General features: G+C 36.2%; 6 protein-coding genes and 2 pseudogenes across 6 annotated transcripts in view; 3 read left to right on the forward strand and 5 right to left on the reverse strand.

The window, feature by feature from the left end:
- Nucleotides 1–10,462: 10,462 nt before the first annotated feature.
- Nucleotides 10,463–11,714, reverse strand: LOC144661041 (adenosine receptor A3-like). Its single transcript, XM_078521752.1, has 2 exons — nucleotides 11,529–11,714; nucleotides 10,463–11,494 (listed from the first exon to the last, which is right to left on the reverse strand). The coding sequence occupies exons 1-2, from the start codon at nucleotides 11,712–11,714 to the stop codon at nucleotides 10,820–10,822; spliced, it is 861 nt and encodes a 286-aa protein (XP_078377878.1). The 3' UTR covers nucleotides 10,463–10,819.
- Nucleotides 11,715–18,463: 6,749 nt separating this feature from the next.
- On the forward strand, nucleotides 18,464–19,800 carry LOC144661486 (adenosine receptor A3-like). The gene has a single exon (XM_078522264.1). The coding sequence runs from the start codon at nucleotides 18,479–18,481 to the stop codon at nucleotides 19,406–19,408; it is 930 nt and encodes a 309-aa protein (XP_078378390.1). The 5' UTR covers nucleotides 18,464–18,478; the 3' UTR covers nucleotides 19,409–19,800.
- A 2,054-nt stretch (nucleotides 19,801–21,854) lies between these two features.
- LOC144660864 (somatostatin receptor type 2-like) lies at nucleotides 21,855–24,514 on the reverse strand. Its single transcript, XM_078521593.1, has one exon. It carries the CDS (start codon nucleotides 24,331–24,333, stop codon nucleotides 23,401–23,403), a length of 933 nt encoding a protein of 310 aa, XP_078377719.1. The 5' UTR covers nucleotides 24,334–24,514; the 3' UTR covers nucleotides 21,855–23,400.
- A 606-nt stretch (nucleotides 24,515–25,120) lies between these two features.
- On the reverse strand, nucleotides 25,121–27,075 carry LOC144660419 (somatostatin receptor type 5-like; annotated as a pseudogene).
- An 8,110-nt stretch (nucleotides 27,076–35,185) lies between these two features.
- Nucleotides 35,186–36,828, reverse strand: LOC144660802 (adenosine receptor A2a-like). The gene has a single exon (XM_078521528.1). It carries the CDS (start codon nucleotides 36,797–36,799, stop codon nucleotides 35,834–35,836), a length of 966 nt encoding a protein of 321 aa, XP_078377654.1. The 5' UTR covers nucleotides 36,800–36,828; the 3' UTR covers nucleotides 35,186–35,833.
- A 7,088-nt stretch (nucleotides 36,829–43,916) lies between these two features.
- On the forward strand, nucleotides 43,917–44,804 carry LOC144661042 (adenosine receptor A2a-like). Its single transcript, XM_078521753.1, has one exon. The coding sequence runs from the start codon at nucleotides 43,917–43,919 to the stop codon at nucleotides 44,802–44,804; it is 888 nt and encodes a 295-aa protein (XP_078377879.1).
- Nucleotides 44,805–52,896: 8,092 nt separating this feature from the next.
- On the forward strand, nucleotides 52,897–53,982 carry LOC144661043 (somatostatin receptor type 2-like; annotated as a pseudogene).
- Nucleotides 53,983–66,283: 12,301 nt separating this feature from the next.
- Nucleotides 66,284–72,089, reverse strand: part of LOC144660670 (endothelin-converting enzyme 2-like) — a 15,036-nt gene continuing 9,230 nt past the window's right edge. Inside the window, exons 11-19 of the mRNA XM_078521355.1 lie at nucleotides 71,256–71,356; nucleotides 70,721–70,779; nucleotides 69,786–69,837; nucleotides 69,240–69,307; nucleotides 68,785–68,909; nucleotides 68,314–68,379; nucleotides 67,846–67,941; nucleotides 67,417–67,493; nucleotides 66,284–66,778 (exon numbers count right to left, since the gene is read on the reverse strand). Of these exons, the coding sequence (XP_078377481.1) occupies nucleotides 66,679–66,778; nucleotides 67,417–67,493; nucleotides 67,846–67,941; nucleotides 68,314–68,379; nucleotides 68,785–68,909; nucleotides 69,240–69,307; nucleotides 69,786–69,837; nucleotides 70,721–70,779; nucleotides 71,256–71,356 (744 nt within the window). The 3' untranslated portion in view covers nucleotides 66,284–66,678. The remainder of the gene's footprint in view (nucleotides 66,779–67,416; nucleotides 67,494–67,845; nucleotides 67,942–68,313; nucleotides 68,380–68,784; nucleotides 68,910–69,239; nucleotides 69,308–69,785; nucleotides 69,838–70,720; nucleotides 70,780–71,255; nucleotides 71,357–72,089) is intronic.

Here is a 72,089-nt window from a genome sequence, read left to right on the forward strand (position 1 = left end):
CAGCGCTATTCTTGTTACCGTCTTATAAACAGGTTGTGGATTCTCGACCTTCCACAATAGCAATCAGTACAACTTTGTTGCTGAGTCTTTCTGTTGTCTGTGCAAGTTACATAATTATGCGTAATCGACTGAAGCGTACTCTTCCCATATTTGACAGTCAAAATAGACGAAATATGGCAAGGAACATAAAACTGTCAAAAACGTTGTTCATAGTTATAGCCTTGTCGCTTATTTGTTGGCTTCCAGCTGTACTGTTGTACACTGTTCTTGATGTGTGTCCTAGATGTATTTTGGAAGTCGTAGCGGTTGTGTTTATAGTAACGGTTTTACATTTGGCCAACTCCGTTGTCAACCCAATCGTGTATAGCTACAGAATGCCCATGTTTAAAGAAGCGTTGAGAACATTGTTGAGAGCTCGAGGACAAAGAGACAATGTACAAGTAGAGTTAGCTCAGTTCTAGGCAAGTCTTATTGTACACTTATACAACATGTAATACGTGTATATCATAGTATGTAATTCCTAGTTTAAAGTTAAAGCTGAAAGTAACGTTCTTCTGTTTTAGGCGGTATCGAAATTCTCGTAAATAACCTAACTTTTCTGTGTTTTCCTGGGGAACCTTTATTAGCGTACGTTACGTTACGTTACGTAAGTACGTTGTTTTATTTTGTTTCTGTTGAAAGATCTTTCATGGTTTTTATAGCCGTGTATGTCGTGTGATAATCAAGATAATAAAATTGCAGACAAATTCAAATTTTCACTTGAATTCTTCGAAATAAAATATCACAACCAAATTTCGAGATACTTATCTGTTTTCACTCCAGGTCTACTGACAAGACCCCAATTACTAAAAATATCGAAGATCCGATACCAGGATTCATTATAAAATTATAAACAGACGCACTCTGGTAAAATTTTTTTAAAATTTATCAGCTTTCGACAGCCAGTCTGTTGTCTTCGACATGTTAACAGGGACTTTAAGATACCTGGACGGCTGACCTCGAGGACGGCTGACCGGAAGTAATTTTTTGCGTGTAGCCTATATTGCGCATGCCCGCTCCACGCACATTGCCGTCCAGCTCCGTCCAGCTGTTGTCGAGGACGTGAGAAGTAGAGTTTTGCCGTCCACCAGTGAACGGGAGTGCTTTTTGTATGATTTCGTTTAAAAATCGCATTATTTTTAATTCTGTTACTTTGTTAGGTGGTCCTTTATGGTATTCTTGGTTTGGTACTGACAAAAAGTTAAGAAGTCAAGTTTTATTTGCGGTTGCGAATATATTTGCTGTGCTTTGCATAAACGCTGATGGCGAAGCCACGTGCGTGAAATTATGAACTTTCTTGCTTGTGTTTCTACAAAAAATTCACTGGAAATTTGTACCCTGTGAATGAAAATAGTGCTTTCTGGTCCCAGACTTTGGGCTTGAAGCGCCAAATGTTTTTCTTCGCATGTTTTAGGCTAAGGAATTATTGATTCACTAACGAAGCCGTCCTCCGTTCACACACGCCGTCTCTTAACGTTGGAAGTTCCCGCCAAGAACGTCGACATCGGCCCAGTCCTCCTCGCGAAATTCTACCGTCCTCGAGGTCAGCCGTCCAGGTATCTTAAAGTCCCTAGCCGTCGAAAGCTAATAATTTAAACAATTTTTTACCAGAGCACGTCTTTTTACAGTTTTATCCCAATTACTGATGGAACCATTTCGACACACCTCGCCATAAGTTATTTACCATGATTTAGATGGAGCATGTAAAGTAGAAAGGTAAACTAGCAGCCTTATTTATAAAGCCGTTAAACCTCCCCGGGATGTCGAACCAAGCCTTCAAAACACAAACACTTTACTCTACTGGAGGTCTAAATAAAGCAAAGTTAAAAAAACGTCAATATAAAAACTATTTTGTCGTCCGTGAAAGGGAGAGGTGGGTGGGTCTCTTCTTGTTGAGATGGTTATTGTTCACTATAAATATAGAAATCCCTGCGACTTCATGACAACTCATCCCTGTTTTACAGATTCAAACTGGTTTCACTTGAGAAGACACATAAGATTGTAACTGTTTGGTATATCTTTACATCAAGGAGCCATGCCAAAGTGCAATCGCTTTTAAGGGGGGTCCTTTTTAACTACCAATTTGTTGCTAAGAAAGATTTCTGACGGTCATTTTTTGGAAACCAAACCTCCTAAAGATAAGATTTTTGCACAACTTTGTTCTATTGACGAGTCCTTGAAGAGATTCAAATCGCGGCCATATTTGACAAGTCACGTGACCGAAATAGGAAAAAAACCCTAAAACTGAAAGGGCTTGTAGATCTGAAAATTAAAATCAATGCCAACAGATAAAGAATGTTCATGTGCTTAATGCTTCGTGCGGTGTTTAGTAAATTCGCATTATTATTAAAGTTATGGCGTAATAAAGACTTGTATTTTCAGACTTTCTTCAGTAGCGCCCCATTCTTACATGTAAATGGTAATTCCATACGAAGGATTATGAAGAAAGATATGTTATCTCTAATTCTTTGAAAAAAATCGGAACTTTACAATATATAAGCCTGTCTTACCTTCACATTTTTACCCCTTTTTGTTTTTCAATTTATTTTAGAAAAGCTTTTGAAATATTTAAGTGTTGACATGGTTTTTGTTTATTCAGTGGAAACCAGTTTTCAGAAAAAATAAATTTTTTTTATTTTATGAGCTGCGTCGTGTTTACGTAATTTTCTCCTGTTATCAACAACAATCCACGAATCTTTTGTTTGAGTCAAAGTTATATGTATAATCTACTTCAGTATATTTTAATTAAAACCTGTAATTGTCTTGTAAATTTAGTGAAAAACGCAAAATCGAAAAAAGAAAGATTACAGCAGAAAAAGAAAAAACTTCGTGGGGTGCCATGAAAAGTTCAAGTAATTTACAACTATGGGTGACGCCGTTAAAGAAATTATGGTGGTTATAGAGGCTTATTATTTATGCTCGAGTAAACTACATAAACACAAGGCAGCTCATACAACAAAAACCCTCTTACTTTGTCCAAAAATTGCTTTCTAATACGTAAATAAAAACGCATGTTAGAATTTAAATTCGTTTTCAATTAGTGACATCTACATTTATTGACTTTACAAAATCTTTATGATAATCATAAATACTCCTAACCTCATCTTACGGCAAACGTCTCATCGAAGAAAACATGTCTCGTACAGTCTTCATCGTCTTTTGTGTCTTGCTTTCAACTGAAACTTTTTTCATTTGCATCGGAAACGCATTTACTATATTCGTGTTTTGGCAAAAGCGATTCAGTTTACAGCGGGCTTATTATCTTCTGCTCAACCTCACAGTCACAGATCTACTGGTAGGAGTGGTGGAGGTTATATCACTTGCAACCCGTTCGGTTCCATTTCTGTTCGAATTCCCTGAACCAAGTAACGGTAGAGATACTTATCATTACAGCTACCTTCTGTCATCTTTAACGATTTTGTTTTCAATTACTTCTGTGTTTTCCCTCGCCGTTATTTCCTTGGAACGCGTTTACGCCGTAGTTTGGCCACTGCGTCACAGAACATTGAACACTCGTGTTTATTTTGGCGGTATCGCATTCGTTTGGGCAGCTGGGATCTTCGTAGCAGGAACGTTCATGTTACCCTTTCTTCAGCAGGTTGTGGATTCTCGTCCTTCTACAATAGCAGTCAACATAACTTTTTTGCTGAGTCTTTCTGTTGTCTGTGCAAGTTACATGATTATACGCAATCGACTAGACCGAACTCTTCCCATATTTGAAAGTCAAAATAGACGAAATATGGCAAGGAACATAAAACTGTCAAAAACGTTGTTCATAGTTATAGCCTTGTCGCTTATTTGTTGGCTTCCAGCTGTAGTGTTGTTTACTGTTATCGATGTGTGTCCTAACTGTATTTTTAAAGTCGAAACAGTTATGTTGACAGCAACGGCTTTACATCTAGCCAACTCTGTTGTCAACCCAATCGTGTATAGCTACAGAATGTCCATGTTCAAGGAAGCGTTAAGAACATTTTTTAGAGCTCGAGGACATGGAGAAAATGTACAAGTAGAGTTAGCCCAGTTCTAGACAAGTCATACCACACTACATGTAATACAAGTTAAAGCTAAGAGAAATAAAGACAATATGGTAATTAATGTACTGGGGTTACGCAGCCATGAGGGTGTCGGTTTGATGTTTTACAATCTTATTAAAACGTGTTTGGCGACAAATAACAGTAAATAATATCCTTGAGTGTTATCTATAAATCACCTATTATAACAATGTTGGAAAGCAAAAATGTTCTTCGTAGAATCATCAATTAAAGCAGTTCAATAAATCCCTGTAAAAATTATGTATACGATATCCCGAATGTAATATAATTTATGTAAATAAAAAAGAACACGAGAGATTTATTTTCTCGCGTCAGCCAGTTTCATATGGTTTGATTTGAGGGGACATGTCAAATTGTGATTGGTCGCTCGTGTCTTGTTGGTGGGACGACAACAGGAAACAGTCTCGTTTTTAAAACGCAGCAGAATATTTTTCATCATCCGTTTACTTGAAATGTTATTTGTATGAATGCAGAGACCATCCTTTCAATAGAAAATCAAAGATCTCTTCGAGATATCGACTTTTTTGCATGAAGTTAGTATGAGTAGAAGGTTTATCCTGGGCATTGTTGTTCGAACATATCATGGAAGAATTCAAACGTCTTTCAGTTCAAGCATTTTTTTTTTATTTTCGCGGAGGAAATGCTGTATTTGTCAGTCGCGACGGCTGGGTGCTTTGCGACCCATATACTTTGGCTTGGTTAAAAATGGTAAACTTTGACGTTTGCCTTTAATCGAAATAGTTGTTTCCTTTCGAGTTAGAAAGATTTCTACTCGGCTTAATGCAGGGTTCCCGATAAAGGTTACGCACGACAGAGTTACCTTTTGTCTCGTCACGCAATCTTAACCCCACATTGAGAAGTAAATTTTCGTTTGGATATTACCAAAAGCCGCTTCTCCTCGCGTTATTCTTTACCTTACGGCAACACATGCCATTTCTAACGACTACATCTCCAGTAAAACAGTTGCTGTTTATTTTTCTAATGGCGATGCATTAACTTCTGAACAGAAGCAAAACCGTTTAGCGTTTACTGCTTCCACCGGAAGTAATTTCACAACAGGCTACAAAAACACTTGTAAATATCACTAAACACATTTAATGATGTTGCAATTCTAAATTGTGCAACTCAGCAGAAATAATCAATTGTCACGAAATGAGTTCCCTTTGGTTAACTATTATCAACGTTTTAGTGTGTGAAAGACTTGTACCAGTACAAATTTGCGTTGTTAATCGTTTTAGGTTAAATTAATATTAGCGCCTAAAGACTTGTACCAGTACAAATTGCGTTCTTAATCGTTTTAAACTTCGCTGCTTTCGAGCCCTGAACCCCTTACATTCTTAATTGGTTATGTGACGTAAGATTTGGGCTACTCACGTTTTTGATTGTTATATAACGTTTGTAAATTTGACAAGTCACGTTTTTTCTACAAGAACGGAAGTGCTGAACCACAACTATAGAGTAACACTTTACAAGTCACGCACTTTGATCACCCACAGCGGAATGTATTCCCTTGAGAAATTAAAACAGTCCCTTGAGAGTTAACAAGAATGTGGTTCCTTCCGGTTCCAGATTACCCCACATAACTGCTATTCTCCTTATTTTTGCTTGTAAACGAGCAAAAAAGTCGAAAAAATGAGAATGAATCCACTTAGATTGAAAAGGGAACATTGATGTAGCACCAGATTTTGCATGGAGAACCTAGCAACATAAATAAGTTTCAAATGCTTGTCTTTTTTTCAGAGTTAGGAATATTTTCCCCGTGCTATACTCTTTATTCTTTGTACTATTTCAGAAAAGCAATATTTCCCAGAAACATGTTTAGAAGAGCTAAGTTTAATTGTTTTTAGGAAAATTAAAAACTTTCGAATTCTATTGTGTTAGCTGCCTTTTGCTTACCTACTCTGTGGCCTATCTGTCATGTACATGCAAATTGACTTAGAAAGCACAGGCACCTTTTACACTTTTGTGTTTTGGAAAAGGAGATAGATTACAGCGAAGGGACGAGAACTTCGATGTGCGGTCGGAGGAAGAGTTTGTTATTTTCACATATTTCACATACAAGTGACTTCGTTATAGAAGGTGAATTTGCACATGCGCGTTTCACACTGTTTCTGCTCTGAGTTCAGACAGAGGGTGATTATCTCACTCAGCTAAACAAGTCAACTTCAAAGAAACCTAAACCCTTAAAAATGGAAATTACAACAGTAGTCATATTTTGCGTGGTTTACTTCATTGAAGCAATTTTAACTATTTCGGGTAACATTTTTACAATCTTCGTTTTCTGGAAGCACCGAGTCGAATTAAAACGTGCGTCGTATCTTCTTGTGAGCTTAGCGTTCGCTGATCTCTTGGTGGCAATCAGCATGTCGTGGACTTTAAGCAGCATCGTGAAAATTGCGATTAAAGAGATAGATGAAAGGCTACTCGGATGGAGTTCACCAGGGGTTGTCATTCTTATCAGCTGGGACTTGTTTTGCGAAGCATCATCACTTCTTAATTTGCTGGTTATATCACTGGAGCGTCTTTATGCAGTTCGTTCGCCTTTCCGTCATCGTACATTAACCACAAGAAGCTATATCTACGCTCTGGCATTTGTGTGGGTGTTTGCCGGACTTGTGTTTCTATTACACTTAGCGTTCCTCATCGATTCTCGTGGCGACATTTCTATTCTTGTCACAAGTCCATTTCTCTTGGTTGTTTTAGTTATCATCTGTGTAGCATATATTCTCATTTGTCTACAAACTCGTCAGACTTGTCCTGAAGCAGGCAGAAACGAGAGACGAGCACAGCAAAACAAGAAATTAACGAAGACATTGTTAATCGTTACAGTTCTTTCTCTCATCTGTTGGCTGCCTGCTATTATCTTGTCGCTTTGGATCAGTTCATCTGTGATTGTCGACTTTCTTTACACTAACAATATTATTCGTATTATAAAGATTTTGCAATACGCAAACTCTATTGTTAATCCTATAGTTTACGCCTTTCGGATGCCACTGTTTAAGTCAGAAATCAAGAAATTATTTTCTAAACGTAATCACGATGGGAATAGTAACCAAAAGAGAGTGACTGTCTGCAAGCAAAGCAGAGTGGATAATAATTTACAATATTTTAATACCAAACTATAAGATCTTCATACAGTTAAAGCCTGGTTTTCACTAGCGACGCAAGCACAAGCGCGATCACGCAAAAAGAACAAATTTTAATCCCTGGTATGCAATGCGCTTGTGCTTTTGTTTAAGTCGAAGCCGTTTTCACGGAGAAATAAGAGCTGTTATCCTTGCGCTTGTGCTTGCGCTTGTGCTTGCGCTTGTGCTTGCCGGCGTCGCTAGTGAAAACCAGGATTAATAGTGTCTTACACAAAGACAGTCTCTCAGTTCAACAGTCTTTACAATCTCACCATGGAAGTGAAAGACTATCAGTAGAATTTAGCACTAGTACAATGTTCTTGATTCTGATTTAAGACCATTTAATTTAACTTTTTATGGATCGAAACTTTATGGAAAGTAAAAAGTTTTTTTCCAAAATCCAAATGTCAAATATCTCACTATTATTTTAGTTTAACGTATTTTCATTTTTTTTATATATATTTGTAATGATCTACTTGACTACGTATTGAAATTGACGGATCAGATTTTTTCGTTTTTTACTCGTGAATGTAATGAAACGAGTATGGTTATGGAAAGTGATATGCAAATTTTCACTCGGTCGGTCGGTCGATGGGCTGTTAACTTTAATTTATGAATAATAATTTATGCATTAAATTATGGGCTGTTAACTTTAATTTATGAATAATAATTTATGCATTAAATTATAAATTAATTTTCCTTGTTTTTTTTTTTTGAAACTTTTTGTTTCACACTTCTGAGGTTTGAACCGGCGACTCCTAACATCAACTATGGTTTTGAAGACCAAACCCCTAACCGCTCGACCACTTGGGCGAACTAATCATTTGGGTTGAAAATTAGCATATAGCATATACCGTAGGTTCAAAGTTTAATGGCTTGTATGTATAAAAGCTTCTTCGAATGGCTCGACTTATAGCTCTTAAGAATTTCACATGACAAATAGAAGAAATAATCTTAGAGAAAATATGAAAATCTTCGAAGCACTGAACTGATATTCCGTGTTTTGATGGAATTTATTAGATTTTCCAGGCACGAACTGTGGACTGCGACTGTGTTGGGTATTAAAAGGTTGATTTCAGGACAATTGTATGAATAAAGTCCAATTTTAGCAGTCTTTGAATGTTTTATAGTTCCAAGCGTATTGTATGATAATCGATAGTCATGATACGTAAATAATTTATCGTAAAAAAGCTCGCCAAACTGACGAATTTTGTTGCCTTTTAATAATATACTGTATAGTACTTGATTTGCATCTCTAATAGATTCATAAAAAAGGGAGAAAGAAAAAAAAGACGTCGTATAAAATTGTAAAATAGATTGTCGTAAAAAAAAAATAAATAATCGTCCCCGCTGAGAATCGAACCCGGGTCGCTGGACTGGAGGGCCAACGCATTACCACTACACAACGCATAAGCAAGCTTACACTTTATGGTAGAAATTAGTGTTATATAACGAAGGCTTTTGAATGGATTACCCGCGTCCGCTGTAAACACAAGGAACCAACGTGATCATATCTCCCTTCAAACAACTTCTATACTAACATGCCGCTCACAAAAGGACAGAATCATTTCATAGCTCTACACCAATACATTTAGTATTCTCATTCACGAGTGAGCTAACAAAGCGCCTTTGATCTTGGGAACTGTAAAGTACATTAATGAAGGTGACAGAGAGAGAGAGTTAATTAAAAACTCTATATCTAGAGATAAAAAACTCGTGTACGGTCAAGACAACCAGCGTCTTCAAAGAATACTTGATTGAGCCATCCTGATTGGTCAAAAAACTATTTTGATAGCTCTCATGGGAAATACAAAGGAATCCTCCAACCCCCCCCCCCCCACCCCCACCCAAAAAAAAAAAAAAAAAAAAAAAAAAACACGCGAGGCATTTCAGCATTTTAAATTAAAAATCCTACTCTAAATTACTTTTCTTTATGTTCTCCAAATGTGGTTTTCACTGACTCATCACCATGTAATAATGAATCAGCACAACATATAAAGCATATTACTTATTTGCATCATAATAGCTCTAGCGCTTTGCCGCAGAAATTGCTTTTATTATATAATTAGTTTCTTCATTTACAAAACCGTGTATACATTGTCAAATAAATGTTTTCAAATAATAAATAAAAGCTTTTCGGTGGCGCAGAGTTAAATTTAGTCAATAACGTCAAAGTAAAATCGTCAGTCTAGCTGTCAAAGAATTGCCGTTTAATTAACTTCTCAAGAAATGTTTATTTGTAGAGTAATTTCAGTCGGGGGAACAAGTGTCAGTTGATGGCGACATCACTTCACCGAGGAGTGACTGAGACCGCGGTTTTCGTCATAGAGGTCACTAAGCAACATGACGTATTTGTACGCGCAATTGTTTTCGGAACACTCGTGAGCGCTTGCGCTAGTTTTTGATTGGATGAAATAATTCGGAAACTCTTCGATTGCTTCAACGAAGATTTGCCAAAACTGGCACTTAGGCACTGTTTACACGGACACGGTTTCATTTGTAACCGCATCGAAAGCGATGCGGTTACGCCTTTCGTTTACACGGCACCGATCGAGACCACTACTGTAACCGGGTCGTTTTGAAAACGCTGTCAAAAGTGGAGCGTTTTCAAAACGATACGGTTTCGTTGTCGTGTAAACGGTCAAAAACGGCGAAACCGCATCGATTTGAAAACGGCCATGTATTTTGGCACGAACTGGCTGGCTTGCGATGGGTAAAACATGGTGAAACAAGCATAGAGAGCAGCGCTTGCTTATACAATCACATTCGAAAACAGTCTTTTAGAATCGTAAAATAGGCTCCGTGTAAACACTTCGAAACCGTGTCGTTTTCGATGCGGTTTCGAGGTCATGAAACCGTGTCGATTGATAACCGTGTCCGTGTAAACGTAGCCTTATTCCCCCGACTGATTTAATAATAAACTTAACATCGGAATGCTTTTTGGAGTTTTTTAACCGATTTCAGACACACAGGCATTCAGAAGTAAGGAATAAACGTTTCAGGTCTTAATTCTCACCCAGACACATATAGAAAGGAATTACTTAGGAAAGCACATCGGGGATTGAATATAACAACAAATGAACTCCTCAGTTCCCAGTCAGCAGAAACGGAGGCCGGATACGAAAAAGAATTGAAAAGTGTCACTGGTATATAATTTAAAAGTTGAAAGCAAACTTTATTTACTAAAACTTTATTAAGGTTTTGTTTCTGTCCAATAAGTGACAGCGCAATTATTTGTCTCGTAAACAAGGTTTATACCGGTAGTATTATAACTGGAGATAGAACACAATTTCTTTGTATATTCCTCATCTAACATTAGAAATGTAAGGTAAAGTGGAGTTCAAAATTAAATACTAATTAAGTACGTATTTTCAACGTTCTAAAAAATTCTAACGAACTAACCGGAGCTTGAAAGTACCTGAAATACTAAGAATGCGGCCGAACATTAATTTCAACGCCATGAAATCTTTCATTTTGAGATCCGACACTCAATGTCAATACCCTCCTAGTTACCTTTATATCCGATGGTGTTCGTTCTTTTTCAATCCATTTTAGTAAGTTCTTGCGATAATACAGATTTAACTGTTAGGAATTGTCTTTTCATTAAGCACAACTATTGGCAAAGCTGGATTTTTTCTTACAGTAGGCTTTAGGCCCTAGGTTACCCCTATTATTTCTTGAAATCCTTTTTGGTATTAATTTTCCGAGGGGTTCTTTAAAAATGGGCATCCTAAAGCTATAAATAACTGGATTGACAATAGAACTGGTGATATTGCAAAGTGCACCACTGTAAAGAACAGCCATTGGGATGAAGTATCCACCAACAAAAGCTATAAAGTGCAGCACGCTTCCTGGAAGCCAACAGACAAATGACGCAACAATGACAATAAACAGAGTTTTCGAAAGTCTCATGTTTCGTGCTTCATCGTGTCGTCCATTTTGATGAATGGCGGGAACTCTGCAATGGAGTTTTTTTCGAAAACTCAAATAGCTTGCACAGATTATTATAAGAGAAACAATGATCATTGAAAAGACTATAATCTGACTGGTAAAGTAACTCCACACGTTGAATATATTTAGTAGAAAGGTAACACCCACAACCATTCCAGCTGCCCAGACAACAACGAGGCTGCAAACATAGCATTTGTTGCTGGTGACTCGATGGCGAAGCGGCATTATCACGGCATAAGCACGCTCCATGGAGATGAGGGCAAGGCAGAACAACGATAAACACGAAAACATTGTTGCAAGTGTGGCTCCAATGTTGTCATGGGGCGATATCAGAAGCCAAATGCATAGGAAGCATTGCTACTGCAACTGGTTCTGTAAGTCCTACAAGGAGATCTGCGACAGCTAAGTTTATGAGAAGAAACGACGTTCGCTTCAGGCGTCTTCGGTTAGTCCAGAAAACGTAAATGGTAAAAGCATTTCCGATTAAAATGAATACACATTCAATAGAAATAATACTGCAGAAAACGATGACCGCAGCGTTTGACATTTTTATGTTGGTATTTTTTTTTTGAGCGATTGCCTTTGGCAGACCCGTCAGATGATATCTTAGTACTTCGTCGAAATTGACAGCGGCGTCAATAGCGTGTGCTGCAATATTGATTCCGCTTTCTAGAGTTAAGTGTCATGGTCAGAAAAAATCAAAGAAATTTTGGCCACAGCCAAAAACTCATACTTTGTCAGTTTGAGGGCCTAGGTATGTAACTGAAAGATGTGAAGTTAGTTTTTCGAAATATTCAAATTTACGGCAGAAAACCACGAATAACGATAATCGTACCGGAAGCTCAAATTTCACTTCTCGACAATCCGAAATTTCACGCTTTTCAGCTTCTTGCTACCCAGACGTTTCAACCGCTGTAAATCTTTCCTTACCTTAGTTGCATAGACTGACTCTTCCTTTATTGAAATATAGTTAGTATTTTTATCTCTGATTATTTCTGAGCCAGCTGAGCCTCGATTAAGTAGACACATTTTTCTCATTTAGGAAAAAGGCTTAAATAATCCAAATTCAGTGAGGAAAAAAGCTGACCGGTAGTGCTTCAAATCTTCTGATATTTTAGCCAAAGAGAGTCCAGTCGTTGAATTGTAGGTTTATGGTTTCAAAAGTGTAGGATCTAGTAGCAGTTTTTAACAAAGGTCGATCAAAGGTCGACAAAATTACAATTCCGCGGCTTTGAAAAGAACAACTGAAACACGTGACACGAAACATGCAATAGAGTAATTTGTATATTTTTTGGGCAAAGACAACACGGTAAAATTAGCTTTGAAGTTTTATACGTTTCAGACTTTAGAAAAATAGTATTTATCCTAAAGATTGCCTACAATAGAAGAAATACCAAAAATAACAGCACTTGAACTCTCCCTGATGTTCGTCACGCACGAGCGACTTGGAGCGGCGAATGACAAAAATATTTTCCATTGATTCAAAGTAAGTCATATTCTGAAATAAGAAAAATCTATTTTCTTTAAACTTTGCCCACCAATCTGTCTTAACTAAAAAACGAAACAGCTTTCATATTTGCAAATATCGCAAGAAATATTTTTTTTAAGAATTACATTCAATTGGACCACGACCGGCCTATTTTTAGCAATGGCGACAACTGAAAATAGGAAAAAACGTCGAGTCACCGCTTCGAAAATTTATGCTCCAATTTTAGGAATTGTCTTTAGTTAACTCTCCTGGAATAAATTGGACCTTTATCTGTATAAAGCACGCAATTTTGGTTCGTTAAAAAGAAACAAACAATACGGAATATTTTTGATTTAAAGTGTACTTGGCCATCTGACGCCAACGGCTCAAAAAAATTGCACATTTTCAACGGGTCATTGCGCAAAAGTCCAACTACTTCCGCATTACATTTGTTTCCATACCAACTAAAAAGAAGTCAAAGAGTATGGAAATGGAAAAATATGTTGTGGTTTAAGCGAGCTTTTAGTGCAACCAGGCGGCAACTTGGCTTATGTTGCGAACATGTTTTGTTTACATTGCAACAGCGGGCAGTTGCTAACGCGAAACCAATTTAGCATAAACAACACAATATTTCGTAAAAATTGTAACCTTACAAAACTTTATATCCGCTCACACAATAAAACATCATTTAAAACTCGAAAACCTTAGCAGCTAGCGAGTCAGCAAAAAAAATACTGTCGCCTACCTGCAATCCGGTGAGACAACAAAATTCATTGTCAGGTCCGCCATGGCCATGTTATTGGATTCCACATTTCTTTCTGGTTTTCGTCAACCATAGTATCCGCAGAAAGATTCAAACGGTAAACATAACACACATAACATAACATTGAACATACCACATGATTGTGATAACTTAAACAAATGAAAGAAAGTTGCGGGCAACACATCCCAAGAAATCAAGCGATCACAACAGATCGGCTTGAACAGTTGATTGAAAGTTGCGTCACGCAATCTAACCTGAATCCAACTGCCTTATGGGCGAACTGAATAATTATTGTCCAAGAATCGGACTGTCCAAAACATCGGCTCTAAATATTTTTAACAGATGTATATGTCCTCGTGTGCACCATTTTGGTATGTTTATTAGAAACGAAGCTTACGTATTAAGCTGAAAACGTATTTAGCTAAAAGAAAACTCAAACAGTCCTATTCGCGGACGGGTTTTTTCATTCCCCGGTTGGGCGGGTTCGTTAAGGGGAGGGGGGGGGTGTAATAGAGCTCAATTGACCTCATCATCTATTCCTTCTTACGGAGACAGAAGTAGGGTGGAAATTATCAGAAGGATAGAAAAACCCTGCACATTTTCTGGCCACACTAAAAATATAGCCAACGAAAAAGTGAACAAGACATTTTTGCCTAGAAAAATTTTCCACTCAGCCATTAAAGGAAATCTATAAGCTTATACTACTGTAATGTGAGATACGTTTACAAACCTGATCTTGTCGGCCATGTGTACATTTAGCACATCTCTGCTTCTAATGGCTTTTTTATCACCACGGTGAGTGGGATATTAGAAAGGCCCGTGCTGTTTTGAATATTTCCTATGAAAAACTAGAATGGCGATGCTTGGGACTTATATAATTTCGCCTTTCTTTGATGAAGACAATCCAAATACACCTGCTCTTGCAAAAACTAGTTCGTGCTCTAACAGAAATGCCACGAAATTAAATGGTTTGCTATAAGATCATTGCAGTCTCCAAGACGAACGAGCTCGGTTATCCCCTTCGATTGCCGCAACTTCCTCTATACTATGAAGTGTGAAACAAAAAGCGCAACTCGTCCATTTGTTTTGTAAGTTGATAATGCTTCGCGAGAACAACAACAAAGTATGAATGACAAGTGCGTGGCGGCGTGGTTTGTAAAGACTTATTTTTGTTCCACTTTTTATTTATTTCTTACTTACCTTTATCGTTTACTAGAACAATTTATTATTTTGAAAAAGCGCGTTTTTTTGTATTTGAAAAGCGAGCCTAAAATTTCAAATTTGGAAGCATCCAGATGTAGATGTACAGGAAGTGGTCGAAAACAAGAAATCAAACAAATACGTCGGTCAAAAATATTTACAGCCCATATTTTGGACAGTCCGATTCTTGGACAATAATTATTCAGTTCGCCCATAAGGCAGTTGGATTCAGGTTAGATTGCGTGACGCAACTTTCAATCAACTGTTCAAGCCGATCTGTTGTGATCGCTTGATTTCTTGGGATGTGTTGCCCGCAACTTTCTTTCATTTGTTTAAGTTATCACAATCATGTGGTATGTTCAATGTTATGTTATGTGTGTTATGTTTACCGTTTGAAACTTTCTGCGGATACTATGGTTGACGAAAACCAGAAAGAAATGTGGAATCCAATAACATGGCCATGGCGGACCTGACAATGAATTTTGTTGTCTCACCGGATTGCAGGTAGGCGACAGTATTTTTTTTTGGCTGACTCGCTAGCTGCTAAGGTATTCGAGTTTTAAATGATGTTTTATTGTGTGAGCTGATATAAAGTTTTGTAAAGTTACAATGTTTACGAAATATTGTGTTGTTTATGCTAAATTCTTTTCGCTTGAGCAACTGCCCGCTGTTGCAATGTAAACAAAACATGTTCGCAACATAAGCCAAGTTGCCGCCTGGTTGCACTAAAAGCTCGCTTAAACCACAACATATTTTTCCATTTCCATACTCTTTGACTTCTTCTTAGTTGGTATGGAAACAAATGTAATGCGGAAGTAGTTGGACTTTTGCGCAGTGATCCGTTGAAAATGTGCCATTTTTTTGAGCCGTTCGCGTCAATGGCCAAGTAGACTTCAAATCAAAAATATTTCGTATTAATAGTTTCTTTTAAACGAATCAAAATTGCGTGCTTTATACAGATAAAGGTCCAATTTATTCCAGGAGAGTTAACTAAAGACAATTCCTAAAATTGGAGCATAAATTTTCGAAGCGGTGACTCGACGTTTTTTCCTATTTTCAGTTGTCGCCATTGCTAAAAATAGGCCGGTCGTGGTCCAATTGAATGTAATTCTTAAAAAAATATTTCTTGCGATATTTGCAAATATGAAAGCTGTTTCGTTTTTTAGTTAAGACAGATTGGTGGGCAAAGTTTAAAGAAAATAGATTTTTCTTATTTCAGAATATGACTTACTTTGAATCAATGGAAAATATTTTTGTCATTCGCCGCTCCAAGTCGCTCGTGCGTGATGAACATCAGGGAGAGTTCAAGTGCTGTTATTTTTGGTATTTCTTCTATTGTAGGCAATCTTTAGGATAAATACTATTTTTCTAAAGTCTGAAACGTATAAAACTTCAAAGCTAATTTTACCGTGCTGTCTTTGCCCAAAAAATATACAAATTACTCTATTGCATGTTTCGTGTCACGTGTTTCAGTTGTTCTTTTCAAAGCCGCGGAATTGTAATTTTGTCGACCTTTGATCGACCTTTGTTAAAAACTGCTACTAGATCCTACACTTTTGAAACCATAAACCTAAAATTCAACGACTGGACTCTCTTTGGCTAAAATATCAGAAGATTTGAAGCATTACCGGTCAGCTTTTTTCCTCACTGAATTTGGATTATTTTAGCCTTTTTCCTAAATGAGAAAAATGTGTCTACTTAATCGAGGCTCAGCTGGCTCAGAAATAATCAGAGATAAAAATACTAACTTTATTTCAATAAAGGAAGAGTCAATCTATGCAACTAAGGTAAGGAAAGATTTACAGCGGTTGAAACGTCTGGGTAGCAAGAAGCTGAAGAGCGTGAAATTTCGGATTGTCGAGAAGTGAAATTTGAGCTTCCGGTACGATTACCGTTATTTGTGGTTTTCTGCCGTAAAATTGAATATTTCGAAAAACTAACTTCATATCTTTCAGTTACATACCTAGGCCTACAAATTGACAAAGTATGAGTTTTTGGACTGTGGCCAAAATTTCTTTGATTTCTTTGATTTTTTCTGACCATGACACTTAATGAGCTAGTGGAAAACCTCCTGTTTACAATCTGAGATAATTTATTCGTCGAAATTATCAGAAGCGTCAATAGGTGTGCTGCAACATTGGTGCCGCTTTCTAAAGTCAATGGGATAAACACCCTCCGTTTACAATGGGAGATAACTTATTCGTCGAAATTGACAGCGGCTTCATAATAAAGTAAGCTGCAATATTGATGCCGCTTTTTACTCGTGAATGTAATGAAACGAGTATGGTTATGGAAAGTGATATGCAAATTTTCACTCGGTCAGTCGGTCGATGGGCTGTTAACTTTAATTTATGAATAATAATTTATGCTTTAAATTATAAATTAATTTTCCTTGTTTTTTTTTAACTTTTTGTTTTACCCCTCTGAGGTTTGAACCGGCGACTCCTAACATCAACTATGGTTTTGAAGACCAAACGCCTAACCGCTAGACCACTTCGACTTGCGTGTCATTTGGGCTGAAAATTAGCATATAGGTTTCTTTGTAATGTTCTTATCCCGCTGACCGATACCGTAGGTTCAAAGTTTAATGGCTTGTATGTATAAAACCTATTCGAATTGCTCGATTTATAGCTCTTAAGAATTTCACATGTCAAATAGAAGAAATAATCTTAGAGAAAATATGAAAATCTTCGAAGCACTAGTGATATTCCGTGTTTTCATGAAATTTTTAGATTTTGCAGGCACGAACTGTGGACTGTGACTGTGTTGGGTATTAAAAGGTTGATTTCAGGACAATTGTATGAATAAAGTCCAATTTTAGCAGTCTCTGAATGTTTTATAGTTCCAAGCGTATTGTACGATAATCGATAGTCATGATACGTAAATAATTTTTCAAAAAAAGCTCGCCAAACTAACGAATTTTGTTGCCTTTTAATAATATACTGTATAGTACTTGATTTGCATCTCTAATAGATTCATAAAAAAGGAGAAAGAAAAAAAGACGTCGTATAAAATTGTAAAATAGATTGTCGTAAAAAAAAATGAATGGATTACCCGCGTCCGCTGTAAACACAAGGAACCAACGTGATCATATCTCCCTTCAAACAACTTCTATACTAACATGCCGCTCACAAAAAGACAGAATCATTTCATAGCTCTACACCAATACATTTAGTATTCTCATTCACGAGTGGGCTAACAAGCACCTTTGATTAGAGTCAATGAGATGAGCACCTTCTGTTTACAATCGGACTGAGAACCAAATTACAGGTGTACTTTAATAAATGAAGGATCAATAATGTGACATGCCGTACGGGGTATGTATTATCATAACTTTTATCACATTCAATTACGGCTCAGTAAGAATAACCTTAATGAAAGGTTCTAACATCCCGTCCGATTGTAAACAGGAGGTTATTCATCTCATTTCCTTTAGTAAATGGCATCAATATAACAGCACACGCTGTTGACACCGCTAGCAATTTCGACGAATAAGTTGTCATCAGTTTTCTATAGGCTATCGTTGATATAAGCAACATAACAACTTAGATCAATTATGCGACACCTAAAAGTACGGGGAAATGTCTTATCGCCTTTATTTTTATGCACTTAACACTGACGGTCGACGGATGGCCTCATCCTGTCCGATTGTAAACAGGAGTTGTTCATCTCATTGACTCTAGAAAGCGGCGGGATTGCAGTATACCTTATTGACTCGGACGCTTCTGACAATTTCGACGAATAAGTTAACTCCGATTGTCAACAGGAGGTTTTTTATCTAGCTCATTGACTCTAGAAAGCAGGGATCAATATTGAAGCACACGCTATTGCAGGCAATCGCTGAAAACAAAAACCAACATTACAACCTACAACTTGTAAAATGTCAAACGCTGCGGCCATAGTTTTCTGCAGTATTATTTCCATTGAATGCGTATTCATTTTAATTGGAAATGCTTTTACCATTTACGTTTTCTGGACTAACCGAAGACGCCTGAAGCGAACGTCGTGTCTTCTCATAAACTTAGCTGTCGCAGATCTCCTTGTAGGACTTACAGAACCAGTTGCAGTAGCAATGCTTCCTATGCACTTTGAAGAAGACAAGCTCTTGCTATCGACCCATGACAACATTGGAGCCACACTTGCAACAACGTTTTCATGTTTATCATTGTTCTCCCTTGCCCTTATCTCCATGGAACGTGCTTATGCCGTGATTATGCCGCTTCGCCATCGAGTCACCAGCAACAAATGCTATGTTTGCAGCCTCGTCATTGTCTGGGCAGCTGGAATGGTTGTGGGTGTAACCTTTCTATTTAACCTTGTCAACGTGTGGAGTTACTTTACCAGTCAGATTATAGTCTTTTCAATGATTATTGTTTCTCTAATAATAATCTGTGCAAGCTATTTGAGTATTCGAAAAAAACTCCATTGCAGAGTTCCTGCCATTCATCAAAATGGACGAAATGATGAAGAACGAAACATGAGACTTTCGAAAACTCTGTTTATTGTAATAGTTGCGTCATTTGTTTGTTGGCTTCCAGGAAGTGTGCTGCACTTTGTAGCTTTTGTTGGTGGATATTTTATTCCAATGGCTGTTCTCTACAGTGGTGCACTTTGCAATATCACCAGTTCTATTGTCAATCCAGTTATTTATAGCTTTAGGATGCCCATTTTTAAAGAACCCCTTGGAAAATTAATACCAAAAAGGATTTCAAGAAATAATAGGGGTAACGTAGGGCCTAGAGCCTACTGTAAGAATAATTCAGCTTTGCCAATAGTTGTGCTTAATGTAAAGACAATTCCTAACAGTTAAATCTGTATTATCGCAAGAACGTATTAAAATGGATTGAATAAGAACGAACGCCATCGAATAATCGAGCAATATAGAGGTAACAAAGAGGATATTGACATTGAGTGTCGGATTAAAAAATGTAAGATTTAATCGCGTTCAGAATAATGTTCAAAAAATTATATATAAGGGAAAACCGACCTTGCCACATTCTTAGTTCTTCTGGTACTTTCAAGCTCTGGTTAGTAGTTCGTTAGAACTTTTTTCGTCGGTAAACTATTCTTACTACAACAGTGAGAAAATTAGAACGTTGAAAATAGTTATTTTATTTAATTTGTATTTAATTTTGTACTCCACTTTACCTTATGTTCCTAATGTTAGATGACCAATGCAAAGAAATTTTGTTCTATCTCCAATTATAACACTACCGGTATTAAGCTTGACTGTTTATGAGTCAAATAATTTAGCTGTCACTTATCCGACAGAAATATAACTTTAATAAAGTTTAAGTAAATAAAGTTTGCTTTCAACTTTTTAATTATATATTAGTGACACTTTTAAACGCTTTCTCGTATCCGGCTTCCTTATCTTACTAGGAACTTCATTAGTTTTTTTTTATTCAATCCCTGATTTATTTCTCTTCTCTCTCTTATTTCTCTATACATACTTAAAAGAATCCCGGTACGTAATTGCTTCCTGAAAATGAATTGGAAAACGTTTCTATTACCATATGGTCCATATTTCTATCTTAGTGGGACATATAAATGAAATTTTATTAAATTGAAGAACTAACTGTGCTATTGTTAATTCATTTTCTTTATCTTTTAAATTCATCATGACTTTAATTTATAATTAAAAATCAAATTAATAAAGTGTAAAAAGTCCGGAAAAAAGGACTTATGCAGCAAAAAAGTTGAAACTCGCTTTGTACGGAATACAGCTTTTTCACTCTTACAAAAAAGAAATGTCGAGGACAATTCTAATATTATTTTGTTTTCTTATCTCAACTGAAATCCTCATCGTCTGTATCGGTAATGCTTTGACCATTTTTGTTTTCTGGAGTCAGCGTTCTAGTCTCAGGCGAAGTTGCTATCTTTTACTGAACCTCTCAATTGCCGATCTGTTGGTGGGTGTAGCAAAACCCATATCGTTCTTTATGAAAACAATTCCTTCTGTTCAGCAATTGCAGGTGAAAACACTGACCTTCGATGATATCTACACTCGCTACCTTTTGGCAGGCTTCAACATCTTATGTTCATTTTCTTCAGTAATCTGCCTTTCTGTTATTTCTTTGGAAAGAGCTTTCGCCATGTTTCGTCCATTTCTGCACAGAACAACAAGCACAAAAGTGTACCTTTGCAGTATTGCATTCATTTGGCTAGCTGCGGCGTGTGTTACTGTTGTTTATGCGCTGCCAGCTCTCAAGGTTCTCAGTACGATGCATTCAACTATGGTGTTGAACGCCGTTGCTTTGTTGTGCCTCATGGTTGTTTGCACGACTTCCATTATGTTACGTTTTCGCTTAAATACACGCGGAAGTCACCAAAGCCGGATTATGCAACAGAACATAAAACTTTCTAAAACATTGTTCATAGTTATAGGTTTGTCATTTGCTTTTTGGTTTCCAGGTATAGTGGTGAACAGTGTGATGGAGTTCTGCTTTGAATGTGTTCCCCTAGAACTTATGATGATAGGAATTGTTCTGCTTTTGGGTAATTCTATTGTCAATCCTGTTGTGTATAGTTGTAGGATGCCGATGTTTAAGACAGCTTTGAAAAGATTACTTAAAAGGCGCCGTCAAGCAAACATAGAGTTAGCTCGGTTCTAAGGCAGGGGCGTCGAATGGTAAATTCGAGACTTTGTGAGATGGCGAGACTGATATCTTTTCTCTGAGCCCGAGACTTTCTTAGCCCTTAAAACGAAATTGAGACTCCGAAAAGGCGTTTTAGAAAATTCAGGACGACAAGACTCCTGAAATTTTGCTAAAATTCTGCGAAGATTATTCATCTCCCCTTAAGGTGGTTCGCTCAAAACCGTACTAGATCGAGTGAAGAAATTAAAAACAAATAATTTAATTTGTCAAATACTGTTAACTGAGCCAAATACTGTAAAAACAATTTGTAAAGGATTTTCATTGTCATCAAGTCAGCATAAGATTTTTTAAAACATTGAAAAAGCTCGGAATTGAGCGAAATCAGTTGAAGACGTGAAGTTCTATTGTATTTGTAATTTATACTTACATGTAATAATTTCCATTTCCCTACTGGTTTCGACTAGTTCCTAGTATTTGTATAGTAAAACAAGTACGTGTAGATAGAGAGGGAAGGCTTATTAACGAGCTTGTTAGATTTTAATGAATGAAACATTCAGATTTTAAGAATTGATTTTAAGATTTTAATGAATGAAATTTAAATATTGTAAATTATAAATTATAAATTGTTAACTTTGAAACTTTTTACCATCATTGTAATCTAATGTAATACTTTTGGTAATTTACAGTCGTTCCCTTAAAACTGTGAACACCAGAGAAAAGTTCTGGAATGTTTATTGTTTCGCCACCAATCAGATGTGAGAAGAAACCGCAAAAGATAACCGTCAAATCGCAGCATGGATTAGTCACGACTTGACACGGAACAAAAAGCTGGCTTTTTTCTTCCAGGACAAATCTTCAATTTTACCGTTTTTTAAATACTAAAATTGTTCTTTTTCTATTTAAGCTTTAAGCTATTTAAGCTTTTCTCTGGTGTTCACGGTTTTACGGGAAAGACTGTAAATTGTATTATTTTTATGATAAATCAACATCTTATTTCGATCTAAGTGCATGTGCTTTCCTGAGTGATTTCTTTCTATATGTCTAGGTGAGAATTTTGACCTGAAACGTTTATTCCTTATTTCGCAATGCCTGCGTGTCTGAAATCGGTATAAAAACTCGAACAAGCATTCCGTTGATCTAAGTTTATTAAATTACTCTACAAATAAACATTTCTTGAAAAGTTAAATTAAAATTAATTTAAATTAAATTAAATTGATTTTCTTGACGTGCTTACATTAATTAAACTCTGCGCCACCGAAAGACTTTTATTTATCGAAAACATTTATTTAGCAATGTATACGCGGTTCCGTAAATGAAGTGAAATCAATTTCTGCGACAAGGGCGCGAGAGTATTATGATGCAAATAAATAATAAAAAGAATATTAAAACGCAGCAGATGTTCTCGTATGCTTTATCTGTTGAGCTGATATGTTATTACACGGTGAGTCAGTGAAAATCATACAAACGTGCTCAAGTTTTGGGAGAACAAACAAAAATGATCGATTTAGAGTAGGATTTTTAACTTAAAATGCTGAAATGCCTCGCCAAACTTTACTCTCTGTTTTACCGTTTTTTTTTTGGTTTGGAGGATGCGTGCGTTTGTATTTCCATGGGAGCTATTGAAATGGTTTTTGACCAATCAGGATGGCTCAATTAAATCTTCTATGAAGACGCTGGCTGTATTGACCGTACACGAGCGCTTTATCTCTAGATATCGAGTTTTCCCTCTCTCAGCTCCATTAATGTACTTTTACTTCCCAAGAAAAAGCGATAAAAATTTGATGCGTCAATATCAATGCGTTGTCAGTAGACCGTCACAAATATAACAAAAAACTGAAATTATCTTAAACTAAAATAAATATATGCAATCAGTGAGATATTTAATATTTTTTTGAAAAAAAAAACCTTATTACTTTCAATAAAGTCTTGATCCACAAGAAGAAATAAATGGTCTTAAATCAGAAGTAAGAACATTATGCTAGTGCTTAATTCTACTGATAATTTTTTCACCTTTTCTGAGGGCCACAAGTCCATCGGTTTTATTACTGTCCAGTGCTACTCTCATAAAATAAAGACTTACTTACTTACTACTTATTTACTAACTTACTTACTTCCATGGCGAGATTGTAAAGACTGTTAAACTAATGGACTGTCTTTGTGTAAGACCAGAAACTGGCAAGACACTATTAACTGTATGGAGATCTTAAAGTTTGGTATCAAAATGTTGTAAATTATTACCCACTCTCGTTTGCTTGCAGACAGTTATTCTCTCTTGGTTACTATTCGCATCGTGATTACGTTTAGAAAATAATTTCTTGATTTCTGACTTAAACAGTGGCATCCGAAAGGCGTAAACTATAGGATTAACAATAGAGTTGGCGTATTGGAAAATCTTTATAATACGAATTACATTGTTAGTGTAAAGAGTGTCGACAATCACAGATGAACTGATCCAAAACGACAAGATAATAGCAGGCAGCCAACAGATGAGAGAAAGAACTGTAACGATCAACAGCGTCTTTGTTAATTTCTTGTTTTGCTGTTCTCGTCGCTCGTTTCTGCCTGCTTCAGGACAAGTCTGACGAGTTTGTAGACAAATGAGAATATATGCTGCACAGATGATAGCTAAAACAACCAAGAAAAAAGGACTGGTGACAAGAATAGAGATGTCGCCACGAGAATCGATAAGGAACGCTAAGTGTACTAGAAACATAAGTCCGGCAAACACCCACACAAATGCCAGAGTGTAGATATAGCTTCTTGTGGTCAATGTACGGTGACGGAAAGGCGAACGAACTGCATAAAGACGCTCCAGTGATATAACCAGCAAATTAAGCAGAGATGATGTTTCGCAAAACAAGTCCCAGCTTATAAGAATGACAAATCCTGGTGAAGTCCATGCGAGTAATTCATCTATCTTTTGAACTGCAATTTTCACGATGCTGCTTAAAGTCCACGTAATGCTGATTGCCACCAAGAGATCAGCGAACGCTAAGCTCACAAGAAGATACGACGCACGTTTTAACTCGGCTCGGTGCTTCCAGAAAACGAAGATTGTAAAAATGTTACCCAAAAGAGTTAAAATTGCTTCAATGAAGTAAACCACACAAAATATGACTGTTGTTGTCATTTCCATTTTGAAGGGGTTAGGTTCATTTAAAATTGTCTTGTTTAGCTGAGTGAGATCAAAACACCGTCCTGATCTTAGAGCATAAACAGTGTGAAACGCTCATGTGCAAATTCACCTTCTATAACGAAGTCACCTGTATGTGAAATATGTGAAAACAACGAACTCTTCCTCCTACCGCACATCGAAGTTCTCGTTCCTTCGCTGAAATCTATCTCCTTTTCCAAAGCACAAAAGTGTAAAATGTGCGTTTTTTTCTAAGTCAATTTGCATGCAGATGATAGATATGCTACTGAGTAGGTAAACAAAAGACAGCTAACACAATAGAATTCGAAAGCTTTTAATTTTCCCGAAAACAATTAAACTTAGTTCTTCTGGACATGTTTCAGGGAAATATTGCGTTTCTAAAATAGTACAAAGAATAAAGGTTATAGCATGGGAAAATATATATATTCCTAACTCTGAAAATTAGACAAAATTTATTTATGTTGCTAGGTTCGGCATGCAAACTATGAATCTGGTGCAACATCAATGTTCTCTTTTCAATCTAAGTGGAACCATTCTCATTTTTTAGTAAAAAAAAGGCGGTTTCTTCATTCATAAAAATAACATTTCAAGTAAACGGATGATGAAAAATATTCTGCTGCGTTTTAAACATGAGCCTGTTGCCTGATGTCGTCCCACGAACAACACACCAGCGACCAATCACAATTTTACATGTCCCATCAATCAAACCGGTTTGAATTATTTTAGGGTAAAGTCGTACGGCTGACACCAGAAACGCAATCACTCGTGTATTCTTTTTTTATTTACATAAATTATATTACATTCGGGATATCGTATATATAATTTTTTTTCAGGGCTTTATTGAACTGCTTTTATTAATTGTTGATTCTGCGAAGAACATTTTTGCTTATAATAAGTGATTTCTAGATAATACTCAACGATGTTATTTACAGTTATTTGTCGCCAAACATCTTTTAATAAGATTGTAAAACATCAAGCCAACACCCTTATGGCCGCGTAACCCCAGTACATTAATTACCACATGCATATTGTTTTTATTTCTCTTAGCTTTAACTATATACCGGGAACTTGTATTACATGTAGTATGGTATGACTTGCCTAGAACTGAGCTAACTCTACTTGTACATTTCATCCATGTCCTCTAGCTCTAAACAATGTTCTCAACGCTTCCTTAAACATGGGCATTCTGTAGCTATACACGATTGGGTTGACAACAGAGTTAGCCAGATGTAAAGCCGTTACTATCAGCATAACCGTTGCGACTTCCAAAATACAGTTAGGGCATACATAAATTACAGCTTACAACAATACAGCTGCAAGCCAACAAATGAGCGACAAGCCTACAACCTTGAACAACGTATTTGACAGTTTTATGTTCCGTTTGATATTTCTTCTACTTTGACTGTCAAAAATGGACATCATTAACTGTATGAAGATCTTATAGTTTGGTATCAAAATATTGTAAATTATTATCCACTCTGCTTTGCTTGCAGACAGTCATTCTCTCTTGGTTACCATTCGCATCGTGATTGCGTCTAGAAAATAATTTCTTGATTTCTGACTTAAAGAGTGGCATTCGAAAGGCGTAAACCATAGGATTAACAATAGAGTTTGCGTACTGCATAGCCTTTATAATACGAATAATATTGTTAGAGCGAAGAGTCTCGCCAGTTACAAATGAATGAACAGCAAACGACATGATAATAGCAGGCAGCCAACAAATGAGCGAAAGGATGGTAACGATTAACAATGTCTTCGTTAATTTCTTGTTTTGCTGTGCTCGTCTCTCGTTTCTGCCTACTTCGGGATGAGTCTGACGGGTTTGTAGACAAATTAGAGTATATGCTGCACAGATGATAACTAAAACGACCAAGAAAAATGGACTTGCTATAAGAACGGAGATGTCGCCACGAGAATCGATGAGCAACGCTAGGTGTAATATGAATAAGAGTCCGGCAGTCACCCACACAAATCCCAGAGTATAGATATAGCTTCTTGTGGTTAATATACGATGACGAAAAGGCCAACGAACTGCGTAGAGACGCTCCAGTGATATAACCAGCAAATTAAGCAGAGATGATGCTTCGCTGAACTTGTACCAGCTTACAAGAAGGATAAATCCCGGGGAAATCCATCCATGCATGTAACTTTTCATCTCTCTCTTGAGCCGTATTTTTCACGTTGCTGCTCAAAGTCCATAAAATACTTATCGCTACCAAGAGATCAGCGAACGCTAAGCTCACAAGAAGATAAGACGCACGTTTTAACTCGGCTCGGTGCTTCCAGAAAACGAAGATTGTAAAAATGTTACCCGAAAGAGTTAAAACTGCTTCAAGGAAGTAAACCACGCAAAATATCAAAGTTGTTGTAATTTCCATTTCTAAAGAGTCAAGGTTTCCTTTGAAATTCAGTTGTTTAGCTAAATGAGATTCCTCCTGATCTCAGGGCAGGAACAGTGTGAAACGCACATGGGAGAGTTTACCTTCTAGAACAGATCGAGTCACCTGTTTGGAAATAATTTATGTGAAAATAACAAACTCTTCCTCCGACCGAAAATCGAAGTTTTCGTTCCTTCGCTGTAATCTGTCTCTTCTTCCGAAACACAAAAGTGTAAATTGTAATTTCTAAGTCAATTTGATTGATAGATAGATATGCCACTGAGTAGGTTAACAAAAGACAGCTAACACAATAAAGGGCTTTTCCTTTTCCCGAAAACAATTAAACTTGGTTCATCTGGCTTTGTTTCTGAAAAATATTCCTTTTCTTAAGTAATACAAAGAAAAAAAGAGTATAGTTTGGGAAAAAAATATTGCTTACTTTGAGGATAAGACAGGGCTGCATTTTAAACTCAATGATGTTTCGAGATGTTACTAGGTTCTCCATGCAAAATCTGGTGCTACATGTACATCAATGTTTCCCTTTTCATTCGAAGTGACATGGGATCGTTCTCATTTTCTTTAGAAAGATGGTTTATGCGCTAGTTAATAACATATTTCAAGCGAAAAGATGATACAAAATACTCGGTTGCGTTTTGAACATGAGCCTGTTGCCTGTTGCCGTCCCACCAACAACACGACCAATCACAATTTAACTTATCCCCTCAAATTAAACCGGTTGAATCTAGGGATAAGTCATAGGGTTAACGATGATATTTGGGATATCGCATATATAATATTCTCTGGGCTTTATTTTTATTCTTTGAAGAACTTTTTCGCTTTCAAATATTGTTAAGTGATTTATGGATGACACGTACCCGAGGATATTATTTACAGTTATTTGTCACCAAAAACCTTTTAATAAGATTGTTAAACATCAAACCGACACCCTCATGGCTGCGTAACCCCAGTACATTAATTACCATATTGTTTTTATTTCTCTTAGCTTTAACTATATACACTGGGAATAACATATTATGGTATAATTGTATTTCATGACTTGTAGTATAATATGACTTGCCTAGAACTGAGCTAACTCTACTTGTACATTTTCTCCATGTCCTCGAGCTCTATACAATGTTCTTAACGCTTCCTTGAACATGGGCATTCTGTAGCTATACACGATTGGGTTGATAACAGAGTTGGCCAGGCGTAAAGCCGTTCCAACAAGCATCACCTTCACGGCTTTCAAAATACAGTTAGGGCATACATCAATTACAGTAAACAACACAACAGATGGAAGCCAAAAAATAAGCGAAAACCCTATAACTATGAACAACGTTTTCGACAGTTTTATGTTCCGTGCAATATTCCTTCTACTTTGACTGTCAAAAATGGGATAAGTACGGTTCAGTCGATTGCGTATAACCATGTAACTTGTACAGACAACAGAAAGACTCAGCAAAAACGTTATATTGACTGCTATTGTGGAAGGACGAGAATCCACAACCTGCTGAAGAAACAACGGTAACATGAACGTTCCTGCCACGCAAATCCCAGCTGCCCAGACGAATGCGATACCGCCAAAATAAACACGAGTGTTCAATGTTCTGTGACGCAGCGGCCAAACTACGGCGTAAACGCGTTCCAGCGAAATAACGGCGAGAGAAAACACAGAAGTAATTGAAAACAAAATCGTTAAAGATGACAGAAGGTAACTGTAATGATAAGTATTTCTACCGTTACTTGGTTCAGGAAATTCGAACAGAAATGGAACCGAACGAGTTGCAAGCGATATTACCTCCACCACTCCTACTAGTAGATCTGCGACTGTGAGGTTGAGCAGAAGATAATAAGCCCGCTGTAAACTGAATCTCTTTTGCCAAAACACAAATATAGTAAATGCGTTTCCGATGCAAATGAAGATAGACTAAGTTGAAAGCACAACACAAAAGACGATGAAGACTGTACGAGACATTTTTTCTTCGATAAGACGTTTCCCCTAAGATGAGGTTAGGAGTATTTATGTTTATATTAAAGATTTTGTAATGTCAATAAATGTTGATGTCACAAATCAAAAACTAATTTAAATTCTAACATTCTTTTTTGTATTAACTTATTGGAAAGCAATTTTTAGACAAAGTAAAAGGTCTTTGTTGTATGAGCTGCCTTGTGTTTATGTAGTTTAATCGAGCATAAATAATAAGCATATAAAACCACTAGAATTTCTATAACGGCGTCACCCATAGTTGTAAATTACTTGAACTCTTCATGGCACCCCACCAAGTTTTCTCTTTTTCCTCTGTAATCTTTCTTTTTTCAACTTTGTGTTTTCGACTAAATTTACAAGACAATTACAGGTTTTTTTACTGATTAAAATATACTGAAGTGATTATAGATATAACTTTGACTCAAACAAAAGATTCCTGGATTGTTGTTGATATCAGTAGAAAACGACGTAAACACAACGCAGCTCATAAAATAAAAAGCTTTTTATTTTTTTCTGAAAATTGGTTTCCACTGAATAAACAAAAACCACGTCAACACTTCAATATTTCAAAAGCTTTTCTAGAATAAATTGATAAACAAAAACGGGGTAAAAATGTGATGGTAAGACAGGCTTATAAATTATAATAGAGGTTTCAAACTCATTAATGTTTCCAGCATCTCCATGCAAACTCTGATGTTGGGTCAATCTTAAAAGAAAAATGTATGTATTTATTAAAACACAAGCAGGTGTTGATGCGTTTTCTGTTTACGGAAAAGTGAATAAATGAATGTGAATGTGAATAAATTAAAAGTGATCGCACTTTTTGACTCCTTGCTGTAAAGACATGTCAAGCAATAACAATTTTATTTTTCTTCTCAAGTGTAACCAGTTTGAATCTATAAAACTGTGGGATAGGTAGTGATGAAGTCGCAGGGATTTCTATGTTGAAAGTGACCAATAGCCGTCTCGACACCATCATCGACACCTTCTTCCTTTCACGGACAACAGAATAGCTTTTTTTTTATCAAGGTTTTCAAGTTCGCTTTATTTAGACCTCCATTAGAAGCTATACAGAATGCAATCACCTACACCTATCCTCCTCATGCCTCGTGGCACATAGGGCCTTCACAGAGCTTCTTCACCCTTCCCAATTGGTTGCTGCGGTCCGGTCCGTACTTCCTCCCATGAGCTCCAACCTGCTTCTTGCCTTTCTTAAGCTTCTCCACTCTACGTCTCCAAGTAGTATTTGGCCTTCCGCTTCTCCTTTTACCTTCTAGTGCCCAACTCACAGCAACGATTGCAATCATCATTTCGATCTTTCCTAAAAATATGACCAATTTATTTTCCATCTACGAGACTTCACTTCTTCACTCAGTGGTTTTGCAGAATGGAATATTCCGCCATTATTTTATTTTTGTGATAATAAAGTGTTTGTGTTTCAGGCAAGGCTTGGTTCGGCATCCCGGAGAGGTTTAACGGCCATATAAAATTAGGCTGCTAGTACACCTTTCCACTTCACATGCTCCATTTAAATCATGGTTAAATAACTTATGGTGAGGTGTTTCGAAATGGTTCCATCAGTAATTGGGGTCTTGTCAGTAGACCTGGAGTGAAAACAGATAAGTATCTCGAAATCTGATTGTGATATTTTATTTCGACGAATTTTATTGAAAATTTAAATTTGTCTGCAATCTTATTATCTTGATTATCACACGACAAACACGGCTATAAAAACCATGATGAAAGGTCTTTATACAGAAACAAAATAAAACAACGTACTTATGTAATGTAACGTAACGTAACGTACACTTACGATGGTTCCCGAGGAAAAAACAGAAAAATTAGGTCAGTTATTTACGAGAATTTCGATGTCTTCCAACACAGAAGAACGTTACTTTCGGCTTTAACTTTATACTAGGAACTACATATTATTATATACACGTATCACATGTTGTATAATAAAACTTGCCTAGACCTGAGCTAACTCTACTTGTACATTTTCTCCATGTCCTCGAGCTCTAAACAATTTTCTTAACGCTTCCTTAAACATGGACATTCTGTAGCTATACACGATTGGGTTGACAACAGAGTTAGCCAGATGTAAAGCCGTTGCTATCAACACAACCGTTGCGACTTTTAAAATACAGTTAGGGCATGCATAAATAACAGTGTACAACACTATACCTGGAAGCCAACAAATAAGTGACAAGCTTACAACTATGAACAACGTTTTTGACAGTTTTATGTTCCGTTCCATATTTCTTCTCCGGCTTTGACTGTAAAATGTGGGAAGAGTACGGTTTAGTTGATTACGCATAATCAAGTAACTTGCACAGACAACAGAAATACTCAGCAACAAAGTTATACTGATTGCTGTTATGGAAGGTCTAGAACTTACAACATGTTGATAAAACGGTAAAACGAATAGCACTGCCACGCAGATCCCAGCTGCCCAGACGAATGCTATACCGCCAAAATAAACACGAGTGTTCAATGTTCTGTGACGCAGTGGCCAAAGAACGGCGTAAACGCGTTCCAAAGAAATAACGGCAAGAGAAAACACAGAAGTACTTGAAAACCCAAACCCTAGGGATGTCAGAACGTTGCTTTTGTGGTTGGTACTTCTACCGTAGCTTTGCTCAAGGAAAAGAAACGGAAGCGACCGGGTTGCAAGTGATATTAATCCCACCACGCCTATCAGTAGATCCGCGACTGTGAGGTTGAGCAGAAGATAATAAGTACGCTGTAAACTGAATCTCTTTTTCCAAAACACAAAAATAGTAAATGCGTTTCCGATGCAAATGAAGATAGACTCAGTTGAAAGCAAGACACAAAAGACGGTGAAGACTGTAGGAGACATGTTTTCTTCAATAATGCGTTTCTACAAGACGAGTTGAAGAGTACTGATTTATGATTACCAAAAAATCTGATTTTGAAAAGTCATTAAATGTAAATGAGGTACCTACCTTGATCCACAGGGTTTTTTTAATAGCCCAAATCGTTGACACTGAGTTGGCGATAAATACAATGACAGGTTTTTAATTAAAATTTGCTGCAGTAGATAAGAGGTAGCCCCTTTGTGAAAATGCTCTTTGAATGAAGTTTCTATAAGAGAGTCACTAGTTTATGGAAATAATTTGCGCTCTTAATCCGACAGCGATTTTCCTCAGTTTCCGCTGTAATCTGTCTCTGTTCCCAAAACAAAGGACTAGTTATAATAGGTCTAAAGGCTGATAGTTGATATAAAACTTTTACATTTATATTATATAATTTTTATATATATATTTATATTTACAAAACTTTTATATTTCTTGAAAAAACAGCATAAACACAAGGCAGCTTATATAACAAAGAGCTTTCATTTTTTTCTAAAACTGACGTCCAAAGACTAAATAAAATAATTAAAAAGGCACATTACAATTAAAAAGACGTTTCAATAGAATTTTGTTCTAAAATAGCATTGTAAAAATACGGCATGCATATTTCATTAAGACGATGAGCGTGGGACAAAGAAAAAAAAAACGTATGGGTCCCCGACGGGAATAGGTTGGAAAACCTTGAAATTAAGAATAATATTAAGATTGGTATTGTCGAATGCATTTAAAGAGAAACGAACCGTACCTAACGACATCATAATGGCAGGTAGCCAACATCCTCGGAGACACAGGGGTGTGGGGGGATTTTCGAGCGAAAGTTTGTGAAAGAACTGTAACGAGTAACAAAGTCTTAGAAATGAACTGTGGTTTGTATATTCTCATATATTTTAATCAGTTTCCTGAAAAGGGCAGAGACGAGAGACGAGTACAGCTAAGCAAGAAATTTACAGACAATCAATGCAAATAAAATAGACAAGAAAAAAATAACAGAAATGTTGTCACGAAAATCTTTAAGCAATGCTAACTGCAATAGAAAAACGAGTTGCGAAGTTAACAATACAAATCCAAAATTGTATATATAGCTTCTTGTTGGCGACGACCCTGTAAAGGAGACCAACAAACTGCCTATAAATCCCCCAATGATACAACAACAACAACAACAACAACACAAAACAACAACACTTTATTCGCACCCTTAATTAAATTAAAGTTACGATACAAAGAAGAATACAAATAAAATGAAGTGCATGGCTGCCCAAAATAACCACCATTGGCTAACGAGATTGGGCAGCCATCCTTAGTGTTTAATTAAATAATTCCTTAAATGGGACAGGAACTTAGGACTTAGATAACAAACACAGCAACACATAAACACACAGACGAAAACTAAGTTTACTTAAATAATTTAGTGAAAATAAGCTGGAAAATAAAGTATATGGACAGATTAACTAACAGAAGAAAGGAATTAAAAATACACAAAAATACACTGTAATACAAACACACAAGAAAAATACACAAGAAAATACGCAAGTAACCAATAAATGAAGTGGAGATGACGTCCGAGCTTGCGAAAATGACAAATACCCATCCCAGTGACATTTCATTTATATCCAAAATTTGTATTTCAATGCTCAAAACAATTATATACTGAATGCCACCAAGACATCAGTGAAATACAAGTTTACATTGAAATACGACTATACGTTTTGACTCGGGTCGGTGTTTCTAGAAAACAAAGATAATAAGGGCAAGGAAGTGAAACACACAAATGTTACTGTTGCATTACCTCCAGGTTGTTTTGAAGTTAACTTATTCAGCTAAATGATATCAAATGCTTTTTGTTTGATTGATATTGCTTGACTGGTGCACTCATAATTTCCATCCATCTACGAAATGGTTTGTCCGTTACGCTTTTCCATAATACTGATGTAAATAATAAATTAGTAACACGGAGGCCTTTGACACAATCCGTATTGAATTGCTTTATTGATGCGCTTTCTTTACTTCCTTCCATATTACCCAAAAATGGTTAGTCCGCTACATTTTCCCGTGACATTGAAGCAGTTAGTAATATGAGAGTTTCGGCGCAACCCATTTAAATTGCTTGAGTGGTCCACTTTTTAAATATTCTTCCATTTCTTAAATGGTCAGGCCATTATCTTATTCTATGATATTGATTTAGAACTATGAGGCTTTTGCCAAATTCGCAGAACGATAAAAAAAAAGGCTTTCCTAAGATTATTCCTGTCAGACCCCAGAATGTTTATTATGGTATAATTAGCTTTTATGCTAGTTTATACAATACATTGTGTCTCTAAGGAAAAGTCATAGTAAGAAAAAAGAACAGGTACAGTATATGGCCTTTGGTCCGGACGAAAAAGACGCGAACGTGTATTTCTCAGCTTAGAAGAAGAGCAAAGAGCTGAGATTTGTCCTGTAAGTTACCGTGACATCCATCTAACATGTGAAAAGACAACAGCTTCTGTGCTTACTCGATTACTCTGTAATATCGAAAACGGTGGTTCAGTTTGACGGCCCTTGGTCCGGACAGCGGGTCCTTGGTCCGGACAGCACGCAATATTTTCGCAATAATTGTTCAAACTCCAATCTAAAGAAACTTATTGCACATTTTTAATATGTTTTAGTGAAATTCTGAAAAATGAAATAAAAACTTTAAGGAAGAGAGCTTTATTTCGTCTCGTCAACAATATACCGTGAATATAAACTACAGCGCTTATTAACCTGATAAGCGTGATTTGAAGCTTGAATTAAGTTTGAATTAAAACTCCTCGTTTTAGTTTTATTATTGTAAATTGATGTTTATTTTGCCTTAGAACTCAAACGAAAGGTGTGACTTTTCTCAGACTCCTTTTCATACAGTATCATTTAGCTTTCCACCTGCAGAAGTTTTTAAGTTATATTTGGTTGCTGTTAGTGTCCGGACCACGGACCTAGTCAGGAAAATTACTTAGAAATTTCAATTCTTTACCTTCGACGGAAACTCAAGCGGTCAATTAAATTATTTGCACAAGTCGAAAGAATATTTCCTAGACATCAATTCTACCAAAGATTACCTCCTTTAGCGCGCTCAGTTTGGATATACAAGATTATAAAGAAAACCAGTTAGTTTGAGGACCCATGAACAAAAAAACATTGCGAAAACAAACTTCACCTACCTTCACGTCGACTTAAAATTCTCGACTTCACCGCCAGCAAGAAAGCCTTCGAGCGAGGTTTAGACAGTAAACAGATCACGAAATCTTTGGAAAGGTTCGATTTTATTAAAACTTTGTTTTCTATCAGAAAAATGCACGATGAACCGAAAGTGTCCGGACCAAGGGCTGTCCGGATTTAGGGCCACATACTGTACGTGTCGTTTATGAAAAACAAAATTACAATGATTTAGTTTTAAATTCACTATTCCACTCTTATTGAAAAGATAAAATTTACCAACTATTAATTTCATTTTTCGTTTTAAAATAGAATGGTCCATTTTCTACATAAAAAAAATATTGTATGTGCACGGTTTCCTGTGCATAAAGGAAGTTGGACATAACAGCAGCTGACATCGGTAATGTATTTTTCAATTTTTTAACTCTGCATGTTTAACTGAATCAAGAAAGAATGCTAGTAACATTGGCTTTTTAAAGCCTAGTACTAATAAACGAATCGAAGCCTCTAAAGGACCAGTCCGTTGTCTTTAAATTTCTATCGTACATTCAATAATTACCCGTGATATGCGAGTTGCTTATATACTTGTTTAAACAATATCAGTACATACTATTGTATTTTACTACATCATTATTTTGTAATCATGAACCAAGCCTTAGTTTTTACTTCGATAAGAATCAACGTCCTCAGCTTCTTTATTCTATAATCTAAACTGTTGGATGGTTCTAGATATAGACTTTTATAAGTGACTACATTTGGCAAGTAGCAATTGAGGTATCTTAAAATGATATAAACTATATTTGAAATAGCGTATCTGCCCAAAATAACCTCTGAGAAGAATATTCCTCTTTCAAACTTTTTACTTGATTCAGTTCATGAATAACACCTGAGAGCATTTTTCTTTAAACACTCTCTGATAAGATGGCAAAACATTAAAACGTTCAAACCTGATACACGCATGAACGTGGGTTCTCAATACATTTCCAACCTCTATGTTTCTTTCAGATTAAACTTTATACTGGGAACTACATATTATGATATACATGAACTACATGTATTAGAAGACTTGCCTAGAACTGAGCTAACTCTACTTGTACATTTTCTCCATGTCCTCGAGCTCTAAACAATGTTCTCAACGCTTCCTTAAACATGGGCATTCTGTAGCTATACACGATTGGGTTGATAACAGAGTTGGCCTGATGTAAAGCCGTTACAGTCAACATAACCGTTGCGACTTCCAAAATACAGTCAGGGCATGTATGTATTACAGTGTACAACAGTACAGCCGGAAGCCAACAAATAAGTGACAAGCCTACAACTATGAACAACGTTTTTGACAGTTTTATGTTCCGCTCGATATTCCTTCTGCTTTGACTGTCAAAAATGTGAAGAGTACGGTTTAGTCGATTACGTATAATCATGTAACTTGCACAGATGACAGAAAGACTCAGCAAAAATGTAATGTTGACCGCAATTGTGGAAGGACGAGAATCCACAACCTGTTTATAAAACGGTAACAAGAATAGCGCTGCCACGCAGATCCCAGCTGCCCAGACGAATGCTATACCGCCAAAATAAACACGAGTGTTCAATGTTCTGTGACGCAGTGGCCAAAGTACAGCGTAAACCCGTTCCAAAGAAATAACGGCGAGGGAAAACACAGAAGTAATTGAAAACAAAATCGTTAAAGATGACAGAAGGTAGCTGTAATGATAAGTATTTCTACCGTTACTTGGTTCAGTGAACAGAAATGGAACCGAACGAGTTGCAAGTGATATTAATCCCACCACGCCTACCAGTAGATCCGCGACTGTGAGGTTGAGCAGAAGATAATAAGCCCGCTGTAAACGGAATCTCTTTTGCCAAAACACAAAAATAGTAAATGCGTTTCCGATGCAAATGAAAATAGACTCAGTTGAAAGCAAGACACAAAAGACGATGAAGACTAAACGAGACATGTTTCCTTTGAGAAAACAGATATACGTTTCCAGCTGCAAAGTCAATAAATGTAAATGAAGTACTTCCTTGATCCGCATGCATTAGTGCAATCGTTGACACTAGTGCGTTGGTGATTAATACAATGACAAGTTTTTAATTAAAATTTGCTACAGCCCTTTGATTGAAGTTTCTATAAGAGAGTCATCGGTGTGCGGAAATAATATGAGCTCTTTTATCCGACATTCAACAAAAAGCTTTCACATTTTTTTCTAAAAATTGATGTTCAAAAATAAAATAATTTTTTTTTCGAAAAATGTGATTTTTGAAATAAGACATGCATATTCCACAAGAAGTTAATTGAAACAATGTTGATTCCAGCTTTTCTATGCAAAATTAGGAAACAATTCAATGTCCTCTTTTCAGTGTGTGCGGAACCATTTTCACTTTTATTAAAGGATGACTTACGTATTGATTTAAACACATGCAGCAAGTTAAGTTTTGTTCATGTGAGAAAACAACAGAAGTCAAAGGTTGCGTGATACTGAACCAAACATAGATTTTAATTCTGCCTCCATTCTTCTCTCTTTAGCCTTTCACCCAACCGGTCCCTCCCTTTCTACTCCCCACCCGTCCCCTTCCCTCCCTACCTTCTCCTGCAGTCTTTTTACTCCACTTACCTCCCCCTCCACAGCTTTTTGCGGGAGAGGGGGTTGGCGTCAACAAAGCGGAGGTTTGGGGTGACCGTTACACAGAAGCCCGAGGTCTACATAAGTCACGCAGTTTGCGTGAGCTCTGAAAGTCATCTTCTTTAACACACACGTCTTGGCAAGTTCCAGCTTAGGTTTGAAAATAAATATCGAGTTTCAAATCTTGAATAAAATCAGCTCAAGTCAGTTGGATCCGAGCTTAAATAAAGTTGATGATGATGATGATGATGATGATGAAAAAAGAAAAATTCATTTTACGTGAAAACAAAAAAGAGTGTTGGAAAAAAAAGAAGCTTCGAACGCTTTCAAAAACGTCACTTATTCAAGTTTTACTGATATTCTACTAAGTCGCAGTGCTTGCGTGTTCCCTCCACGGGAATTAAATTTCCCCGATTCCAAAAATAAATTCAATTCAAACCGTATGAATGACAAGCCAAAAATACATCATTTCTCGATTTAAAGATCGGAATATGCAGAAAATAATTAATAGTACTAGCTCCTCATCGATTAAAACTTTATTAGCAAGAGTTACATAAAGAAATCAAGAATAAAATCTTAAGGTCATTGCCCTGTATTGCATTGCGCATCCTTACTGCGCAGAATTTTAAGCGTAATGAGCGCGCGCACAAAATGGCGGCTTTTTTCTATGCGGCTTAGTCCGCGAGAGAAGTAAATTGTCTCTTTCTCGTAAACGAGTCTGGTGACCTATAAATTTTTTCTCATATTTTGGGTGTAGCGATCAAATTCTTTCTGTAAAATGAAAACAGATCAATTCTTTTGTTTGAAAAATAAATTATCGCTAAAAACGTGTACTTTGCTAGTTCCCGCAGAGGAATTTTAAAGGAATTATATGGAATATACAAGGTCTTCCCGCTTTTAAACGAATCTGGTGACCCCCCTTTTTTATTTCAAAATTTAACTTCCTTTAAAGTAATAAACCAGTAGGCGAAGTTTGGTTAAAAATCTATGTTCAGTTCTATTTCAGGGTAATGACCTTAAAGACATAACTTAGAACTATTCAAAACGAGGTTAACGTGCATCACACCACAGGAGCACATCTCTTGTACTCTAAAAAAAGCCTAAATATCCCAACTTTACACGAAGAAATGAAAGAAACTAAAAAACTTTTTCAGATGAATTTTTTATCGAAATGAGGCCAAGGAACCTTTTGAATTTGAAGACCTTTAAAGCCGTAACATTGTGCATGCATGCCGCGATAAAATTTAATTAAAATTAAATTAAATTAACAATAAGTTTTTCAAAGTTTGCATTTTGAAGTCAATTTTTTCAATCGATAGCTTTACCGATCTTGTAAAAAATTCCATTTAAGTTCGAAGCAATACTGTACATTCCCAATTTTTTGATGAAGTCTTCAAAAGTGTGTTACTAACAAAATCCAAATTACATTTTACACGTGCAGTGCAAAAATTTTACCTTTTGTGACAGGCGACAATGTCGATCAACAGTGCAGGAATGAAACTGGACACAGTTTTTGCTAAATAAAAAATAGTTTTAAAGTGGAGTCCGGCTCAAAAAATGTACTGGCAGATAAGACGGCTATAAGCCGTTTGTGAAAAGCAGCAAAGCGTGTAGTTTGCGACAAAAAACATTGCGTGAAACGAATGACGTTATACTTTTTTTTTACAAAAATAGCTTGAACTTATCAAAACAAGTACAGTTGGTAAATACTAGCTTTTGCCCTTAGTCTTTTTTTCTCTCCTCCCGCCGCAGAAAAGAAAAGGGCCTGGCTGATTGCAGGTTAGCCCAAAAGTCGACCGAGTGTGCCTGCAACGATTTACCGACAAAACTAAAATGAAAGCGATTGTGATATTGGCGACCCTTACAACAGTATCGTAGCGGTTTTGCAGCGGGCCCAGGCTATACCCGTCATTTTTGGCCGAAAGGGGCACATAAACCACGACGTTGACGAAAGGGTAAACCATGAATCGGGCGCTTCTGCGTCGCCCGATTGATAATTTAAAACTGTTAATTAAGGATTATACCGCCTTTACCGCAACACTCGAATTTAAATTGCAGTACAGTAATATCTATATAGTGACATTAATGATGTATGTATGTATAGACGATATTTGAAGTGCCGTGTATGCCAATAACTTTTATGGGGTTTAATACCTCTGCGAAGAACTTCCTCCTTCAAACTTTTTCCACGATTCATGGAAAACACCTAAGGGCATTTTTCATTTTCTAATAAGATGTTTAAACTTTTAAAACGTTCAAACCCACATACACATGAACGTGGGTTGTCAGTTCATTTCGAATTTCAAAACTCTTATGTTTCTTTCAGTTTAAACTCTATACTAGGAACTACATGTTATGATATACATGCATTACATGTTGTATAAGTGTACAATATGACTTGTCTAGAACTGGGCTACCTCTACTTGTACATTTTCTTCATGTCCTCGAGCTCTAAACAATGTTCTCAACGCTTCCTTGAACATGGGCATTCTGTAGCTATACACGATTGGGTTAACAACAGAGTTGGCCAGATGTAAAGCCGTTACTGTCAGCATAACCGTTACGACATCCAACATACAGTTAGGACACACATCAAGAACAGTGTACAACAGTACAGCTGGAAGCCAACAAATAAGCGACAAAGCTATAACTATGAACAATGTTTTTGACAGTTTTATGTTCCGTGCCATATTTCGTCTTTTTTGACTCTCAAAAATGGGAACAGTACGGTTTAGTCGATTGCGTATTATCATGTAGCTTGCACAGACAACAGAAAGACTCAGCAAAAAAGTTACATTAACTGCTATTGTGGAAGGTCGAGGATCAACAACTTGCTGAAAATACGGTAACATAAAAACCACTGTCACGCAGATCCCAGCTGTCCAAGCGAATGCGATACCGCCAAAATAAACACGAGTGTTCAGTGTTCTGTGACGCAGCGGCCAAAGCACGGCGTAAACGCGTTCCAAGGATATGACGGCGAGACAAAACACAGAAGTACTTGAAAAAAAAATCGTTAAAAATAACAGAACGTAGCTGTTGTAATAAATACGTTTGCCGCTACTTGGCTCAGAAAAGAGAAATGGAGTATAACGGGTTGCAAGTGATATTATTTTCACCACGCCTACCAGTAGATCCGCGACTGTGAGGTTGAGCAGAAGATGATAAGCCCTTTGTAAACTGAATCTCTTTTGCCAAAACACAAATATAGTAAATGCGTTTCCAATGCAAATGAAAATAGACTCAGTTGAAAGCAGGACACAAAAGACGATGAAGATTGTAGGAGACATGTTTTCTTTGATAAAACAGATTTACATTTCCAACTGCAAAGTCAATCAATGTAAATGAGGTGCTTCCTTGATCCGCACGCATTAGCGCAAATCGTTGACACTGCGTTGGCGATAAATACATGCAATGACAGGTTTTTAATTAAAATTTGCTACAGCAAATAAGATGTACCCCTTTATGGTAAAATGCTTTTTGAATGAAGTTTCTAGAAGAGTCACCGGTATGCGGAAATAATTTGAGCCCTTTTAATATCAGACATTCAACAAAGAGCTTTCTTTTTTTCTCTGAAAATTGATGTTTAAAAAGTAAATAAACAGTTTTAAAAGTACATGACAATTAAATTTCGTTTCACTAGAAAATTTTTTTCCAAAAAAAAAAATGATTGTTAAAATAAGACATGTATATTCCACAAGAAGTCATTTGAAGCAATGTTGATCCCAGCTTTTCTATGCAAAATAAGGTAACAAATCAATGTCCTTTTTCAATGTGAGCGGAACCTTTTTACTTTTATTTAAAGAATGACTTACGTATTTATTTAAACTCATGCAGCAAATGAGTGGGCGAGAATTTGCTCTGTTGCGTTTTAAACGAACAGTACAGTACGCACGAAAAAATACAAATTTCACTTTATCCTTCAAGTCCAGCCAGTCTGAATCAATGAAACAAGCCGCAGGGAGAGTTGGCTTGAAAGAGATTTCAAATACTTTCAAGCGGATTTTGTTGTGTCACTTCTTTATTTATTGTGCATTGAATCCATTGTTGTAGTGTCCACAAGTTGATTAGCATTTTTTGGCAATTTCATAACTCGAGTAACTATTTTTCCTTCGAGCGTCATTTTGCATTATTTTGCATTTTGCAATGCTTATGTTTTTTACGTACTTTGGCATACATATTAAGGTTCATCAACCTCGTTCCTAGGGGCAGGAGAGAGACCTTGGGAACGAGGTTGGGTTCATGTAAAGCACAGCAGTTTGCCGGACTGCGTGGTAAGTTGCAAACGTACTCAAGGCGGTGCAGCGGTCATTTTTACTCGTGAATACATAATGAACGAGTAAAGTGGGGAGGTTGAGCCATCCGTCCATCCTTCCATCCATGTGTTGTAAACATTATGTAAATTACGTGTGCTCACGGGCGCTTTCTAAATTTCTTTTCCCTCGGCTGTGAATAAAAATACAGCTTTACAAAGGTATCAGTTCAAAGAAATAAGTGTAGAAAAATACTTCACCCTGTAAATGAGAAACAATCGTTTCCCAAACGATGAAATATTGCCTTTTCTTTAATAATCGCGAACATTCGGAAACGATGACCAGTGACTTTATGTATGTGTTATTAAAAGACTGGGAAGGTTAGAGCACGACACAAGTTATTAAAGGATAATCAGTAAAAGAGTAACGAAACTCTACACAAGACAAATATGTATATAATATCCGTGGAAAAAAAATAAGAAGAAAAAATTAATTTTAGCTACAGGGTATGAGAGTTGATCCCGGGTAACCCGCTTTAGAACGCAGAGCTGTACCACTGAGCCATCGGATTACTAAACAATTAAAGTTATGAAAAAAGTAACTCTTATACCTAAGTGACCTGTTATGTGTTCACCCTCTTTTAATAAAGTTGATTATTATAATTAATCCCTATAATGAATATTTCCCATCGATAGTACGCTGTTCAAAGGAACGATTCAAATATATCTAACGCATTTACGAGTAGGTCATAGACCTCTTTGATTTAGAAAGTTCGAAATGGCGAACAAGGACGTGGGGATTGACAGTGATTCATGCTCGAGTGCCTCAAAGCCCATACAGGAGAAACATTCAAAAGAACAGATTTTATTAGTGACACTAAAAGGCCTGCCATCTTTTAAGAAGTTAGTTAGAAATTAATGTAATTTCATATTTACATGATCTTTTTTTTTTCGTAACTAGATTACTGTCTCAATTAGCTTGTAAAAGCTAAATACCGTTGACACTAAAACAAAGTCTTAGTACTACATTAAAATAATCAGACATCTCCCTTTAATAGGGCAATGATCATACTTTCACTTTGGACCAAATGACAGAAAAGAGCAACTTTTTAAAAGCAACTTTCTTTACCTTTAGAGCAACATTTAATCACCTTTTTTAAAAATTTTCGGACAACTCTTTGATAAATGTGGACAGCCTTAATTGAAGAAGAAAGCCTTCTCCACACCAAGAGACCCCCCCCCCCCCCCCCCCCCCTCACGTCTTCACTTTTTGACCGGCACAAGACTTTACAGTCGGTGGATCGGAACTGATAACAACCTGCCAATGAATGTTATATCACGGCGAAACTGACCAATCAGTTTCAATGCCCACAAACTAATAAAAACTCTTTAATTTTTATTCTTTTTTTCATATGACGTCATCACAATTCTAAAATCCAGAATCGTGAGTCCCCTTACTTTTTATCCTTCACTGTCAATTAGACGTCCTTAAAATATATCTTATTGAAGGTTTTCAGCTCGATAGCATCCGCCGTCTTTAAGATATAACATTTTAAATTTCGGAGTTTCGCGCCACACGACATCAAAATGGCCGTCACGTATGTCTAATGAAAATGCCTCATCCTGCTATTTTTAACAATCTAAACAGTTGAGGTTTTACGAAAAGTGTTTATGTGAATGTTTACGTGTTCATGAAGGTGAACTTACCGATTTTTATAGCAGAAGTAAATGCCAGATGTTTTCATTCATTTCCGGCGGCCATCTTGGAGCTCCTTCACACGGACTCTAATATGGCGTTTCCATACTGAGCTCTCTAAGTTTGTGTAAAATATTTTGACGGATAACTCAAGTACGCAATACCATACAGACCTGAGACTTGGACACGTTGACTATCTAGTAATTCTCTACTGACCTGAAATATTCTGGATTTTGTTGACTCAATAGTTTTGGATTTATTTTTTAGCAGCGCGTGACAGTAGCGTTACTGGCCTGACAGTGAAAACCAGCAATTACTTCGAAAAGCAAACTACTGTTTGCTTCGTATTTACTGACTGCTTAAAGCACACTCTACAGTTGGCAGCTTAGCATGAATTCATTTTTCATTTACTCCTAAACAGCTGCTTTATTTGAAAATTTCCCTGAGCCTCGTATTGGTTTCTATTGTTAAAATTGTAATATTAAGTTGCACTAGATGAAAAACAGTCTTCAGTCCTCAACCAACCGCCCTATCCAAGCAAATGTAACGCTAGGAAGATAGATTTGAATGGGGCGCTGACCATGTCAAAACTGATTGTAATCGTTTTCTGCGTCATAAATGCACTTCAGTCATTGATAATTTTGGTTGGAAATACATTCACAGTTTACGTGTTCTGGTCTAGAAGACACAGTTTGAAACGAACTGGTCTTCTCTTGATTAATCTTGCAGTGATTGATCTTCTTGTAGGAGCAGCGACATTCATCGAAATAACACAACAAATCTCACAGAAAGACGGTATCGAAGCGATTCATTATGACAATCCCATTTCAATTTTCCAAGTTTTGTGTTCCTGTTCATCAGTGTTTTGCCTCGTTGCCATATCGCTGGAGCGTGTTTACGCAATTTTGTGGCCGCTTCGTCATCGAGCTGCAAGCACTAAAGCATATATGTTGAGTATCATTTTTGTTTGGCTAGCAGGACTGGCTATAGCTCTTGTCTACACGTTTCAAATGCTACAACTACTCCCTACTACTTACAGTACAGTTATCCAAGATGTAGCACTTGTATCTTCACTTGTAATCGTCGTTACAGCTTATATGACGATCCACACTCGAATGAAACTTACTGTCCCTTCACTTGAGGCTCACAATCGACCTTCAACGGAACAAAATGTCAAGCTCTCTCGTACTTTGTTCATTGTCATAGCTTTGTCACTTTCACTTTGGCTACCTACCATCGTGCTGTACACCATAGACGATCTTTGTACCTATTGCAATGTTCCAGAAGTTTTACTTTTAATCTCAAGAGTGTTACATTTGTCCAATTCTATAGTCAACCCGATTGTCTACAGTTACCGAATGCCGATGTTCAAAGAAGCAATGAAGAGATGCCTGAACAAATGCAGCTTCATCAAACGTCCGAAGAACGAAGAGTCGACACAGACAGGAACGTTTGATACTCCACTTTAACTGAACAGTGTAGTTCAGTGGAAACCCACACATTCATTTCAGTTCTTTCGAAATTAGATGGGTAAGAAGATTAAAAGATAAAAAAATTCTAAAAATGAAGAAGCAAAGATCATTCGCTAAGGGTTGCAGACAGGCAGCCAAAAGCTCGTAGAGTTCAAACCTCTTAACCAGCGCATGCCATACCTTTTTCAGTCTCAGTACTGCAGTATGAATCATCCTTACTCATTTGATTTAAAAAATGAAATGGGAATTAATTAATATCAGCAGATAGGTGATGGCTAGGTCTATATATAGTCCACTAACCTCAGTATTATGTTGGAAATATCGAACGTATCGAATTGGAAAATAAACCTCAACAAATTGGATGATATTTATGAAAATGTGAAAAAAATAAAATTAATTTCAAACAGGTCATAACTTTTTGAAGTGGTTGCAGGGATGCAAATATTGTTTATTTGTTTGTTTACGAACTTGAAACTTATCCGTAGAGCCTTTGCTAAACGGTAAAAGACCTTGATGGAAACCTTTCAATACAATCACGCTTGCCAACAACAATTTACACATACATGTACAGTGTCTTTGAATTGGACAACAATTACACCGGTTAAATTTAGTGGCGAAATATTACAGAGGTCATTAGAATCCTTGCAGAAAATAAAACCAGTGAAAATAAAACTGAAAATAACAGTAAGTGACAAACTCAAAAACGTATGGTACTTTGGCCATTCTTTCTTGGCTATATTTTGTAAAACGTACACATAATCTTAAAAAAAAAACAGTTGAACTTAGTTGTCTTTTTAATGTAAATTTTAGACTAGCTTTCTTCCTGACAGTTGTTTACAATATAGAAAAGTGATCACCAAATTTTGCCCGTGGTTTTCATTTGATGAAGAGAAGGTAAATTAGATTGGAAATTAAAGTGACACAACACTTTAATGAGTTAAACATTGACCTGTAGATTACAGAATTTAATTGTAAGCTTTACTGAAATGATTTTCCTTCATATAATTAGAAAAACTAACTGATATAAGGTAATAAATTATAATTGAAAATATATCCAGCTTTATTGTTACTTTTCGTCATGAGAAATAAGATTATGTTCAGCTGACAGAGTCCCACGGAATTTTGTTTTCGGCTGTTTTTACTTTGCTCTTTCTTATTGTTGTTGTTTTAAACCATTAAGTTAAGTTGGGTTTAGTTTTCTAGTGAATGAGAATAACATCCAGCTTTATTGTTGCATTTCGGGATGAGGAACAAGATTATCTTCTGCTGACACGACACTATTTTCTGTTTTTGGTTTTTCCTTTGATGAACTGTTGTTTTTAAACCAGGATTAAAATTTTCATAAATTTGAAAACTTAGCTACTGCTGTTTTCTAGTAGCTGACGTAAAGTTGTATAAGAAATATTATGTTGAAAGTTATCTTAATTTATTTTACATACGCGGCACTGACGCTTTGGTATTTTGTATTCTTATATTTTATTTCTGACAGCGGTTTCATCAAAAGAACACCAATCCAATAAGTTAGGAAGAGTTTAATGACATAGGAACTACCGACGGAAGCTTTTACATTGTTCTTTCTTTCTTTTATTTGTGTCTTATTTCTAAAGAATCTAGCAATTGACATGAATGGATTGTCAGGCAGATGTAAAATACACGACAGGACGTTCTTAAAATATATATACTCGGTATAAGGAATGATTGATTACTGCATCTTCGTTTTAGAAAATACGGTCTAGATAATTTTAATAAGTCAATGTAGCTCAGGTTTTTTAAAAAGCTGGTAATACAGAAAGCTTTCCTTATAACCACAAAATGTCATTCCTTTATAGTCAAAAGGTTCCTTAAAATATTTGAACTGAATTTTATTACGATTTTTCGAGTTTCTCAGTAATGCAAAAATTCATCTTGCTAAAATTAAACCCTTTTCCTCATACCGCGCTATCTTGTATTTAAATAAAAAACCCAAATTGCTGTTTGCTAAGTACGAATTGTGTAATGCCTTGAAAAGAAATTCCTGTTGACATGCATCTATTGAATTTGAATATTTAGATTGTCCAGTGCTCGGTTCATTGTGCACTTCATTCAATTGCAAATAAATGGGCAATTCGCCACGAAGGGGTATACGTAATATACTGCAACAAATTTTAATTAAAAAGCTGTCATTGTCTTTCTTGTCAACGCAGTGTCAACAGTTCGTATTAATGTGCGTGGGCAAAGTAATAACTTACCTTAATCGACTTTGCAAAATTAGATTTCACTTTATGATAAACCTACTCCTCAACTCATCTTCTCGAGAAAGTATTCCCTAAGGAGAAAATGTCTCCTACAGTCTTCATCGTCTTTTGTGTCCTGCTTTCAACTGAGTCTATCTTCATTTGCATCGGAAACGCATTTACTATTTTTGTGTTTTGGCAAAAGAGATTCAGTTTACAGCGGGCTTATTATCTTCTGCTCAACCTCACAGTCGCGGATCTACTGGTAGGCATCGTGAAAATAACTTCAATTGGAACCCGTTCGGCTCCTCTCGTCTCTGAGCCAAGTCGCGGCAGACAAATTTATAACAGCAGCTACATTCTTTCATTCTTGACGATTTTGTTTTCAAGTACTTCTGTGTTTTGTCTCGCCGTTATTTCGATGGAACGCGTTTGCGCCGTGCTTTGGCCGCTTAGTCACAGAACATTGAACACTCGTGTTTATTTTGGTGGTATCGCATTCGCTTGGTCAGCTGGGATCTGCGTGGCAGTGGTTTTCATATTACCGTATTTTCAGCAAGTTGTGGATTCTCGACCTTCCACAATATCAATCAATGTAACTTTTCTGCTGTCGCTATCTGTTGTCTGTACAAGTTACATGATTATACATAATCGAATTAACCGCGCTCTTCCAATTTTTGACAGTCAGAAAATACGAAATCTGGCGAGAAACACAAAACTGTCAAAAACGTTGTTCATAGTTATAGCCTTGTCGCTCATTTGTTGGCTTCCAGCTGTACTTTTGTACACTGTTTTTGATGTGTGCCCTAACTGTATTTTGGAAGTCGAAACGATTATGCCGATAGTAACGGCTTTACATTTGGCCAATTCTGTTATTAACCCAATCGTGTACAGCTACAGAATGCCCATGTTTAAGGAAGCTTTGCGAACATTGTTTAGAGTTCATGGACATGGAGAAAATGTACAAGTACAGTTGGCCAAGTTCTAGGAAGCCTCGTTGCGCAGCATACATTATATCCGTAATTAAATAATAAGTAGTTCCCAGTTTGAAAATAAAGCTTAAAGAAAAAAAATATAAATTATTTAAACATGGACCAAGATCAATGTTTCACGGTTTTAAGTTTTGCTAAGCTTAAAGCTTAAGATGGATGTCAAAAAATGTAAAATTATGTTTACCGTTTATCCGTGATTTTTCCTCCTACAATCACTCGTTTAAATCAAATGAAAGATTCAATTCATTTTTTCAACAGAAAAAAAATCTGAAGGTATGCAGTGTTCTTATAAAATTCTACGGCAAGTAACTCTCAGAACGAACCGAAAATGTTTTTGCGTAAAAAGTCGTGTACAACTCGTAGGAAACAAAATCGAGAGCGACTCGTCCACAGGCCTAACGATTATCGTTTTGAAATTAAGGTTGTGTTCGGTTGGTCAGTCAATTGACAGCTCGATGGGTTTACCAAATCTCTTTAGGTGTGGGGCTTCGCTCGCGTGCGTCTGCGGTGGGCGGGAGTTCGGCTGGAAAGGTCCACTTCGTTTTATGTTACTGTACAAGCTAACTTGTGTTTTAATTAAAATTTAAAAAAACAATCTACTGTTTGCTTTGTATTTACTGATTAAGGTACACTCTATAGTTTGCCCCTCAGTATAAATTCATGTTTCTTTTTATTGCTATACAACTGTTATTTGTAATAATTTCCTAGAGGCTCGAAATGACTTCTTTTGTTAGACTGATAATATCAAGTTGACTTGACGAAAACCGGCTTCAGTCCTCATCCAAACAAGTCGTGCGTGTGTGCGTGCGCATGGGTGTACGGTTGGACAATCCATTGGCAACCAAAGTTATTCAGCTTGGTGGATTTACCAAATTTTTTAAGGCATGGGGCTCCGATCGCGTGCGTCTGCAGCGCGCGCGCAAACTGCGCTGGAAATTAAAAGTCCACTCCTTTTTATGTTACTGTACAAGCTAACTTTTGTTTTAATTAAACTTGACAAAAACAAACTACTGTTTGCTTTGCACTTACTGATTGAAGCACACTCTGAACCGGCTTCAGTCCTCAACTAAAGAAGGCGGCCTTCCTAGACGGACACTGAGCATGTTAAAAGGGATTGTAATTGTTTTCTGCGTCATAAATGAACTCCAGGCGTTGATAATGTTGGTTGGAAATGCATTCACTATTTACGCTTTCTGGTCTAGAAGACACAGTTTGAAACGAACTAGTCTTCTACTGATTAATCTTGTTGTAAAAGACCTTCTTTTAGGAGCATTAGATGAATTAGATTAGAATTTAAAGTGACACAACACTTTAATTATAGATTGCAAAATTTAATTCTAAGCTACACTAAAGAGTTTTTATTGATATTTACTAGTAGTATCCACAGGTTAGAAAGTGCGGGCCTCGATGCAGTTAAGAGAAGGTACTGGGAGGGAAGTGTTTTTAAATCACTGGACAAAAGAAAATTATTCCAACTAAGGTCTAGTAACGCGTCACGCTTAAGTCACGAATGTTTTTTATCGTTTCCTATTGCCGCGAACCAATCAGAGTTGTTTTTTTGATTGACAGTTTTGTGCAGTGTAGTCGAGCACGCGGTGTAAATTGAGATGTGATTTTTCTCCGTCGGCAAACTCGCTTTGTTGTCAGTGTTATAAGGAATTTCTCTAGAATAACCGTTGTTGGAATCATTCGCTTTGCCGTAGTTTATCTGCGATACAATCACAGCAGATCTTCTCAAAAGCAACACCTATAAAACAACGTCTGCAAAACGTAATGTCTGCAAGACAGAAGCCTCGATCTAATGTGACAAACTGTTGATTTTTCGCATTCTTATCGCTATTGGAGACAAGATTTTTCTCTTCCGGTGTTACGACAAACTGTCGTGATTGACACATTTTTTGCATTCCGATCGTTCTTAGTGGAAGAACAAAATTTTTAACTTCCGGTTTGCAGCGCGGCGCGCACGCGTAATACGCAATCTGCTGGTCACTGTCAAGATAAGGGTTGCGGGCCTCTCTTGGGCCCGCAAAAAAACAACTGCCGAAGTGTGATAAATTATTAATATTAATAATATCCAGTTTTTGTTGTTGTATTTCGGCATGAGAAATAACATCATGTTCAGCTGACAGTATCCCACAGATTTTGTTTTCTGTTTTGGCTTTGTTCTTTCTTATTGTTGTTGTTTTTTCAATCACGATTTGATTTTTTAACTAAGTTAGGTTTGTTTTCTAGTAGCTGACTCAAAGTTGTTTAAGAAATATTACGTTAAAGTAATCATAGTCTATCAGATTATACGCAGCAAGTTTTGAACTCGAAAATATAGTTTACAGAATTTTACTCTAAGCTACACTAAAATAGTTTTTAATCATAATTCAAAGAAAGTAACTGCTAAATTAATATTATGATAAATTATTTGAAATTGAAATAACATCCACCTTTATTGTTGCATTTCGGCATGAGAAATAAGATTAATACAAAACAATTTTATTTTCTGATTTTGAATTTTCATAAATTTGAAAACAAAGCTATTGTTGTTGTTGTTTTCTAGTAGCTGACTTAAAGATGTTATTACGTTGAAAGTAATCATAGCTGATGTTCATAGGCGGCACTGGCGCTTTAGTCGTTTTATTCTTATTTTAAATTTTGACAGCGGTTTCATTTATGAAAGAACCGCAATCCAAAAATGTTACGAACAGCTTTGATGTGAATTGAAAAGCTGGGAGTGATAAAAAATGACTTTTTTCGAGGCTCAATACGAATTGTGTATTTTACTGTTCACAGCTGGAAGTTATGACGCCTCAAAAACAATCTCCTGCAATGATCAATTCACTCTGTACTTCATTTTATTGCAAATAAAGAGACAATTTACCATGTAGGGGTTTAGCTATAACACTGCAGCAAACTTTAATTAAAAATCTGACATTCTCTATTATGCCAACCTTAACTGACTCTGCAAAATCAAATTTCAGTTTATGATAATCATAAATACCCCTCACCTTACCTTATCGAAAAATATTCTCTAAGGAAAAAATGTCTCGTACAGTCTTTGTCGTCTTTTTTGTCCTGCTTTCAATCGAGTCTATTTTCATTTGCATCGGAAACGCATTTACCATTTTTGTGTTTTGGCGAAAGAGATTCAGTTTACAGCGGACATATTATCTTCTGCTCAGCCTCACAATCGCGGATCTACTGGTCGGCGTGGCGGAGTTAACATCACTTGCAACTCGTTCGGTTCCATTTCTTTTCATTGAGCCAAGTTACGGTAGAAGTACTAACCACAAAAGCAACGTTCTGACATCCTTAACGATTTGGTTTTCAACTACTTCTGTGTTTTCTCTCGCGGTTATTTCACTGGAACGCGTTTACGCCGTACTTTGGCCACTGCGTCACAGAACATTGAACACTCGTGTTTATTTTGGCGGTATAGCATTCGTCTGGTCAGCTGGGATCTGCGTGGCAGTGCTGTACGTTTTACCGTCTTATAAACAGGTTGTGGATTCTCGACTTTCCACAATAGCAATCAGTATAACTTTGTTGCTGAGTATTTCTGTTGTCTGTGCAAGTTACATAATTATGCGTAATCGACTGAAGCGTACTCTTCCATTTTTTGACAGTCAAAACAGAAGAAATATGGAACGGAACGTAAAACTGTCAAAAACGTTGTTCATAGTTGTAGGTTTATCGCTTATTTGTTGGCTTCCAATTATAGTGTTGTATATTGTATTTTATGCATGCCCTAACTTATTTTGGAAGTGTCGGTTTGTGTATTACGGTTTTTTGGCAATTTTTTTTTAACCCATTTTTTTTATTAAATCCCTTTTTAAGGAAGGTAAAAATTTTTATAAGAGGAAAGGAGGAAAAATAAGTTTAAAATTTTATATAAATTTTTTAATTTTGAGCGGAGGCAGCGTGGCCTAGTGGTAGGGCGCTGGACTTGTAATCCGGATGTTCCGGGTTCAAATCCACCTCCCTGCCACTGGATAACTTCATCAGTACAACATTTAGATTCTTAGTATGTTATATAACTACAGAATTTTTATCATTATAATTTCAACAAACACAACATTATATAACTGAAACGAAGTGTACCAGAAAAAAAAAACAAGACTGCAACGGAATTCGAGCTTGCAATACCGGTACGTTGCCCCACCAACTGAACCGTATGAAGCCTTGCAATATTTCAAGTGGTTTATTCCTTTTTTACTTTATATTATTTTATAAAGGATTTTCTAGAGAAACGAACAATGTAAATTTAATTGTGCGTTTTATTCACCTTTTGGAGTCAATATTTCAAGAAGTAAACACTTTGAGTTGTGTGAGCATTGCTATGTTTAATTTACGAAGTTTTCTTAATTATAAGTGTTAACAATAGGCCATCAATTATTGGTTTCACTCAGAGGTATATCTTAGATTGAATGTAAGTCACTCAGAGGTATATCTTTATATTATTGAATTGTAGTTATAGTAATGTTTTATTGTAGTTTTTTATTTTAATTTTTACCATGTAAATTATTAACATTTTTCTATTTAAAAAATCTTGTAAACTGGTATGAAGATCCCTTGGGGAACTCAATAAACTTTATTCTATTCTATTCTATCTATGATGTATTACAGTAGATTTTAATTAAAAAACTGTCATTGTCTTGTAAATTTACTTGGAAAAACATCCATTAATTTTGTGCTTTGGGAAGAGCGCCAGATTACAGCTGAAAAAGAAAAATCTTCTTTCCGATAAAAGGCCTATTTTTGCATACAGTGAATCCGTTACAGAAATCAACCTTGCACGTGCGCATTTCAAATTATTTCCTCTCTGAGATCACAGTTATAAATATAATTTGCTCTCACACAGCTTAACAAGTCAATTTTATCACTTATCTTGAAGAAATGGATTTAAAAATTACAGCAACCCTGATATTTTGCGTGATTTACCTCATCGAAGCGGTTTTAACTCTTCTGGGTAACATTTTTACTATCCTCGTTTTCTGGAAGCACCGATCCGAGTTAAAACGTACGTCGTATCTTCTCGTAAACTTAGCATTTGCTGATCTCTTGGTGGCAATCAGCATTTCATTTACTGTAAACCGCCAAGTGAAAACTGTACGGACCAATTTAGGTTTCCGAAGATCCTCTAAGATGTCCGAAGTATTCCGAAGATGTTCCGAACATATCCCGAAGTGTTCAAGTCTAAGTTACAAGAATGGCTCCCACCAGGATTTGGCATTTTTGTGAGCTGCGGACATGTTTTGCGAAGCATCATCACTGCTTAATTTGCTGGTTATATCACTGGATCGTCTTTATGCAGTTCGTTCGCCTTTCCGTCATCGTACATTGCCCACAAGAACCTATATCTACACTCTGGCATTTGTATGGGTGACTGCCGGACTCTTATTTTTGTTCCATTTTTTGTTTATTTATTCTCGTGGCGACATCTCCGTCCTCATAACAAGTCCATTTTTCTTGGTTGTTTTAGCTATCATCTGTGCAGCATATATTCTCATTTTTATACAAACTCGTCAGACTTGTCCTGAAGCAGGCAAAAACGAGAGACGAGCACAGCAAAACAAGAAATTGACAAAGACATTGTTAATCGTTACAGTTCTTTCGCTCATCTGTTGCAGGCTGCCTGCTATTACCATGTCGTTTTTTGTTGGTTCGCTTGTGACTATCGACACTCTTTACACTAACAATGTAATTCGTATTATAAAGATTTTCCAATACGCCAACTCTATTGTTAATCCTCTAGTTTACGCCTTTCGGATGCCACTGTTTAAGTCAGAAATCAAGAAATTCTTTTCTAAACTGAATCGCAATGTGAATAGTAATCAAGAGAAAACCGCCTCCAAGAAAGACAGACTAGATAATAACTTACAATATTATGACACCAAACTATAGATTATTCATTATTTCACCTTACGTCTCACGAATATACTGTATTCTGCATTTCAATAAAAAAGGTGAAAAAGGTGATAAATCTACCCTATGTTGTTTTGAAGCTGTCAATTTCATTTTAGCATTTGCAAAGCATTCTTAACTTGCCGCTCTTATTTTATTTGCAAGATCAGTATTTTACCTCGATTTTTAACAGAAAATACTTTTAACTACTTAGATAGAACTTTTATGAATTAAAACGGTTCTTAAGCCGATCTGTTTTTTCGGAAACTAAATTTTCGGTGACTTTCCTGTTCACCTTCATCAGAGATCAAAAGTTCGTTTGTGCTCGCGCTACCAATCCGTTGCGCTTCTTACGTTATTGATTTTAAATTATTGTTATGTTCTCACGTAATGTTTGCTTAAAGTCCTTAGGGCCGAGACCAAACCATGGTCCTGGGGCACTAAAGGATAGCCAGTGTTTAGCTTGATAACACCCTCCTCAAAATATGCGCTGTACCCAGCAAGGTTATCTTTTGTAGTCCCTTTTTTGATAGCTCCAAGTGCTCCAATGATGACTGGTATCGTTTCCATTCTCATGCCCCATGTTTTAAATCATTGCTATTACTTATGATAGTTATGTAAGAACGATGCAATTGAAAGACATTTTCGTCATAAGTGCCAAAAAACTATATTACATTTCGTCTTACTAGGTTTTGTTTCAAATGAAAGAACATAATAACGAGTTGCACTTTCAAGTCTTTTATAGGTGAGATACGAGGAAGATTTGCGATAAAAATAAAGAATAGCATAAGAAGGCAACAGAAAGAAACAAACAAAGACTGGATTTATTCCATTGTCTAACTAAAATCTTCTTTTTTTTATCACATTCAATGGCATGTAAAATTTCTTAAAATATTCGCCTCTTATTACCAGCCTGTACCCAAACCACGTTTTGACAATTGTCAGGATTTGTAAAGTACGTTTTAGCAAGGCCAGGCCACTTTGAGTGGATTTACAATTCATACCAACACCTTCATTGGATTTTCAAATTGCACTAAATCTTGGTGGAACTGCCCCTTTAAAATAATCAAGAAATCTTTTTAAGAACCGAATATTATCCTTAGCTGCTTTCTTTGCTGAGGATGGCACTTACTTTAGAAAATGGAAGCCCTCAAAAACGCAACAACAAAAACATGAAACTATACCTTACAGTATTAAAGCATTGCTTTAATGTAAAATATGTATGAACAATGCAAGTTAAAGACGTTTTAGACAGAAGAAAATAATGAAATCTAGAGATTGCAAAACTGCCAGAAAATTTATTACTTTGGCAATGTTATGTGGGCATGGAATTTTTAAAAATTTCGACTTTTCTAAGATGTTATTTCAAGTAAATGAACATAATAACGACTTGTATTTGCAATTCTTATATGATTGATAGATGAGGAAGATTTGGGATAAAATCAACGGGATAAGAGAGACCGAAAAAAATAAATAAAAACAAGTCAAATGCCGTTTTCCCCATTGAGGGACTAAAATCATTTTTGTGAACATGTTTAAAGACATGCAGAATTTCCAAAATTATTCCTATAGATTTTTAATAAAGTTATGGCTACGTCCTATTGCGTTTGGTTGTATGGTTCATATGCAAAAAATTTGTGACACTATATCTTAACCGTTATTAGATAAAAGCAAACACAACATGCCAGAAACTATACAATTATATCCTAGCAACAACCATTTTATTTTGCTCAAAAACATAGAGTATAGCACAGCATAAAATAATTTAACTTAAATAGGCAAAAGAACACTTACTCTGAGTAGTTAAAACTAAACCGGCTGAAAGTGCAAATGACAAACACGGAATGCTGTATATTTTACTGTTGACAATATTATTATAGAAGAAAATAAGTAAACGAAGACAAACTGACTATTTTTTACAGTTAACAGGACCACTATTACATTAATATTAAGCGAGATTTAATCTTGGAAATCTTTACATCAAAATGCTGGTGATCATTGCTCCTAAACAGAACACAACTTGTCATCAAGCAAAGTTAGTTTAAAGTTATTCTGCTATCTTTCGCAATAATTTTTTCATTGCTTTTTTAAACATGGGCATTCTGTAACTGTAGACTATTGGATTAACAAGAGAGTTCGCTAAGCATAAAACCGCCCCTAACGAGAAAGCGTGTACATATAAAGTTCCTGTGAAACAACCATCACAAATAAGCAGGATCGTATACATCATTATCGCTGGCAGCCAAAATCCAAACGACAATCCGATAACAATGAACATAGTTTTGGACAATTTTATGTTCTGTTCGATGAGTTTTCTGTTGTGAGGTTTAACTGCACACGTAGATTTAGTACACCTCATCCTTGTTCTGATGGCCATGTAGGTCACCGAGATCAAGCAAAGGGAGATAAAAAACATAATTGAGTTAAAGATATTCGAATGGACGTCGTTTACAATGTAAAACGCCGTTAACCCGTTCACCGTTGCTACGCACAAACCAGCAGCCCAGACCATAATTATGCTCATGACATAAACACAAGTTCCCACTACTCGGTGACGAAAAGGCCAGACCACAGCACAAGCACGCTCCAACGAAATAACCAGCAGACTGGACAATGAAACACTGGAAAACATAGCGACAAAAATCGATGGAACATCGCCATAAAAGACGAACTTCTGATGGATGAAGTCAGTTGTTGTATTTACTAGTTTTGTTGCTCCCACGAGAAAATCAGCTACTGCAAGGTTTAGTAGAAGATAGCATGCCCGTTTTAAAGAACGTCTCTCGTTCCAAAAAACAAAAATAGTGAAAGCGTTCCCGATGCAGATTAACGTTGCCTCAACCCAGAACACGACGCAGTATGTCAGAATTACTGCGTTCGGCATTTTAAGAAATGTTGGTGAAAATTTTGTTTTCAGTTCTGACCGAGGTCGGACAGATGCTTGAATCGAATTCGTAATTAATTTTCTCACTGGTCAGTCTTTTATGTGTTTTGCAAGTCCCGTTTTGATCATTAACGTGCAAATTTTTCTTTAGATAAATCATAATACAAACATAATTAATTTACTGTTGAGCAAAAAACGAGCGAAACCATAGCGAAAAAAAAATTAATGCTCAATATATTATATTTTTCAATGCCAGGGAAGAAAGTTCAAACTGAGTGTCGATGTATTATGGGAAACTAGCGACTTTTCTTCATCTAAATTAAGGTTTTTAAAAACATGAACTTATGCGCTTTCCACTGACTCAGCAGGTGGCTACACAACATAACTAAAGAATATGCAGATAAGGTAAACCATATCCTGTTACGATGTGTTTTAATGATATTTCTAAGTAAGGCAGAAATTGATTTTCCTTTATTCGCTGAACCTCGTACAGAATAAATGCACTCACGTGCAGTTTGTTTTCGTTGAAAGAAAATAATTTAGTACAAGAACAAAAAGGATGTTTTAGTTATTACATGTAAACTAATTGTTTTTGCTGGACGCAATCAAAACTCTAAATCAATGGGAAAAAGCGGGTCCATTTCTGTACCAACATAAAAACCCCGGTTGGTTTAAAGACTTTTCACCAAATTTTTATTCTGCAATTATTTATTTTTGATTTTCACTTTTCACTTCCAATTTTAAGTCACAGTTTGCCAACCAATATCAAAAAAAAATAACAGACCACTGTTTACAATAGATAAGTTGAAAGTAATATCTGCAATGTAATAGAGCTGTTTTATGGTGTCAATAACATGTGCAAATAAAAAATATAAAACACAGCGTTTATCTGCATATGATTTACATATTCTACTTATCCGATAATTCTTATAAAAAATAACTTAAAACGACAATGTTGTTTTAAGTTTAAACTGTTCATTTTACTTTTAATATTACAAATTGTTGGTGATAAAATGAATTAGCGGTCTACATGTAATATCTAAAATATTCTTTTTTTGTTGTACTTAATTAACTTCTCTCAGCAAAAACAAACTGCGCGTGAGGGCATTTATTCTGAAATACTGTATGGGGCTCAGCAAATGAAGGAAAAGCAATTTCTGCTTTAATTAAAAATATCATTAAAACACAGCGTCAGTAATAGCATATGATTTACTTTATCTGCATATTCTTTAGTTATGTTGTGTAAACACCTGCTGAGTCAGTGGAAATTAAAAAAATGCTGGAGTTTATGCTTATAATTGGTTTTCAGTAAAAGAACAGAAAAAAAGCAGCAGCGCATAATTTTATGTTTAAAACCTTAATTTAGATGAAGAAAAGTCGCAAAATTTATAAAATTATTCTATCTACGGCTTTTTTAATGAAATTTACATTGTTACTTCTGATTGCGTTTGATGGGAAAGAATTTTACAACACAATGTCTGAACCGTTAGATCGTTCGGTTAAAACAAACAACACATGGCAGAAAACTATAAAACTACATCCTAGCCGGTATAAACAAGTGGCAAACAGGGAATCTGTATATTTTAGACTTTACAATGTTATTATAAATGAAAACGGATGAATTTTAATTTAAGTCAAACTGATTATTTTCATATTTATTAGGATTAATAGCACGTTTATATAAACAGAAATATAATGTTAAAATGTTTTTACATCATCATGCAGAAAGCTGGTAATCAAGGCTCTTAACATTACAAAAGAACAGAAGTTTGTAATCAAGCAAAATTAGTTCCAAGTTATTTTGCATGCTATCTTTCGTAATAATTTCTTCATTGCCACTTTAAACATTGGCATTCTGTAACTGTAGACTATGGGATTAACGAGAGAGTTCGCTAAGTATAACACCGTTGATATCGAGAAAGCGTGTACATATATGGTTCCTGTGAAACAATCATCACAATTCGCCGCGATGGCATACACCACTTTCATAATGGCGGCCAATTTATTTATTCTTTTATATGTATGTTAATTAGCCCTACTGGCCTCGTCAGCATGTGAAAAATTCAAAAGAATTTTTACTCTAAAACGAGGCCAGTAGGGCTAATTAACATACATATAAAAGAATAAATAAATTGGCCGCCATTATGAAAGTGGTGTATATACTGTTATCGCTGGAAGCCAAAATCCAAACGACAATCCGATTACAATGAACATAGTTTTGGACAATTGTATGTTCTGTTCGATGAGTTTTCTGTTATGAGGTTTAACTTCACACGTAGGAATACTGCCCCTTAGCTGTGTTCTGATCGCCATGTAGGTCCCCAAAACCAAGCAAAGGGAGATGAAAAACAAAACTGAGTTTAACATTTCCGAATGAACGTGGCTTATTAACCCGTTCACCGTTCCTATGCATAAACCAGCAACCCAAACCATAATTATGCTCAGGACATAAATATGAGTTCCCGCTACTCGGTGACGAAAAGGCCAGACCACGGCACAAGCACGCTCCAACAAAATAACAAGCAGACTTAACAATGAAATGGTACAAAACATAGCGGAAAATATCGATGGAACATCGCCATAAAAGATGAGCTTATGATTGATGAAGTAAGTTGTTGCTTTTACCAGTTGAGTTGCTCCCACCAGAAAATCAGCTACTGTAAGGTTGAGCAGAAGAAAGCATGCTCGTTTTAAAGAACGTCTCTCATTCCAAAAAACAAAAATAGTGAAGGCGTTCCCGATGCAAATTAACGTTGCCTCAATCCAGAATACAACGCAGTATGTCAGAATTACTGCGTTCGACATTTTCGGGAATGTTGGTGAAAAATGTCTTTTCAGTTCTGAGAGAGCACGTACATATATTTGAGCTACATTCGGAATTAATTTTCTCACTTGTCTTTTGTGTGTTTTGCAAGTTCCGTTTTGTTTTAATTATTTATGTGAAATTTTTATTTATATTGATCATAATGTAAACATCAGTACTTTGCTTTCTTTAGATAAATCATAATGTAAACATTATTACTTTACTCTTGAGCCAAAAACGAGTGAAACAAAATTAATGCTCAATATATTATTATATTTGAAAGTGGAAGAAAGTTCATACTGAGTGTCGATGCATTTTGGAAAACTAGCGACTTTTCTTCTTCTAAATTAAAGTTAAAACATGAACTTATCCTTTTATTTCTGTTCTCATTCTGAAATCCAATTATTAGCAAAAACGCCAGCATTCCTTAATAATTTCCACATCAAACATTGTATTGTATTATATTGTATTTTCACTGACTCAGCAGGTGTTCACACTACATAACTAACGAATATGTAGATAATATTAAGCAGAAATTGCTCTTACTTTATTTGCTGAAACCCATACAGTATTCAGAATAAATGTACTCACATGCAGTGGTTTTTGCTGAGAAGAGGTTAATTAAGCACAAGGAAAATGGTATGTTTTAGATGTCGCATGTGAATTAAATCATTTAAAAATATTTCATTCTCAATCTGTTATATCAAAGTAAGATGAACAGTTTGAAAAAGTATTTCCTTTTAAACTATAAAAATCGCGTAAGTGGAATACGTAAATCATATGCGGATAAACGCTGTGTTTTATGTTTTTTTTTTAATTCCATGTATTGACACAATAAAAAAGCTCCATTACACTGCAGATATTGCTTTCAACTTGTTTGTTGCAAACAATGGTCTGTAACCTTTTCCTTCGTTTTTGATTCTGATTGGCAAACTGAACTTTAAATTGAAAGTGAAAAATGAAAATCAAAAATAAATAAATGCAGAATAAAAATTTGGTGAAAAGTCTTTTCAACAACCGGGTTACTTTATGTTGGTATAGAAATGGACCAGCGTTTTCCCATTTAATTTAAAGTTTTGATTGTCTCCAGCAAAATTAAATATTTATTAAAGGCAGTCATATTTTTAATGTCGAAACAACTTTTTAGCCGCATTAAAAATCCTGCAGAAATCGTTCTAAAAGCCTATATAACCCTTAGGTGCTTTTTATGCTGATATTAACATGTTACTTCAGAAACTAGAAGTCCTAAAAACGCAAAAACCTTGTAAACTGATTTATAAAATTATTCTACCTACAGCTTTTTAATGAAATTGACATTGTTACATCTGATAGCGTTTGATAGGAAAAAAATTTACGACACAATGTCTGAACCTTTAGATTGTAAAAAACCGTAAAATTAAAACAAACATCACATCGCAGAAAACTATAAATCTACATCCTAGCCGGTTTACAAATGTCAAAAAGGGATGCTGTATATTTTAGACTCAACAATGTTATATAGGTGAAAAAGAATGAATTTTAAACAAAGTCCAACTGATTATTTTCACATTTAATAGGATTACTAGAACGTAAGCGAGACTTTTAATAGATTTGCTAGAACGTAAGCAAGATATTACAAATAAATGAAATGAGTCACTGTGAATCCTGCCCACTGAAAAAAAATTCAGTGGCTCAGGTGGGACTCGAACCCACGACCTTCGGGTTGCATGACCACTGCTCTACCATCTGAGCTACAAAGCCACATATGTGAACAGCGCGTGAGTGAATCCCATATAAACTTACATGTGGACAGGGGTTTCCTGTAACGAACATGTGGAACATGTATTACATGCGAAGAACAAATAAATGCGGATGAACAATGTTTCGATTCTAGTTTAGTTCTAGTTTTTCAGCAATGGTCATGCAACCCGAAGGTCGTGGGTTCGAGTCCCACCTGAGCCACTGAATTTTTTTCAGTGGCCAGGATTCACAGTGTCTCATTTCATTTATTTGTAATATGACTGAGGATAATTCTAAACTAAGCGAGATATAATGTTGAAATTTGTTACATCAATAAGCTGGTGATCAAGGCTCCTAACATAACACAACAACACGAACACAATCGACAAAGTTAGTTCCAAGCTATTCTGCATGCTATCTTTCGTAATAATTTCTTCATTGCTACTTTAAATTTAGGCATTCTGTTACTGTAGACAATTGGATAAACGAGAGAATTCGCAAAGTGCAAAACCGTTGCTATCGAGAAAGCGTGTACATATTTAGTTCCCTGAGTGAAACAATCATCACAAATCGCCAGGATGGCATACATCGTTATAGCTGGCAACCCAAAACTAAACGAAGATCCAATAACACGACAATCGGATAATCTTCACAATAAATTTTATTTGCCGCGATGGCATATACCGTTATCGCTGGCAGCCAAAATCCAAACGACAATCCAATGACAATGAACATGGTTTTGGACAATTTTATATTCTGTTCGATGAGTTTTCTGTTATGAGGTTTATGATTATAAATACATGTAGTTATAACATTGTTTCAGCAGAAAGCAGACGATTGGAGTTTCTACAATAACAACTGCATACAAGCTTCTAATCTAGTTGTACTTCCAAATATTGTTATAGATGAAAATTATTGTATTTTTAACAAAATCAAACTGATTATTTTAACATTTAATAGGATTTATAGCTAGTTAATATAAAGGGAAATATAATGTTGAAATTTTTAACATCAAAGAGCAGATGCCTGATCAAGGCTAATAAAATAACAAAAGAACACAAGCTTTTAATCAAGCAAAGTTAGTTCCTTTATTTTGCATGCTACCGTTCGTAATAATTTCTTCATTGCCACTTTAAACATTGGCATTCTGTAACTGTAGACTATGGGATTAACGAGAGAGTTCGCTAAGTAGAACACCGTCGATATTGAGAAAGCGTGTACATAAATAGTTCCTGTGAAACAATGATTGCAATTTACCGCGATGGCATATACCGTTATCGCTGGCAGCCAAAATCCAAACGACAATCCAATGATAATGAACATGGTTTTGGACAATTTTATGTTCTGTTCGATGAGTTTTCTGTTGTGTGGTTTAACTGCACACGTAGGAATACTGCCCCTTAGCTGTGTTCTGATCGCCATGTAAGTCACCAAAACCAAGCACAGGGTGATAAAATACATCACTGAGTTAAACATAACCGAATGAAAGTGGCTAACTATGTTAAACGCCATTAGCCCGTTCACCGTTCCTATGCATAAACCAGCACCCCAAACCATAATTATGCTCATGACATAAACTCGAGTTCCCACTACTCGGTGACGAAAAGGCCAGACCACTGCGAAAGCACGCTCCAACGAAATAACAAGCAGACTGGAAACTGAAATAGTACAAAACATAGTAGAGAACATCGATTGCACATCACCATAAAAGGTGAACTCATGATGGATGAAGCCAATAGTTGCATGTACCATTTTTGCTGCTCCCACCAGAAAATCAGCTACTGCAAGGTTCAGTGGAAGATAGCATGCTCGTTTTAGAGAACGTCTCTCATTCCAGAACACATAAATAGTGAAGGCGTTCCCGATGCAGATTAACGTTTCCTCTATCCAGAATACAACGCAGTATGTCAGAATTACTGCGTTCGACATTTTCGGGAATGTTGGTGAAAAATGTCTTTTCAGTTCTGAGAGAGCACGTACATATATTTGAGCTACATTCGGAATTAATTTTCTCACTTGTCTTTTGTGTGTTTTGCAAGTTCCGTTTTGTTTTAATTATTTATGTGAAATTTTTATTTATATTGATCATAATGTAAACATCAATACTTTGCTTTTGAACCAAAATCGAAGGAAATAATGAACAATACATTAATTGTTATTAATTTCCCGCAAAGAGGAAGACAGTTCTGAACAATACTTGTCGGAGGCGCATTGTGGGAAACTGGAGACTTTTCTTTTACTTGATCAAGGTTTAAAAAACATATTTGCTTATGCTGTTTTTGTTCTTATTCTAAAATGAACAGTTTAAAAAAAATATTGTTGTTTAAAATTAGTTTCCAAATTAGAATTTACCAGAAATATTGACTTAGTAGAATATGTAGTTCATATGTGGATAAACACTGTGTTTTATGTTTGTTTTTAACAAAAGAATTTTGCATGTATTGACACGCAGATATTGCTTTCAACTTATTTGTTGAACTTTGCAAATTTTAAATCAATATTCTGTTTTAAATTATTCAGGAAATTTAATTTTTGGTCAGGTTTAGTGGGTATGGACATTTTAAGTATTTTGACTATGCTTCTGAATACTTTTCAACATGCTCATGACTTGGGATGAAGATTTGGGATGAACACAAGGAGAGGAAGAAAGCAACAAAATAGAAACAAAAAATGAACAACCCAGGTGTCAGATGCCAAAATACAAATGACAAACAGGGATGCGAAGTATTTTAGACTTTAAAATATTATTTTGAAAGAAAATGAATGTATTTTAAAGAAAGTCAGACAGATATTTTTTTTTTTTTACTTTATAGGATTTCGCAAGCTACATACAAGCTTAGAAAATTTACATCAGAAAGCTGGTGACTAAGGCTCCCAAAATTACAAAAGAAAACAAGCTTGTAATCAAGCAAAGTTAGTTTCAAGTTATTCTGCATGCTACCTTTCGTAATAATTCCTTCATTGCCACTTTAAATATGGGCATTCTGTAACTGTACACGATTGGATTAACAAGAGAGTTCGCAAAGTGCATAACCGTTGCTATCGAGAAAGCGTGTACATATTTAGTTCTTGTGAAACAGTCATCACAAATCGCCAGGATGGTATACATCGTTATAGCTGGCAGCCAAAAACCGAACGACAATCCAATAACAACGAACATGGTTTTAGACAATTTTATGTTCTGTTCGATGAGTTTTCTGTTGTGAGTTTCGACTGCCCTCGCAGGTACAGTTCTCTTTAGCCGTGTTCTGATCGCCATGTATGTCACCAAAACCATGCACAGACAGACGAAAATCGTAGATGTAGTAAATAAAAACGATTTCAATTTACTTACTATGCCATACACCGATAAACCGTTCACCGTTGCTACGCACAAACCGGCAGCCCAGACCATAATTATGCTCATGACATAAACTCGAGTTCCCGCTACTCGGTGACGAAAAGGCCAGACCACTGCACAAGCACGCTCCCAAGAAATAACAAGAAGACTGAACACTGAAATACTTGAAAACAGAACGGCAAAACACATTCTAAGATCGCCATGAAAGGTTAACGTGGTATTGGAAGTTACATCATTTGTAAGTTGTGTGGCTCCCACCAAAAAATCAGCCACCGCGAGGTTTAGAAGAAGATAGCATGCCCGTCTCAAAGAACACGGTCTCTGATGCCAGAACACATAAATGGTGAAGGCGTTCCCGATGCAGATTAATGCACCCTCGACTGTCAGAACAACGCAATATGTCAAATTTACTGCGTTTGACATTTTATAGGAGTGTTGGTGAAAAAATGTCTTTCCCGATCTTTGCTCTAAGCCAAATTTGTAATTAATTTTTGTGTTTGTCTTTTTACATGTTTTGCAAGTTTTAATAAACACATATGGCACATCATAATGTAAACTTCATTACTTTACTTTTGAACTAAAAAGAAAAGAAACAATAGCTGAGATAAAATTAATACAGTGTTTATTCTTATTCTTTATTCTAGGGGAGGGCCACAGGTTTTTCAGTTTTTAACTGTAATGTGTAACCCTCATTAAATAAAGTTGTTATTATTATTATTATTATAAAGAGCAAAACACATTTCATGAAATAAAATATATAGTGACTGGTGAATGAGTTATGGTATACTGGGGACCTCTCTGCGTGTTACTCGAAATTAATTCCTTGAATCTTTTGTTTTTATTCTGTAAACAAAAAATTTTTGCATGATTTTTACTGACTCACCGTGTGATCACGTGGAAGAAAAAGATGTACGGAATCATATGCGAATATAGTGATTTTTATGAGTTTTTTATATGAGAAGATAAACTAAAACAGCTCTCGCGCATTGCAAAATTGGATTTCTTAAATTCTTGAACATTTTCTATTTTTGAATAAATATTCTCTATTGTGGAGTGCTTTTCGGTGGCGCAAAAATGTAGGTACTAGATATTACATGAAATTATTTTTATCATGTTAGAAATACAGGGGAATCCCGAAATCTCAACTTCCTGATAACTCGACTTTTCTCTTTTTCCCTTCCCTCGATCACTGCAATTTTAACCTCGCACGGATTTCTCTCAGAAGACTTATTCCAAGTCGCTTATTTGATTCACAGGACAACGCTAAATACGGAGGGCCCGCGCGAAGTGGGGGGGGGGGAGTTAAAAATCAAAATGGTGATTGCGGAACGAGCCATCTGTAAATTGCGTGCGCTTCGCCTGCCAACGCGCACGGACAGAGAGATTCCGCGCGGGTTTCGGCGCGCGCTCTCATATTACTTTTTTTGAGCGATCTATTCAAATAACCCTATCCGGACACAAAGTAAAAAAAAGCGACTTATAGCAAGTCTTGGATTTCTCAAACTCTCGATTTCTGGTTTCCCTTGCCGCAGTGGAAAACATAAATGTAAATCAACAACTGAATTACAGTTCTATACATTGCTGAATAACGAAGACAAACATTTGGAAAACACATTTAGGCAAAAAATTCCATAACAGTTTCCATTTAATAACAAGAAAGAAATTACACGATCGATTTATCACTCCGCATGAAATGTTAGGAATTGAAATACAAAAAGCAGTTAACACATCTAGAAGTCACAAAAAACAGGATTTTGCTGAAGCCCGATAATATATGCAATATATTAGCCATTTATATATTAAATACGGTTTTTTCACAATAGCATAGTTATCAAGTCCTCTATTTCTTTCATTTGTTTGTTTGTATGTTTGATTGTATGTACATTTGTATGTTTCGGTTAATAACAAAATCCAAGGTCTCAATAATTTTTTCTATCATGCGACATCCAAGTCCAATAACTGCTTATTGCCTGGTAATGTGTTTTGATATTTCGTGAATGTTTTACGTGGAAAGAACAGATGGGCGCATCACCACAAGCTACATTTCTTCTCTGGATTCATGGCGGATCCAGCTTTACAGTTAAAAGCCTCTGCAAACTTTTTGTAGTTATGAAGTGTGCCGATGATTCTGGAAAGGGAAACAACGTTTAATACGCGGAAACGGCATGCTACATTCTCAAAGATTGGTCTCATTAATAATTCATCAGGTTAAGACAAAGAAAATCATAACCGTGAAGGAGGTTTGGATACCCGGTCTTAAGTAGCATAGATATTTACGATTTTATTTCCCTGTTTACTTCGCAATTTTTGTTTCGATTGAGTAGATCATTACATCAATGAGAAGTTTGGAACATTATGAAGAAAAAGGTCTTCACGAGACTGGTGGCACAAAACTCATGAAACTGGCTTAAGCTACTGTAGTTTCCTTACCATGAAACGACTAGGAGCATTACTTCTTCCCCTGCATGAAATGCCGAGAAAGGGGAAAAGGGAAACCAAGTTAATTGTTGTTGGGATAAACTAAACAGAACTCGAAGAATATCAATTGGTGGCAAGCGAGGGGAAAAATACATAAGCATATAAAAAAAAATTGGTTTCAGCATCTGAGTTGTCAAAAACTGCACTACTATCCTTCTAAATAGCCAGAGTATGTTCAATCACTTTACGAAGTTAATTATACCGCAGCAAAATGCAAAACCGAATCAAATTTTAACTGCTTTGGCAGATCATTTAAAACGGCTTTGCGTTTATCATAAATCAACTTACCTATACTTAGGATAGGTATGTGAGTCAGTCTCAAGTTGAAGAAGTGCTGCTTTTTTCTTGTACATGCTACACCATGGCTAAGAGAAAATTAAAGGAATGTATACGAAAGAGCTTATTAAAGAGATAGTGGGAATAAATCCATCTGGTTTACGAAAACTCGACTACCAGCCGCCGTTCGCTCTGTTCCTTCTCTTCTCGGGAAAAAACAGAGACCGCACTCTAGATAGCAGCGGAAATCGAATCTATGGTTTAGTGCGCTACATTTAAATCCACCGCAGGGACGGCGGAGCCGGGGGGGCTGGGGGCGCTCACTAGTCAGCCCCCCCCCCCCCACCCCCAGTTGGAAAAATGCTCCGCCGTCCATGCACCGACAATCAATTTGTCATTTATTTATTTTATGTTTTATTGCATGTTATGACCAATACCAACCCGAGCAAAACCAACGAAAAACAATTGTTCCTCTGTTAGTCCCAGTCCAGGAAGAGCACCTTCGGTTCCTTCTTTTTCGACCAACGTCTTATAAGCCTAAACAAAAATTAAAAATAAATAAATGAATAAACAAGCGAACGAACGAACAAACGAACGGGGGGGGGAATGATAAAAGGTATAAATAAAATCGATTTATTTTGTATAAACCACATGAACGATTTAAAAACTATAAGCGCGTTGGCTATAACTATCTCATATCCAACAAGCTCGAGTGGAACAATTGTTTTATTAGAAAAAAAGGAATTGCAATATTTCAGCTCCCCGGCCGTTCTCGCTGAAGCGTACATCTACAATACAATTGTGGCCGATGGTATATGAGCTCATATACCATGACCTGTAAACCAATCAAAACTCAGGAATTGCAATATACCATGGATAGTTTTTATAACATTTGACAGACAATCTTACGTTGTAAGCTAGTTTGATTCCACCATTGTCAGCGATGTTTTCGTTTAATGTTTGGTTACCGTTTATCTGAAAAAAGGACAACAAACTAACTAAATATTTTATTATAATATTAGTATAATATTATTATCTCGACGAATTAATCAATACAACGAGACCCTAACTACATTATTTTTGTTTTATCTATTTTTTCGATCATTTTAAAATGCTTGAAAAAAGGCAGCCTTGTAGTCAGTTCATAAAAGCAATCAGATCAGTGAACCTCGTGATTCACAACTCTTCTTATTTAATCAGTAAATCCCGTACAAAAAACGTGATCGATGTCGCCATTAGTTAGCTTGCGTTAACCTAATTTCAGGTGTACAAGGGTCTTTTGAGAGGATGAGCCGTCAGTTTTGACTTTACAGGTCGGCGGTATTTTCCCGCCGAGCAAGTGACTTAATGAAACATGAAACGTTACTTTTAATTAATTACCTTTTTCCCATAAACTTCGAAATTTGAATATTGTTTTGAAAGGCATTTTGCTCCAGTAAAGAATCCATACTGTGACATAAGGGACCACCAGTTGTTCACGTTACCATTCTTGTCGAAAAATTTCCCTGAAAGTTAAACAAAATTACATGACATCCATATTCACAAAAGTAAGGTTTCCGCAATGGTTAAAGGTAGATTTTGTATAACGAAAAAAATTATTTACAAAATCACGACAGCTCCGGGGGTTTATAGACGACTAGAAACATTGCTTTTTTCTCTGGATGAGAACTTTCTTCATAGCAACACAGATGAACACAGTTTCCGCACATTTATCAAGCAAATCCCAGCAAACAATCAATACATTTTGGTGAAGAAAGGCACTTGAAAGGCATATGCATAAAAGCAAGTTTAAGTATTGTTACTCAGTTAATAGTTTCTTATGTCTTCATCCATACCAGCATTGTCAAATCCATGTGTAATTTCATGCCCGATAACCATGCCGATCCCACCATAATTAAAATATCTGAAAAGAAAAAAAAAAAAGCAAGTGTTAGACGTTATTTTATCACTTACTGCAACTTTCATTGACTCACGCCCGGTGTAGCATAAGCCATTGATGAATTCTGCTCTTGGCTTAAGCTTTCTTAGTGCTGTCCAGGCCCCAACGACTCGTTTCAGCCTCAACTCCCTTTCGCAGACGTTATTTATACCAGATTGGAACTTTTGTTTAGTGTATTGCCTTCTTCAGAAAAAAGCAAATCAGAAACGAGCTCGAGGATGCAAACCACAAGAGCAAGACGAGAACAAAGTAGCATTTAACATTTCAAATATCAGTATCAAAACATGTCTTTGACAGAATTTGAGTTCAGTCAAAGAATTTTCCTGAGACGATCAGGTATAGTTTATTCTTATTATCAAAGATGACATAATTTGAATTTATGGCCAAGCTTTTGTGAAAATATCATCAACAAAAACCAGATTCAACAACACAACATACATACTTTGGATAGTTTGGATTGTAAAACGGTGGCTGCAAAATTGCTGCTAGGAAAACTAAACAGAAGACAATTTGATAAATACTAAATACAAATAACTTTAAATGTAATCTGATGATTATAAACAAAATATTGTTTAAAGGTGCACTTTGATAACTATAGTATACACATTCTCCGTGCAGATCTTCATGTTATCATATAGTGCCAGTTACAAGAACTAGAGGAGCCCAGCCTGCGAGAAAGTTCTCTTAGGGATGCTCGCAAGCTAGCCAGAAATTGTTGCGTTTTGAAACATTTTGCCAAAATGTTTTATGTTCACTGGGCGGGCGGTTCGTAATCCATTTCGGTGGCCCCCAATCCTGTCCAAAGGTGTCCCTTCATCTATTATTTTATTGTCTAGTTGTGGTTTTTCAAAAACATTTCTTCAAATTTGACAATTTTTATTTAATTGTCACTTGCATTTTTTCATACCATTAGTCATACTTGGTATCGATGTGAAGTGGGACCATTTTATTTTGATAATGAGGGGTAAAGCCTGCGAGCAAACTCTCTCGAAAAGTAGGTGAGCGAGCAGGCTCGACCACCCATAGGGGTGGGGTGAGCTTGTTCGCGGGCTAGGAGAGCAAAGTGGGAAGGGTAGGTTGGGGAGATTACAAAAAAAAATTCTTGCCCAGGAAAAGTGAAAAAATGTGTCAGATTAAATCACCTTAGAGAACCCAGAGGTCAAAAACAATTCTTGCCAAAAGTAAAGGAGGAAAACATTAAGCTCAAACAGAGCGAATCGAAAGGCAGACCGAGTATTAAAGGAATATTGTCCCTTTCAAATAATGGTGGATCAATCACAAATTGCCTGCTGGAGGCAAAGCCTTTCACAGTCCTGATTGTATGCAAAGCAAAAATTTCGTCACACGAAAGGGAGAAAATATACTCATGGAACTTACCAATTCGGTTTTGCCTTGGTGAGTAATAACCGTTCACTTGTGAAGGGCCAAGAAACCATCTAATAACATAACGCAAATTAGAGTCAGTCACGTAACAACGTAACGCAAATTAGAGTCAGTCAGATCATGTAACGATGTAAGGCAAATCAGAGTCTGTCATGTAACAAAGTAACACAAATCAGAGTCAGTCATGTAACAATGTAACTCAAATCAGAGTCACTCACGTAACAATGTAACGCAAATTAGAGTCAGTCGAGTGACAATGTAACGCAAATTAGAGTCAGCCACGTAACAACGTAACACAAATCAGAGTCAGTCATGAATAAATTTGAAATTGTCCTTGTAAGTTTCAGTTTTTTGATAATAGTAGTCTTTTAAAATATCCGGGTATTTTCTTCGCCTTATAATCAGCTTTTTTCATCATTTATACAAACACACAATAATTACAACAATACAATATAATCAGCTTAATCTTTTACCCACAGGCCACACACTTAAACAAAAGTTAGTAGGCACAAAGAAATTTTTTTCTTACTGGTCTCTGTCGACCGGCTTATCCAGTGACCCGTACGACTCCTCAGCGGAAAACGCCATGGCATTAACTACGTTCTCAAAAAGTTTATCCCCCACTTTCAACTGTAGAAAAACAAAAGAAGTAAAACAGTTAGGGAGCGAGACCACACAGCAAGAAGAACAGGGCTAAATTTGCAAATTATTTATTTGTATTTTATGTTTGCTTCTGATGCTGTAAGCTGCCAAGTGTATATTTCTTCAATTTAAATTTTTAAAAAGTACATTTGCTGTCAGTATCGCCTTTCTCTATTCGCTCTCCGATGATAATGCGTTAACCAGTTAACGCTTATTAAGAATCAGTTCAATTTCTTAAGCACAACTACACAAAACGTCCTTTATGAGGGACAACAATCTAAAAAAAAAGCAGCTACGTCACGGTATTTCAAGTCATTTTCCATCTAACTTTCAAATGAAGGAAACCTACACCAACAGAGGAATAAAAAAGAGCCCAAAATAAACAAGGTTTATTTTGACTGACAAAGATTAAGACGGATTACGAATCAAAAATTTGAAAACATTTGCCATTTTTTTCAAAATGTGTTTCTCCTTTAAACTACATAATAACAAAGGGAATTAAAAAATGGTTGATTTGAGTGACTAGATTTATCTTTCCTTTAATAAAATCTAGCCAATCAAATCATGTGTCCTCAGAGCCAGCTTTTCCTGGTGCACAGGCCCCGCCGGACAAGAGGAACAGGTGGATCTGGGGACGAGAACGACGACAAACTGATGTGATCTGTAAGCACCCACTTCATTTTGTTTTTGTTTTGTTGCTTTTTTTAAAAAAAAAGTTTTA

This window comes from Oculina patagonica, chromosome 7, assembly GCF_052425735.1.
Source record: "Oculina patagonica isolate OP01 chromosome 7, crgOcupat, whole genome shotgun sequence".
Taxonomy (NCBI): domain Eukaryota; kingdom Metazoa; phylum Cnidaria; class Anthozoa; order Scleractinia; family Oculinidae; genus Oculina; species Oculina patagonica.

Excerpts from the sequence above, each read along its gene's own strand:
- LOC144661041 (XM_078521752.1), bottom strand. The coding sequence starts at position 11,714 with ATGTCAAACGCTGCGGTCATCGTTTTCTGCAGTATTATTTCTATTGAA. Across the intron at positions 11,495-11,528 it reads GACTTACAGAACCAGTTGCA|TCGCCCCATGACAACATTGG; the intron begins GTAGCAATGCTT and ends TGGCTTCTGATA.
- LOC144661486 (XM_078522264.1), top strand. The coding sequence starts at position 18,479 with ATGTCAAACGCTGCGGCCATAGTTTTCTGCAGTATTATTTCCATTGAA.
- LOC144660864 (XM_078521593.1), bottom strand. The coding sequence starts at position 24,333 with ATGGAAATGACAACAACAGTCATATTTTGTGTGGTTTACTTCATTGAA.
- LOC144660802 (XM_078521528.1), bottom strand. The coding sequence starts at position 36,799 with ATGCGGATCAAGGAAGTACTTCATTTACATTTATTGACTTTGCAGCTG.
- LOC144661042 (XM_078521753.1), top strand. The coding sequence starts at position 43,917 with ATGTCAAAACTGATTGTAATCGTTTTCTGCGTCATAAATGCACTTCAG.